This window comes from Triticum aestivum, chromosome 2A (assembly GCF_018294505.1).
Source record: "Triticum aestivum cultivar Chinese Spring chromosome 2A, IWGSC CS RefSeq v2.1, whole genome shotgun sequence".
NCBI lineage: Eukaryota > Viridiplantae > Streptophyta > Magnoliopsida > Poales > Poaceae > Triticum > Triticum aestivum.
Window position 1 is genome coordinate 751,234,941 of NC_057797.1, and position 72,089 is coordinate 751,307,029.

Consider the following 72,089-nt stretch of genomic DNA (forward strand, 5'->3'; position numbering starts at 1 on the left):
GGCCCATGTAGGGTTTCTAGTCGTATTCAGGCCGTGGAGGCCCAGTAGGTGGCATTTTTTTTGGTTTTTTCTTTTTTATTTCTACATTTTTTTGGTTTTTTATTTTTTTATTTCTACTTAAAACTAAATACTTACAGTTTTTAGTGATTTCTTTTTGCTTTTAGGTCACAAAAATTATAAACTTTTCGTTAGTGCCATTAGTTTTAAATTTTGAATAGTTTAAATTTGAATTTTTAAAAATTTGTGTGAATCACTAGTTTATGAATAACTTTACTATAAAATAGAATTTTTTTCTATTTATTTTTTATTTATACTTACAACTAAATACTTATAGTTTTTTAGTGATTTCTTTTTGATTTTAGGTCACAAAAATTATAAACTTTCTGTTAGTGCCATTAGTTTTAAATTTTGAATAGTTTAAATTTGAATTTTATAAAATTTGTGTGAATCACTAGTTTATGAATAACTTTACTATAAAAATACAATTTTTTTTCTTCTTTGCTATTTATTTTTTATTTATACTTACAATTAAATACTTATAGTTTGATTTTAGGTCACAAAAATTATATTCTTTTTGCTATTGAAGAATATTATAGTTTTATTTTAGTTGATCATAACATAATATTTTAATTGGTTGTTTTTATTTTCATAAAAGTTTTGTAGTTCATTCTGTTTGCTATTAATTCATTATTTGAGCTAAATGACTCTGAAATTGGAAAGCATTTCAAAATGAACTCTGAAAAGGTTGAAAGTTGGCATGGTATCATAATTTCACCCACATAGCATGTGCATGTATAAAACGGACAATGGTAGCATGTTCGTCTGTTACAAATTTGGCATGGTATCATCATAATAGTTGCGGGAGAAAGTCTTCACTTTTTCTTCGCTTGTGTCATTTGCTTATTGCGCCGTAACCATGGATAATCTTCATTGTTTATCAGGATGCTTGGGTCAGCCTTGACATTGAAGGGAGGAATTTCATGAAACTTTTCATAATCTTCAGACATGTCTGTCTTGCCGTCCACTCCCAGGATGTCCCTTTTTCCTGAAAGAACTATGTGGCGCTTTGGCTCATCGTATGATGTATTCGCTTCCTTATCTTTTCTTTTTCTCGGTTTGGTAGACATGTCCTTCACATAGATAACCTGTGCCACATCATTGGCTAGGACGAACGGTTCGTCAGTGTACCCAAGATTTTTCAGATCCACTGTTGTCATTCCGTACTGTGGGTCTACCTGTACCCCGCCGCCTAACAGATTGACCCATTTGCACTTAAACAAAGGGACCTTAAAATCAGGTCCGTAGTCAAGTTCCCATATGTCCACTATGTAACCATAATATGTGTCCTTTCCGCTCTCGGTTGCTGCATCAAAGCGGACACCGCTGTTTTGGTTGGTGCTCTTTTGATCTTGGGCGATCGTGTAAAATGTATTCCCATTTATCTCGTATCCTTTGTAAGTCAATACAGTCAAAGATGGTCCCCTGGACAACAAGTACAACTCATCACAAACAGTGTTGTCACCTCTGAGACGTGTTTCCAACCAACTGCTGAAAGTCCTGATGTGTTCACATGTAATCCAGTCGTCGCACTGCTCCGGGTGTTTGGAGCGCAGACTGTTCTTGTGTTCATCGACATACGGGGTCACCAAGGTAGAGTTCTGTAGAACTGTGTAGTGTGCTTGAGACCAAGAATATCCGTCCCTGCATATTATTGAGTCTCTTCCAAGAGTGCCTTTTCCAGTCAGTCTCCCCTCATACCGCGATTTAGGGAGACCTATCTTGTTAAGGCCAGGAATGAAGTCAACACAAAACCCGATAACATCCTCTGTTTGATGGCCCATGGAGATGCTTCCTTCTGGCCTAGCGCGGTTACGGACATATTTCTTTAGGACTCCCATGAACCTCTCAAAGGGGAACATATTGTGTAGAAATACGGGCCCCAGGATGACAATCTCGTCGACTAGATGAACTAGGACGTGCGTCATGATATTGAAGAAGGATGGTGGGAACACCAGCTCGAAACTGACAAGACATTGCGCCACATCACTCCTTAGCCTTGGTACGATTTCTGGATCGATCACCTTCTGAGAGATTGCATTGAGGAATGCACATAGCTTCACAATGGCTAATCGGACGTTTTCCGGTAGAAGCCCCCTCAATGCAACCGGAAGCAGTTGCGTCATAATCACGTGGCAGTCATGAGACTTTAGGTTCTGAAACTTTTTCTCTGGCATATTTATTATTCCCTTTATATTCGACGAGAAGCCAGTCGTGACCTTCATACTGAGCAGGCATTCAAAGAAGATTTCTTTCTCTTCTTTCGTAAGAGCGTAGCTGGCAGGACCTTTATACTGCTTCGGAGGCATGCCGTCTTTTTCGTGCAAACGTTGCAGGTCCTCTCGTGCCTCAGGTGTATCTTTTGTCTTCCCATACACGCCCAAGAAGCCTAGCAGGTTCACGCAAAGGTTCTTCGTCACGTGCATCACGTCGATTGAGGAGCGGACCTCTAGGTCTTTCCAGTAGGGTAGGTCCCAAAATATAGATTTCTTCTTCCACATGGGTGCGTGTCCCTCAGCGTCATTCGGAACAGCTAGTCCACCGGGACCCTTTCCAAAGATTACGTAGTGTAAATCATTGACCATAGCAAGCACGTGATCACCGGTGCGCATGGCGGGCTTCTTCCGGTGATCTGCCTCGCCTTTGAAATGCTTGCCTTTCTTTCGACATTGATGGTTGGTCGGAAGAAATCGACGATGGCCCAGGTACACATTCTTCCTGCATTTGTCCAGGTATATACTTTCAGTGTCATCTAAACAGTGCGTGCATGCGTGGTATCCTTTGTTTGTCTGTCCTGAAAGGTTACTGAGAGCGGGCCAATCGTTGATGGTCACGAACAGCAACGCCTTAAGGTTAAATTCCTCCTGTCTGTGCTCATCCCACGTACGTACACCGTTTCCATTCCACAGCTGTAAAAGTTCTTCAACTAATGGCCTTAGGTACACATCAATTTCGTTGCCGGGTTGCTTAGGGCCTTGGATGAGAACTGGCATCATAATGAACTTCCGCTTCATGCACATCCAAGGAGGAAGGTTATACATACATAGAGTCACGGGCCAGGTGTTGTGATTGCTGCTCTGCTCCCCGAAAGGATTAATGCCATCCGCGCTTAAAGCAAACCATACATTCCTTGGGTCCTTTGCAAACTCATCCCAGTACTTTCTCTCGATTTTTCTCCACTGCGACCCGTCAGCGGGTGCTCTCAACTTCCCATCTTTCTTTCGGTTCTCACTGTGCCATCGCATCAACTTGGCATGCTCTTCGTTTCTGAACAGACGTTTCAACCGTGGTATTATAGGAGCATACCACATCACCTTCGCAGGAACCCTCTTCCTGAGGGGCTCGCCGTCAACATCACCAGGGTCATCTCGTCTGATCTTATACCGCAACGCACCGCATACCGGGCATGCGTTCAGATCCTTGTATGCACCGCGGTAGAGGATGCAGTCATTAGGGCATGCATGTATCTTCTCCACCTCCAATCCTAGAGGGCATACGACCTTCTTTGCTGCGTATGTACTGTCGGGCAATTCGTTATCCTTTGGAAGCTTCTTCTTCAATATTTTCAGTAGCTTCTCAAATCCTTTGTCAGCCACAGCATTCTCTGCCTTCCACTGCAGCAATTCCAGTACGGTACCGAGCTTTGTGTTGCCATCTTCGCAATTGGGGTATAACCCTTTTTTGTGATCCTCTAACATGCGATCGAACTTCAGCTTCTCCTTTTGACTAATGCATTGCGTCCTTGCATCGACAATGACCCGGCGGAGATCATCATCATCGGGCACATCGTCTGGTTCCTCTTGATCTTCAGCAGCTTCACCCGTGGCAGCATCATTGGGCACATCGTCTGGTTCCTCTTGATCTTCACCAGCTCCCCCCGTTGCAGCATCACCGTATTCAGGGGGCACATAGTTGTCATCGTACTCTTCTTCTTCGCCGTCTTCCATCATAACCCCTATTTCTCCGTGCCTCGTCCAAACATTATAGTGTGGCATGAAACCCTTGTAAAGCAGGTGGGAGTGAAGGATTTTCCGGTTAGAGTAAGACCTCGTATTCCCACATTCAGTGCATGGACAACACATAAAACCATTCTGCTTGTTTGCCTCAGCCGCATCGAGAAACTCATGCACGCCCTTAATGTACTCGCGGGTGTGTCTGTCACCGTACATCCATTGCCGGTTCATCTGCGTGCATTATATATAATTAAGTGTCCAAATTAATAGAAGTTCATCATCACATTAAAACCAAAGTGCATACATAGTTCTCATCTAACAACATATAGCTCTCCAGAGCATCTAATTAATTAAACCATACATTGAAACTATGTAAAACATTTCAATGCGAAAACAAATGCGATCATAATCGCAACCAAGGTAACAATTGATCCAACGGCATAATGATACCAAGCCTCGGTATGAATGGCATATTTTCTAATCTTTCTAATCTTCAAGCGCATTGCATCCATCTTGATCTTGTGATCATCGACGACATCCGCAACATGCAACTCCAATATCATCTTCTCCTCCTCAATTTTTTTTATTTTTTCCTTCAACAAATTGTTTTCTTCTTCAACTAAATTTAACCTCTCGACAATAGGGTCGGTTGGCATTTCCGATTCACATACATCCTAGATAAATAAAATCTATGTCACGTTGGTCGGCATAATTTTCATAAACAATAAATGAACCAATAGTTATAAAGATAATATACATACCAAATCCGAATCATAGACAGGACGAGGGCCGACGGGGGCGGATACCAAAACCATCGCACTATATAAGATGCAATAATAAATGTAAGAAAATGATACAAGTATCTATCTAAACATACAAGTAAGAATATTTTTCCTTTCAGAAAGAAGATAAGAACAAGAGGCTCACCACGGTGGTGTCGGTGATGACATCGGCGCGGGTGATCGACGGCGGTGAAGACGGGGACGGGGCGTGACGGACCGCTAAATCTAGACAAATCTCGAGGAAAATGGAGCTTGGAGGTCGAGCTTCGAGAGGAGAAAGCTTAAGTAGTGTGGCTCGGGCATTCCATCGAACACCTCATGTGCATAGGAGGTGAGCTAGAGCACCACAAAGCCCTCTCCCCCTCGGCCAGAAAAAACAGAGCACTGTGCTCTGCTCTTGCGCGAGGGGGTATATATAGGCACCTCATTGATCCCGGTTGATGACATGAACCGGAACTAAAGGGAAGCCTTTGGTCCCGGTTCAAGCCACCAATCGGGACCAATGGTGGTGGGCCAGGAGCGAGGCCCATTGGTCCCAGTTCGTCCTACCAACCGGGACCAAAAGGTCCAGACGAACCGAGACCAATGGCCCACGTGGCCCGGCCGGCCCCCTGGGCTCACGAACCGGGACCAATGCCCACATTGGTCCCGGTTCTAAACTGAACCGGGACTAATGGGCTGAGCCGGCCTGGACCATAGGCCTGTTTTCTACTAGTGCGTCTTCCTTTTTTAGTACTCCCTCCGGTCCTTTTTACTCCGCACATTAGCTTTGTCTGAAGTTAAAGTTTGCTAAGTTTGACCAAATTTATATTAGAAAATATTAACATCTATAACATCTAATAAATATAATATGAAAATATATTCTGCGATAAATCTAATAATAAATGTGTTGTTATGTGAATGTTAATAATTTTTTGTATAAACTTGGTCAAAGTTGGATGAGATTGACTTCAGGCAAACCTAATATGCAGAGTAAAAAGGACCGGAGGGAGTAACATTGCCTTGAGTTTTAGGTTTGCAACAAGTATAAATTTGTGTGCTTATCAATGACATAATTAAATCCATACTTGCATATGGTATACTAGTATCACGTAAGAGATGGTAGATCGTAATCAATTCTAGCAATCCTAATAGGCACAACATTTAAATAATAACTGAACTAAATCATACTTTCTTCTTTTATATAGTGGTGAGCATTCAAGATAGCTTCACGGAATAGAACTTAAATATTGCCATTCCCATGTGTACGCATCAGATATATATGGCAAAAGGAAGCAAACATGGAACTGGTCCTTTTATGTCTATGAAATAATTTTAGATTGACATGAATGTACTATGATTTTTAATATGACACCTCTATGTAATACGAGATACTAGGTGTTAATTTACGATCAAAGTAATGTGTTCGGCCATTTGTACTAAGGCATCATTGGTTCTGCATAATATCATATCTATGCATGGAATTAAACCATATCTCCAGGCAGCTAACGTGTAGAGTAGTTCGTGGAGGAACTGATTATAAGAAGTAAAATTGGAATAACATTCCGATTTTCAGTTCTCTAATCTAGTAATGAGAAAATAATTGAAAGGACACATAACATCATAGGACAATTGCATCGCTGGACTCTTGATCATTATTTCAATCACAAAATACAGATACACGTAATACCAATGAACGACGACATGAGTGTTCACAAATCAATCTAGTGCCACATAAAGATTGCAGGCTACCCCTCGAAAATTATGTTGGATCTAACAATATGTATAAGGAACACATATGCTCACTAATAGAGTTCTCTTAAATAAGTATAATAATAATTTGCCCGAAAATAAAAAGATAAATATGTTATTATGTAGGTGTGATATTTTCATAAGCATAATATTTGCAGTTGTAATAGGGCGTATTATTTCGTGCCATATAATGTGAACATCCATAAAACATAAATTTAATTCTCAAACACTATGCACTTTGAACATAACTTTTTGAGTTTTCAACTAAAGAGACGCCCTCGCATTTGCGAGGGCCACATTTTTGTTTTTATTTCTTCTTTATTGACAATAACAAAAAAACACATCTCCCTCCTTCCCACTCCAACTTTTTTTGTCGTTGAACCAACCCCGTAAAATTACATGCCCTAGACCAGCACAAGTGCCACCACCCCTCCTTGCCTGCCCCAACAGCTGCCACTACCCACATTCCCGTTTCCGCGATGTCGCTGCCACCCATGCCCTAGCCCACGGTGCCACTTTTGAGGACTTCGTCGTGTATGCTTCAGACGGCACGGGAATCGCAGCCTCATCTGACGAGGACGCACATCCGCCGCCATGACGCGTTACCGACTTGCTTCGAGGCCGAGATCTCCCTTACTTGAAAAGGTTGTCCTCGCAAATGTGAGGGTATCATGTCTTCATTTGTCGAACGATGTCAATATTATTTTTAAGCCTATACAGTACATTTTTATTCTGTGTATCCTCTCTTTGCATCATAGACAACATTTTTGGCATTGATAAGTTTTGCTAGATTAAACAGATATGTATCCTATTTCTAAAATAGGAAAAATGATAGAAAACTGGTTTGATGGTTACATAAGACTCTAATTTCGACGTGTTCAATAACAAAATTGAGTCTATAGTGGTGAAAATTGCGCAAATTTCTGGTCAAAAGTACATTAACTACATTTCAGGTTGACCTTCACTACTATGATAATTCTACGTATGTGCATTATACACAATTTAAAATGTTGCCTAATTCAAACATATCAAAACTTTGGAAGTAAGACCATGGAAGGACTTCCATTCTTGCTAGAAATGGCCATCATTTTTTATCATCTCTAATGAAAATGCAACGAATGTTTTTACAACACGTGGTCAATAGGAATTTATTAACATTACAAATATAGTACCATCATATTGATTTTCCATTTTTGGTTGTCCATGGTGTTGGGTTTCGTAGTAATTTCAAAAAATTTCCTACGCACACGCAAGATCATGTGATGCATAGCAACGAGGGGAGAGTGTGATCTACATACCTAGTAGATCGACAACGGAAGCGTTTGGTTGATGTAGTCGTACGTCTTCACGATCCGACCGATCAAGCACCGAAACTACGACACCTCCGAGTTCGAGCACACGTTCAGCTCGATGACGATCCCCAGACTTCGATCCAGCAAAGTGTCGGGGAAGAGTTCCGTCAGCACGACGGCGTGGTGACGATCTTGATGTACCACAGCAGCAGGGCTTCGCCTAAACTCCGGTACAGTATTATCGAGGACTATGGTGGCTGGGGGCACCGCACACGGCTAAGGAATAGATCACGTGGATCAACTTGTGTGTTTCTGGGGTGCCTCTGCCTCAGTATATAAAGGACTAGAGGGGGGAGGCTGGCCGGCCAAGGGTGGCGCGCCAGGAGAGTCCTACTCCCTCTGGGAGTAGGATCCCCCCCCCCCCAATCCTAGTTGGAATAGGATTCTTGGAGGGGGAAAAGAGAGAGGGGGGCGGCCACCTCTCCTAGTCCTAATAGGACTAGGGGAAGGAGGGAGGCGCGCAGCCCATCTTGGGCAGCCCCTTCTCTTTTCCACTAAGGCCCATAAAGGCCCATATAGCTCCCGGGGGGTTCCGGTAACCTCCCGGTACTCCGGTAAAATCCCGATTTCACCCGGAACACTTCCGATATCCAAACACAGGCTTCCAATATATCAATCTTTATGTCTCGACCATTTCGAGACTCCTCGTCATGTCCGTGATCACATCCGGGACTCCGAACAACCTTCGGTACATCAAAATGCATAAACTCATAATATAACTGTCATCGTAACCTTAAGCGTGCGGACCCTATGGGTTCGAGAACAATGTAGACATGACCGAGACACGTCTCCGGTCAATAACCAATAGCGGGACCTGGATGCCCATATTGGCTCCTACATATTCTACGAAGATCTTTATCGGTCAGGCCGCATAACAACATACGTTGTTCCCTTTGTCATCGGTATGTTACTTGCCCGAGATTCGATCGTCGGTATTCCAATACCTAGTTCAATCTCGTTACCGGCAAGTCTCTTTACTCGTTCTGTAATACATCATCCCGCAACTAACTCATTTAGTTGCAATGCTTGCAAGGCTTAAGTGATGCGCATTACCGAGAGGGCCCAGAGATACCTCTCCGACAATCGGAGTGACAAAACCTAATCTCGAAATACGCCAACCCAACATGTACCTTTGGAGACACCTGTAGTACTCCTTTATAATCACCCAGTTACGTTGTGACGTTTGGTAGTACCCAAAGTGTTCCTCCGGTGAACGGGAGTTGCATAATCTCATAGTTATAGGAACATGTATAAGTCATGAAGAAAGCAATAGCAACATACTAAACGATCGGGTGCTAAGCTAATGGAATGGGTCATGTCAATCAGATCATTCTCTTAATGATGTGATCCCGTTAATCAAATAACAACTCATTGTTCATGGTTAGGAAACATAACCATCTTTGATTAACGAGCTAGTCAAGTAGAGGCATACCAGTGACACTTTGTTTGTCTATGTATTCACACATGTATTATGTTTCCGGTTAATACAATTCTAGCATGAATAATAAACATTTATCATGATTATAAGGAAATAAATAATAACTTTATTATTGCCTCTAGGGCATATTTCCTTCACACGGCTAGACAAGCTAGGCATGGTAAAATATGGAAAACTAAATCTAGACCATTATAATGTTGAAAGATTGACTATAGAAACAGAGAGCGGCGTTTCGGTGCCCGGGTGCATCTGCACCCGGTTGAAAAAAAATTCGTAAGAAATTCAGAAAAATTCAAAAAATTCCAAAAAAAAAATCTGGATGGTAGACAATTTGATGCGTGAGGTACGCTCCAATTTTCAAAACATTTGGACTTCTGTGCAGCTCTCAGCAAAAAAGACAAATCAGACCAGAACAATATATGAACAGTGCACATTTTTACAGACCTCCGATTTGTTTTTTTTGCTGAGAGTTGCACAGAAGTCCAAATGTTTTGAAAATTGGAGCGTACCTCACGCATCAAATTGTCTACCACCCAATTTTTTTGGAATTTTTTGAATTTTTCTAGTATTTATTTTGATTTTTTTCGTGAGCGCAGGTGCAGATGAGCTCGGGCTCAGATTCGAATTTTCCATAGAAACACTGCTTTACTGTTCTCCAATTCCTGAAATTGTTTTTCCCTCATATGAAAACAGAAATAATTGGTCAACTCCAAACATTATACTCCCTTCATTCCACAATGTAGTGCTTCCTCTATCCCCGTGCTTCAACTTTGATCATAAGTTTAACTACCAAGACCGATTGCGGCAGGAGCAAAAATTATATCAGTGAATTCGTATTCGAAAGAAGTTTTCGATTATATAATTTTTTCTCCCGCCGCAGTTGGGCTCGTTGGTTGAATTTATGGTCAAAGTTGGACCTCGGGAAGCGCGGGCACACTATATTTTGGAATAGAGGGAGTATTGGTCAAGTGCCCAATATAATATAGGTGCATAATGGAAGTTTGTGTGTTGATCAATGTATTGCAATATTTATCCCAATGTTAACCTTCTGGTTCATATTTACACTTGAAAAATCACCATGTCATTAAAGAAAAAAAATTGAGGATCAGTCTAGTACGAGCTATTTTTATATTTATAGCATTGCAAAACCGAATGCATGAATCATATGCACTTTATCATAGTAGTAGCATATACTAGTGTCATATGTATGACAATAGTTAATAGAATATAACATACATTGAGAAATCATATCATGGCGGTAGAAATGGTAGGTGATTTACTTCCATGACTACCGCCCTTGTTGGTAGTAACATACAGTAGTGTCATATGTATGACAATAGTCTAAGTTACTCCCCAAAGAAATCACGAATGAGGCCACAACACATTAAAAGCCAAGGGCAGATCCAGTGTGGGTTCGTGTAGGGCGGCTTCCTCGGGTCAATTTTGGATTTTAGGAGCCCCCCCCCCCCCCCCCCCCGGTGCTACTTTGGCCACCATGGAGGGCGAGAGCGCCAATCTATGTTCTTTTTCCGGATCTGCATGTCTGCATCGTTAGTGAGATCAAGCAGGAAGATGAAAGGAGAGAAGATACGGTTTCATTTTACGAGATGGGCTAGAATTAAATCACAGAAATTGGTAGGACAGACCCAGTTGAATTTAAACTCATTAGTGTCTATGCACGGTTGAGCCTTGACACTCCCAATTCCGTTGGTTTCCCAATGGTCGATTGATCTAAAAAATCCACAAACGTTAACACGCCGCCTCACCGCGGTGCTGCCAAAGTACCACCGATGGCGCTGGATGGGGAAGATGAAGTCCACCTGTTTCCGCCGAGGGTGTCGTCTGAACGGGAGACATCATCGCCATAATAACGCGCCCCACTCGAAATTGCAAGGGAGCAGCCAACAGAGGAAGCAGCAGACTATTATGCTCTCTCTGCAATCTTGTCTTCTGCTAGATTGTAGGAGTTCAAACTACACTTTATATAAATTTCAGTTGAGAATGAAGCTACTTCGAACAATTAGTTTTGTTGATTATCTTGCCTGATTGCATACTACTTGGGCAATTAATTTTGTTGAATGTCTTATTTAATTGTATCATGGTGTTGATTTTTTGCTTCCTTTAGAAATCCTCCCTGGCTAACTTCAAATCCTGGATCCGCCACTATTAAAAGAGGTGGGAGACGTGTACTAGTAACATCTCTTAGTTGTCCGGCAAAATCGTGAGTGAGGCCACAACACATTAAAAGTGATGGAAGACATGAGCCAGGTCGGTGTGCTAGAAACATTTCTTAGTTGTCCGGCAAATTCATATGTGAGGCCACACCACATTAAAAGTGGTGGAGACGTGTGCTAGCAAATTGGTGCACTAGAAACATCTCTTAGTTACCTAAAAAAGAAAACATCGCTTAGTTGTCCAACAAAATCACGAGGATACAACACATTGAAAGTGGTGGGAGACATGTGCTAGCTCTATGTGCTAGAAACATCTCTTAGTTGGATAAGATTATAAGTGAGGCCACTGAAAACGATAGGAGATGGCTTTATCAATAAAGTGAGGCGTGGAGTCTTTTTGGGTAAAAGGGGTGGAAGACGTGTGCTAGAAACATCTTTTGGTTAAATGGGTGTGCGAAAAACATCTTTTAGATGTCCAGCGAAATCATGAGTGAGGCACAAGACACTAAAACAGTGTGCGACATATGTTAGATCGATGTGATAGAAACATCTCTTAGCTGTCAGGCAAAACCATAGTTGTACCACGATAGATGAAAGCGGGGAAGACCCACGCTAGATCGCTAGATCTGTGTGCGTGCATATGTTACTCCATCTTTATCTAAAATTTGTGTTGCTTCGTATCATGATAAAGCATGCATGCGTTGTGTTAGTACATACATTACCAGTAGTATTTCAGTTGAGCAGCTAGAATATACACCGATATTACATTTTTTTTAGGTAGACCGACATTTCCCAACATTGGCCACACGCGATGTGTGTTTATCTGGATGCCCTTTTCCTTTCTTTGCAGTTTCTTTAGACAACCTTTCTTTGCATTACGTGCACTACTACCGACTACAGACGTTCCCATTCGCAAAGGGCGGCCCTAAATCAGCTTTGCTTGAGACCCGATAAATAACTACAAATATTTCACGCGTCTCTATATAAAGGCCGCCGCCGGCCTCCCGCTTCTCCATTCTCTTGTCATCCGTCTCTCCTAGTCTCGTGTAGGCAGCAATGGTGTTCGTTCACAAGGGTGGTGTTTGCTGGTTCCTCTTTCTCGTGGCGGTGTTGCTCACTGTTGCGGCCGTAGGAGCGGAGCAGGAGGATGGGGCCACGGCCACCGTCGCCGCGGAGGTGGAGGAGGAGGTCAGTGGGCGTGTCCATGACCAGGGCAACGACATGTGCGACATCAAGTGTCAACACGGGCAACATCTCGCATGGAGACGACGGTGCGTGAACGAGTGCCACAGACAAAAGCTTCATCATTCTCGCAGAGCTTTCTGCGAAATGAAGTGCCAAGATCACTACCACGACCCGTCAAGGATGAAGCTGTGCGTGCACCAGTGCATGAGCTATGGCCTCAACCTCCATGCGAATAGCAACAACGGCGTCGACCGCCACCCCCACGCATTGGAGGTGGAGGTCGGCTGGCGTGCCGATGCCCAAAGCAACGACATGTGCGACATCAAGTGCCAGCACTGGCAAGACCCTGCCGGGAGACGACGGTGCGTGAACGAGTGCCACAGCCGGGAGCATCATCATCCTAGCAGAGCTTTCTGCGAGATGAAATGTCAACATCACTACCATGACCCGTCAAGGATGGAATTGTGCGTGCACCAGTGCATGAGCTATGGCCTCAATCTCCATGTAGGCGGCAACAACGGCGTCGATGAGCATCCCACCGGCTGATTAACGGTGGGCGGAGCTATCGTTGAGGTCGTGTGACGCTCGCCGCATCGCGCACCTAATAATTATAATAAAATAATAAGGGTTGCGCTTCAATACATCCTCCTTAAATAAACTTTTAAAAAGGCATTTTTTGATCTATATAGGTCACAAGATTAATCCTGTAATAAATACCAAAAATCTGAAGATTAAAATCTGCTAGTAATAATTTGTTGTGTATTAATTAGAGCATCCAAATCCAAACCCAAGACCGATTGGCCTAATATTAACATGCATTGTACATATGTAGTATCTACTAGATGAATAAACAATGCACGCTCTCTCATTCTCATGAATATGCAGACTGGATTTTGTAGGTTTATATTAAATAACTCAATCATATTTGATTTACATATATGATCATAGTTCAATAACTATTTTAGGATTTTTTTTAAACAGTACAGACATAGACGCTCATACCTATGCACATATGCTCACCCTTATAAATGCACGCACGCACACCCTATCTCCTATGAGCATCTCCGAGGGACCAATCCAGCACATCATCTTGAGATTAATGAAGCCGCCACAGACGCCTTCATACTCGACAGGAACATCTCCTCCCAATGAACGACATTGCCGAAAGGCCTGAAATAAATCCAGAAAAATGTGTGCACCAATGTTAAGTCTAGGACTATCACTCTTCTCCTAACCATTCAATCACAAGTTGGTTCATAACCACTGTCCTTCTAACCATCCAACCATAGGTTGGTTCACAACTATTTTACGGGTTGAGTGATCATGTTTTCACTTGGTAGGTCTCATTATATCATTGAAAGCAGCTAAGAAGGCCATTAGACGTTAGTGACAAGACACAAAACGACTCGTAAACATAAATCACATCAAAAATTATTATTATTGACAAAGGGAATATATTAATATCATGACATCAAAAAAATTATATTGGTTGTATTCTTCCTTCGCTTTCTCGTCATCCACTGGAGCTTGAAAAATCCTGCTTTCTTGACCCTTCCTCGACGGTTCTGGTCCACGATATCTTCTCTCTATGTCGAGTTTCTTTCTCTATTGCTTCATATTCTTCTTCCTGATGGCATGAGCGGAATGGTTTCGAGGTGTTGCATGTTTTCATCTTCCTCTCATGGCAATACCTCTTTCTCTCTTATTTTCTGCATCAAAGGGAGGCCCTCTTATGTCATATTTGATTTTAATTAGTTGTTGTTCTCCCTCCTTAACCTCCACTCCATAGGCCTTGCTTGCTCTCTCGTAAGAGTGGTTGGGATCCCCCAAGAGTAAGGGTGTTGTAACCTAGCAGTAAGTATTTCCCTCGGTTAGAGCAACAACTAATCGAACCAGTAGGATCACCTAGCAAACAAAGTGAGCGGTACCTGCACACAAAGCACAAAACACGCTTGTCCCCAACACAACAAGAGAGTTGTCAAGCCCCTTGTCTTGCTAGTTACAAGATTAAAATGCAAATGATATAGATAGTTGGTAGCAAAGTAAAACGTTAAAGTAAAAGTAGCAATTCCGATGAAGATTTCAGTAATGGATAACAGACTCTCTTGAACAAGCAAGTGGTGTTGTGAACAAATTACAGTTGAGCAGCGATTAAATTGGAATATTTATATTTATGACTATGATCATTCATGGTATAATCTCATATAGGCATTACATCCATCATAAGTAGATTGTTAATCCACCTACATCTACTACTAATGCTCCACTCAAAGACCGCTATCCAGCATGTATCCTGAAGTATTAAGTTTACAAGAAACGGAGCATTGCAATAAGCATGATGACATAATGTAGACATCAAAACATCAAGTAGTATGATGAGACACCGTCGTTTTATCCTTAGTGGCAACAATACAACATGTGTCTTGTCCCCATTTTGTCACTGGGATATAGATCACCGCAAGATTAGGCAGCTCATGGAGAAGATCAGAGAGAGAGAGAGAGAGAGAGAGAGAGAGAGAGAGAGAGAGAGAGAGAGAGAGAGAGAGAGAGAGAGAGACGTCTAACTACTGCTATGGACTCTAAGGTCCTAAGAGAACTACTCACACATGCTCATGGAGGTAACAAGATTGATGAAGAAGCCTCCAACAATGGGTCCCCCCTCCGGTAGAGCTTCATAACAGGCCTTTAGATTGGATCTCTTCAGAAGAAGCTTGCGGCAAAAAAAAATAAGATAAAAATATCTCAGAGGGTTATAGAAATTTATGGCGGTTGAATGGATGAAAGGCGGTAAAGTGTGGGACCTATACGACTAGGGGGAGCACCCTAGGGCCTAGCCATGCTAGATGGCCGTGTGGGCCCCTCTTGCCTCTTCTCGTTGCCCTCCGATGCTTCCTGGAATCTTCATGCCCCAAAAGAAGTTTTATTAATCGGTATGGTATTTTGACCTTTGTAGATATGAATTTTCCGTAAAACCAAAAACATGTAGAAAACAAGAACTGGCATCGGACACTAAATTAATATGTTAGTCAATAATTAACGTGACCCCCCCCCCCCCCCCGGTCCATAAATAACCTAAAACCAGCAAACGTACGATCACAGCCGCTGACTCCCCTTTAATAGTAGAGATAACTTAGGGTATTTTGTGTTGGTAGCAGAATTACTCGAGTCAGAGAGAATTCGAAGCAAGGAAAAAAAAGGCATAAGATGAGGTCTAGTAGGGAAAATGTTGTGGCGCTTAAGATGCCAAATAGAGTTGTTTGGTACATAGTACATACCCCCATTCCTACGCTAGTTCGTAAGTGGTGCCCTCCAGTTCTTTGGGCCGTTTTTTACTTCTATTTGTTGGTTTTTCCTTCTCTTTTTAAAAAATCATACAAATTTTAAAAAATAGTAAAAATATTTTTCAAACTTGTGATTTTATTCTCAAACATTTTTTCTATTCATATTTTGTTGAATTCATGAACACTTTTGAGTTCACATTTTTTTCAAATTCATGAACTTTTAAAATATTGTGAACAGGTTTCAAACTCACAAATAGTTTTCAGTTGTGTGAACATTTTTAACATTTTAAAATATATACTCCCTCTTAAAAAAATATAACAGCATTTTGATCACTACTTTAGTGATCTGCTCTTATATTTTTTTATGGATGGAGTATCAAATAATCCGACCGGTATTTTTGTAGGGAGCAATGCATGGCACTCAAACACCAATGTTGTCCCAAACATCTTTTCTTTGTGAGACTAAGGGCATCTCCAGCCGCGCCCCCAGGAAGGACTCCTCAGGCGTTTTTTTTGCGCTGGCGCCGAAAAATCGGCCCGGTCGCGCCCCCAGGAGCCCGATTTTTGCCGGCTTGGGCCGAAAACAGCGCCGACGGACCCAGGCTGAACCCGGCGCGCTGGGGGACGCCCGGGGGCGCCGGGGCGAACTGTTTTGGCGCGAAACAGCCGCGGGCCCGCCGCGTCAGCGACTCTACCCTCTTCTCGGCCCTTCGTCGTCTTCATCGCCTCGTTTCCCGCGGCGAATCAATGCCAAAGCTGCCGCGCCGGTCAGCCTGCGCCATTGATGCCTCACGGGCGGCGCAGTGAAGACCGGATGACGCGCGTCCCTCGCCCTCCCTCGCCCGCCACGCGTACTCAAGGCGGCTCGCACACGGACGGCGCCTCGGTCTATATAAGACGCGCCCCACAGCACTCGGCGACTCGTACTCTCTCGTTGTCGCCGTTCCTCCCTCGCTTCTCTCTCGCCGTCGTCGTTCTTCCTTCTCCTCTCCCTCGCCGTCTCCAGCACCCATGGTCGAGCGCTTCCCAGGCGACGGCGCGGCGGCGAACGACTTCGGCCGCCGCCATCTTCACGAGAGCGAGGCTCGCCTCCTTTTCGAGGCCGAGTACCCGGTCCCGCCGGACATGCGGGTACCCGGGGCGTGGAGGATCAGCGTCGGCGGCGTGCCGGTGCCCCCGATACCCACCGGCGCGGCGCGGCGTGCGGAGATCACACGCATCCGCTCGTCCCTGCCGCGTGCGGCGAGGGAGGGGCCACGGTACGTCCCCGACAGCCCGCTCTGGGAGCCCTACTTTCGCCGCCGTCACGCTGAGCAGCTCGAGGCCACCAACGGCGTCGAGCCCTCCGGCAGGCCCAACGCCGTCGGCCGGCATCGGTGGTGGAGCGTGCCCGGGCGCACGTTGGAGGCTGTCCTCGAGTACATCAAGGGCGGCAACACGCCGCGCCTCGAGTACCCCGCTCCCCCGTCCTTCACGTGCCGCCGGGGAAGCTCCTGGACCCCGAGGCGCATGGAGACCGAGGGGTGCTCCTCCTCGTCCGGCGGCTCCCACTGCCTCCACCTCCGCCCCGTCAAGCCGGAGCCCCAGGGCGCGCCTATCAGCGCGCGCACCCGCAGCTCCGGCGTCCGCATCGGCGACAACGCCTCCCCCACCGGCCGCTTCGTCCTCGTTGAGCCCAAGCCGGAGCCCAAGCCGGAGCCCGGCCTCCCCGTGGAGTACGAGGAGATAGCCCGGCGTGGCTTCTCCGACGAGGACGCCCTGCGGTGGGCGCGGGACGACTACCTCCGCGACGAGATGGTCCGGCAACGCCGGGCCCTGGAGGAGATCGCTGCCCGCAAGCGTGGGCGCGAGGACGAGCACGGCGTCGTGGTCCTCAGCGACGATGACGACGACGCCCCCAGACCGTCCAACCCGGCGCGCCAACCGGGGGAGGGATGCAGCAGGGACGGCGGAGGCGTCGGCGGGGGCGACGACGACGGTGACTACACGCGGTTCTACCACCTCCTCGGCATGTAGAACCGCGTGGGCGGGCGGCGAGGCGGGCGGCGAGGGAGACGGCGGGGGTAGCCCTTGGTAGTTTTTCCTTTTTTGTAAAGTATGTTTAAATTTGTATGAACTCGCCGAAGTTTGTGTTAAATTTGAGTCGTGTTTGCGCCGTATTTGAATTTTTTAAAAACCCGTGGGGGGCCGCGACTGGGGGACATCACACCCCCAGTGCGCGGTTTAGCGCCGGTGCGCCTTCAGGAGCGATTTTTTGCCCCTCCTGGGGGCCAACGGCTGAAGATGCCCTAACAAAACATAGTTATCGACCCAAACATGAGTGTTCCTGTTCCACGCGCTATGTGTAGGATATAGTGCAAACGTGTTACGTGTAAATTCTTCCCCTCTAGGAGCTCTAGATGCGCCTGCCCATATTCCGCTTGATTTTTCTTTGTTTTATTCGTCTGTTGCTGATAGCTACGTTTTTGCATGCATTTCGAGTGTTTCAAATTTCTTGAAACAAAAATTCAAAAATATTTATATTTATATATAAATTCCACGAATTTGTAAAAAAATGTCACTAATTAAAAATAAATACACAATTTCCAAAAAAGGTAAGAAATTAAAAATGTCCATGAATTCGAAAACAATAATGAATTGAATAAATGTTCATGAAATATAAAAAGTTCCAAAATATCAATAACAATCATGAAACATGTTCACAAATTTAGAATTGTTTCATGACTTTTAGAAAATTTTGATGAATCCGAAAAACATTATTGGATTTTGAAGTCTTTTCCCGGATTTTAAAAGTATCCAGGAAATTAAAAATATTCATTAATTTATAAAAATGTTCACGACTTTAAAAATGTTCCCCAAATTTAAGAAATGTTCAAGAATTATTTTTCCAAAAAATAAAATTTAATTAGAAAATAATAAAATCGGTAAAAACAGGAAAGAAAAATGTGTAAAATTGATTTTCTAGAACCTTCCAAGACCTGCTGAAATATGTAAACAAGCCGGCCCATGTAACTCGGTGAATAGAGAGGATTGACCCTCCAAACACGTTGACGTAACTCATCTCTTCCTTGCTCACCATCGCCCACCTCGCCGCACTGTCCACCAGCCACCACTTCCCCAGTTGGCCGGTCGCCCCTACGGCCTCGACCCTCAGCCCTGCCCCACGATCCTTGAAAGTTGACACATGAAGGAGAAACACAAAACGCTGCTCAAATTAATATGGTAGTGAGATGTTTAGCCGCTAACTATATTATCTCATACAGTCCTAAGGCCAAAGTGCGATCAGGCACTTGGTTGAAACCAAGATATAGCTATGTCAAGTTAAACATTGATGCAGGTTTTGATGTGGACACGCTTGAGGGGACTGTTGGAGCGGTCATCCGAGACCATCATGGAGAGTTCATTGCAGCTACAAAATGAAAAGATTGATCTTTGCTTTGACTCATTCACGGCGGAGGCAATTGCAGTGAGTTTTGGAATGAACCTGACATGTACAGTTGGATGCAGTAAGATCAAGGTCAACTCTGATGGTGTGGAGGTTGTTGCTGCGCTAATTGACGGTTACTCTTCTTCAGTAGCTTCTATCTTTGATGAATAATATTATTTTATGTCGCTTGATTTTACACATGTCGTCTATGATCATTGCAATAGAGAAAGAAATCAAGTAAGTCATGAACTGGCTAGGATAGCTAGATTTTCTCGTCCAAATATCTGGATGGACACCGCCCCGGATGTGGTTATTCCTCTTATTGTAAGCGATGTTAAAAAACCGGTGAAATCAGGAAAGAAAAACATATAAAATCGGTTTTCTAGAACCATGCAAAACCTGTTGAAAAAAACACAATGTAAACCTGTAAACTGGCCGGCCCATGTAACGCGGGGATAGAGAGGATTGGCCCTCCAAACCATGGTTTTGGGTACCGCCCGAGAAAAACGGTTACCGAGCTTCTCGTTGCCCCACGAAAAACGCATATCCCGAGCAAAAAATTTCGAAATTTTTGAATTTTTACGTTCAGCGTTTACTACAATAGTATTGCAACTCTAGAATATCACCAAACGCAGCTGAGGCGCGGCGGTACAGTTCTAGTACCGTCCTCGCGAGGGCGCTGGTTCGATTCCCACCTTTTGCACAACTTTTTTGGTTTATTTTTCAAAATATGTACATGAAAAAAGAGGACGGGAGAGGAATCGACCTCGCGACCTCTTTACTTAGCGCGTACAAGAGATTCCACTGGGGTGCTACCAACTCTGTGCACAACATTGGTTCAGCTTTTATCTATATCGAACTTAAAACAATTTGAATTCGAAATTCAATTATAAATTTCGTCCGAAATATGTTCGGTATTTCTCGGTAACCATGGTAACCGAGACGCCCCCCCCCCCCCCACACACACACACACGAGAAAATTCGTCCATTCGGAATCCAAAACCTTGCTCCAAACACGTCGAGGTAACCCGTCTCTTCCTCGATCAGCACGCGTCGCCACCGCCCCGGCCTCGCCGCACCGTCCACCAGCCACCGCTTCCCCGGTTCCCCCTACGCCCTCGACCCCCGGCCCCGATCCACGATCCTCAAAGCCCTAATCGCCCTCCCTAGCCTCTGCGGCTAGCTGTTCCTGACACCCCTTGCGGTGCTGACATGAAGTCTGACGACGACGGTGCCGGCGGCAGGGAGGAGGGCCGGCGCGTCGCTTGCGAGACGGGGCCGGGGAAGAAGGATAGGAAGAGGAGGCGGAAGAGGAAGCGGAGCAGCGCCAAGGCTACGCCGCCTGCGCCTGCGCCTCCACCTCCACCTGCCCCATCCCAGGAGCACCGCGCTACCACCAGCGACGACGAACGGTCGGCTCAGGTCAGGGCCATGGTGGGCGAGCAGGTGCGGCATATGCTTGCCGTCCGCGACGCCAGGGAGAAAGAAACTGCCGAGCTACGTAAGAAATACAGTAACTGCTATCTGTTTTTTTCTTCCTTGGATCTGTTTATCTTTCCGCACGTCTTTTCAAGGAAAAACACTAGATATTGTGGAATGTTTCACTCTTCATTTGTTCTCACATCCTTCCTTCATCATGAGAAGTTGAACCGATCGATCTGGTGTTTGGTTGTAGATGAGCATTAGTGTGTACATGGGGTGATAATTATATTACATTCTCTGATTGAGTACAAAATTAATTCAAAACCAATAACTCGTCTATGTGAATTCAGAGCGCCTTTCGATTTTCTTATCCGAAGCACCTTAGTAGGCTTGCCGTAGATCACAGATCACATTATTATCTCCATTCAGCATGCTTTTAGTATTTCGCGAACCATCTAAAAAACCAATATGTTCTCAGTATGCCTTTAATTAGTATTTCTACTTGTAATTGTTGATGACTGTATCAGAAAGCACCTAATCAGATTATGAGTGTGTCAGACATTTCATATGCGGAAAAGGTTCTCTTGCTAAAACATTTTCATGATATTTTTTCACGGCAGCATGTCATCAATCAATCATATGCAGTAGGCTTTAGTCTCGAAAACTAAAGCAAGAGTTGGACGGTTAATCTGTTATCTCTGCATAATCATTTACTCTAATTGGGCATCAGACACATCTTTCTATCTGACTTTATCCATGGCTATGAATTGCATATCGTAGTTAAACGCCTCAACGGGGAAAGTGACTTTTCTGTGGAGGATACATTTGGTGACTGCAATGATGGCAGCCTTGAGAGTCTCCAGGCTCGTAAAGTTGCATTGTTGGTCTCAAAGTCAATCGTCAGCCTGTCTTCTTTTGCAGGTATATACGTATATCATAGCTTTACTTAGTAGCCATTTTTTCCATATTTGGTTTGCACTGAATCCTCAATAAGGTGTTGTTAATAAAGTTTAGGTGGAAAGAGGATCCGGGTTTGCTCAGGATTTGTGATGCGCAGAAAAGACGATACCGATGCAAATATGGTTTTAACCTCAGCAACACTTGTTAGATCTCTGAATGGAGATAACAATGTGATCTCTGACGTGACGGTAACTGTTGCCTTAATCCTTGCCAAGTCGATCTGTAGATGCATTTTTAGTAGTTTGTCCTTATTTATTTATTTTTGATAAGTGATTCAGGTCAAGGTGCTTCTACCTGATTGGCGTATAACCGATGGCCATATCCTTCTTGTGGATTTTCACTATAATGTAGCTGTTGTCAAAGTTGCAACTGATTTACCACTCTTAGAAGAAGGCACTACCAACAATGGAGTTGTATTAGCACTTGGACGTGCATATGAAGGTGGTTATATCATGTGTTCACGGGGTCAAGCTTTAAACAAAAAAAGCACTTTTGGGTGTTTGGAGCTATTTGTGTCAAGCTGCGAAATATCCATGGTATAATATATATCACATTTACTTTATATTATTTTCTTATTGACCCCTTTTCATATAGTTATGACCTGTGTACCGCACAAACCTAGATTGAACTAATAACAAATTAATAAAACCTAAGAAAGAGGAATAGTCTAATTAATTTACCATAGTTCTGATTCTTTCTTGTTTTGTTATTTGTAATCTCAATTTAGTGAAACTAGGCAATCATGAAGAATGGTACTCCTTCAATCTGTAAGACAGAAGGAAGTGGTCTCTTTTGAACATATTCCATGATGAAATTATTGACCCCCCACCCCACCACACACACAAGCAAAAAATAATGAGGGATGAGCTGAATCTGAACTGGCTAATCCACCATCCATGGTGCTGCCCAATTGGCCCCAGGAGACTTAGCAAATTATTTGTTTTTTTCTTGATTATGCTGACACTTTTTTCCCCATTATTTTTTTTTTGTTTTGGAAGGCTGGTTCTGGAGGACCTCTTGTCAATTACGATGGTCAAGTTCTCGGTATGAACTTCTATGAAGACAATCAAACATCATACCTTCCAATGTTAATTGTTTCAAGGATCCTGGAACAACATCAGAGCTTCGGGTAAACTATTCTAGTTGTGATACTTCTACTTATTCTTTTTCTATTATATGTTTTGCCTTTGCACTCATATTAGGGAAAATGGACTCGTCATTTGTTCTTTATTACTTACCTTTTCCTTTTTATTTTGGCTGAGTATGTGTCAAATAAGAATTTTTTTTCTTATCGTGCAGGAAATTAATTAGCCCTTGGCTTGGATTAAGGTATACTTCTCTTCATATGGTGTCACTGGCAACCCTGGAGCGTATCTATCGAAAATTCCCAGATGTTGACCAAGGTTTATATGTTTCAAAGGTATGTATCTCTTGTATTTTTTTAATTCTTTTATGCTTTATTTATCTTATTTGTATGTCAAAAATTTCCTCTTTAGAATATGAGCCTTCCAGTTTTAGAGTAAACTGACAGGCATTGCATGATGTCATCTTTAGCTCAAATGTTAGACACGTTCTTAATAGTGGATTGGGTTTGTACAGGATTGGCCTCTACATACTTAATAATATAAAGATGTTATGTTCCTATTTGATAATATATTAATGCCAATGTTATTTGATTTAGTTTCTTATAATCAGGCCCTGTTTCCCGCTAAATTGTTGGTGGGGATGGTGGTGGAAGCAAGATCTCCCCTGAAAACATAAAAGGAAGCTGAGGAATAGCCCTGTTGCCATCTGGAATAGCTCTGTTGCCAGGCATAGTCACACAGCAGCATGCTGATGGCTTGAAAGGCTACAGCAATGTTAGTGTGCCAATGCTCCTCAAGCACCGCTATGCAGACAGCAGTGTCAATACAGATCGTTCGCATCGGACTGATTTATATCTCTGAAAGGTTGGATAGTGTTTGATTGGTGCCAGTCTGATATTTCGGAATGGCATATCAAATCAGAATTTTTCCGTAGGTGATGCTGAAATATAGGCTGCTACAACAAGCATTTAGCTGCTTGATGGAAACTCTTTGTTGCTCATCCAATTAGGATTTCCTCATTAATTAGTACTCCTCTGTCCCATAATATAAGACGTTTTTTGACACTAGACAGAGGGAGTACTAATTTGTAGCTCATGCATTAATATTGCCGCGGGCCCAAACAGAAAATGTTGGATCTGCGAAAGTAGTATAAATATCTAAGCACGGAGATATTAAATTTTGCCTAAGTTTTTCCTTCCAAGACGTACAGTCTAGAAGTTGCACGAATAGGCAAGGAAATGAGGGAAGAAATGTGTAAAAGAAGTTAAAGAACATGGAAGGGGCTCTATAAGAGATTTATGGTATTGGCTAAGATTTTAACATAGACCGGTGAAAGACAAATTGAATTTATGACCCAATTATTTCTTCCCATTCTGTGTCTCATAAAGGTGAGCTGTTAAACTTGACGGCATGAGGTACTTCAGGCCAATAACTTGCTACGTAGTCTTACATGTCATTGATGCTATTTCATTCTTCGCCGCACACTAATACCTTCTTCATCAGGCTTGAAAATTAATGGTTAGCTTTGCTTTGATCAATTCCACAGATCACAGAATGTTTGACCTTGAGTAGCAGTATCTGTATATTTAGACCATTGAACAAAATCGTGCTGCTGATGAAAGGAAACATGTAAAATTTCTTATTCAGTAGTGCATGGCAATCTCCATGCACAATAAAGGGAAATCACAAAAGAAGCTTCTTTAGGAATTGGAATGCAGCTGATTACATGGCGTGTTTGTTATCTTAAAAAGAATATATGTATTACTTGCTGAAAAGTATATGTACAATGTTGTAGGCAAAAATAACAAAGGAAAAAAACTGAAACCAATTACTCTCCTTGTTACATTTTGATGAAGAAGAAAAATCTGAATCACCTACCTCAAATTCCAGTGCAGGATCTACTAGCTGTCCTACCTCAAATTACATTGATGGAGGCAGGCATAGCAACATGGCAACGGCCGCACGTTTCGGTAAACATAGTTGTTGGTACCAATTTAATTACATAAGAGAAAACTCCGAAAGCAATCACGTACAGTAATTGCTGGCTTCAGGCCATTTTTTAGCATGGAAGTTGATGGGTTGGGAAGGGGAGTTTAGTGGTATACCTTGAATACCAAATTGTCAGGAGCTTAATGGCCTTGTCTAACAATATACTCCCTCAGGTCCTTTTTACTCTGCATACTAGGTTTATCTGAAGTCAAACTCTTCAAAGTTTGACCAAGTTTATACAAAATATTATTAACATTCACATAACAACACCAATATATTTCCATATTATATTTATTAGGTATTTTAGATGTTAATATTTTCATATTGGAATTATGTTCATTAGATCTATCTTGGAATATATTTTCATATTATATTTATTAGGTATTTTAGATGTTAATATTTTCTCATATAAATTTGGTCAAACTTAGCAAAGTTTGACTTTAGACAAATCTAATATGCGGAGTAAAAAGGACTAGAGGGAGTATTGTACCAAAACTATCGGCAAAGTTGATGCAACTCTGCGATTTTAACGAAAAGAAACAGAAAAAACGTGAGAACATATTGAAATATGATGGTGTGAAGGTGCAGAGTTAAATCCCTTACTCTCTGGTCGCATTCTGCTGCTTGATTGATCCTCGCTACTTGCTAGGGGTGTTTGAATGGTTGCCCTGATGGTTATGTAATGTGAGGATTTGAATGAGGCATGCTGGAGGTGTCTTTGGGAGAAGGGAAAACATGAATTTTATGAGTTGAACTGATGACATAACTTATGGAGATGGTAAGAAAAATAGATAGCAGGAGGCATTTGTTTAGTCATAAAGCATTCCTACAGATAAGAGCGTGCTTTTATTTACTATATTTTCAGTAGATTTGCTTTGGAAGTTAGTGAATTGTATGTTGAATTACCGTGCACCTGTCGGTTTTTAATATACTATTTTCACAATATCCATATAGATTTTTGAATTCCAAAAAATGCAATATCGGAATTATGTTTATTTATTTATTTTCTGTCTTATTATATAGTTTCTTCAGTAGCATGTTTGTATAAAATGGATCGAATAAATTGCTAATTAGGTTGTTGAGGGATCACCTGCTGATGTTGCCGGGTTATGTGTCGGTGATGTTATTGTAAAATGCAGTGAAAAAGTTCTTCTGACTGCTCCAGAGGTAACTATGTTTCCCCTGGCTTATTGTTATGATTTTGTGTGGTTGTTTGCTTTTTCTACTAATCAATATAAATTCACAACGTGTTCATTAGTTTGGTTCAATGTTATTGGATGCTGCGGTGGCCCATGTTGAATCCTTTGGAGGTTGTGATGGAGACATGAAAATTGAGGTATTTAGTTTGTCTGTCCAGAAGATATGTTTCTGGATATCGTCATATCCCTGGTTCTTTTCTATTTTCTTTGTCATATTCCTTTTTCATAAAATTATCGCTTCTTATTTACAATCTCTATATTGTTAGGTTGTGATAAAGCGACGAAGAGATGGCAGCACACTATCAAAAACTATGGTTGTGGAGATGCTGAAAGAGAACAATTATAACAGGCATTTTGTTTCTTTTCTTTTCTTTTATAAAAATATTGATGCCATGTGTTACAGCTTTGTTTGTACCACCGTCATCACATCTTGTTTTGTTTTCCATTCAGGTGGCCTGCGCCGATGCCAAGCTACACGATGCGCGTTATAAATGTCACACCGCGTGGCATAGGCGGCTACTAGCAACACCCCCCCCCTCCCTCTCTGCTATCTTTTTTGTTTGCATGGTACTTCACTGTGTCGGACTACACATCTTTTTGATGATCTACATGGCTTGTATTTTTGTTGAGAAACCATGACTTGTAATTCGCTGTGGATCTCGTGTTAATCCATGTTAACAAGCCGATCAGGGAAAAAAATGGAGGTACACTTCTAGGCGGCCTTGAAATTCATGATTCAATTTTTTTTTGCATCTCCATTTCGCGTAGTAAATATCACGCCGCGTAGAGGTGTTTATTAGGCATTTGGTCGACTGCAGAAGACTCCCTGTGGACTCTTGGATTTGCTTGGCCTCCCTCCCTATGGTGCTGGCATGTTTTGTGTACTACTACTTCATGTCATAGTGTGTCGGGTTGCACTTCTCCTTTTGCTTGCCTTTTGGCTTGTAATTTGACATAGATCTTGTGTCGATCCACCGGTTTAATACAAAGCAGGAACTTACTATCAATTTTCTTTGGAGATGCTTTTCATAGAGAGAATTGAAGTTTCGAGCCATGTTTCACTTTTTTGTGCATCCCACTTGAAACAAGGTAAATGCTTCTACTGGATCGACGGTCCTCGCTCGTGTTCTTGCTCCCAAGCGCCTCATATTTCGAACTCATCCCTCCCGAGCACATCCGCCTTCTGCTGCCGCCTTCCTCAATGGGCGGGCTCAGGGGGACCAGCCAAACGCCTCTTTCCACATGCGATCTATCTTCCCCTTCGTACGTTGGTCAATCCCTGGGTTCCCTTACCCTCCATTGGCCGTTCCGATGGCGGCGGGAGGGACGGGAACCCTAACACTGAAAGTGTGCTCGTGCCGCATTCCTTGTGTTTTCCGCAGGTTCGGTTCCTTTCGGCCAAAGTCGATGTGGCGTGGATGGTGGTCTGGTGGAAATAGATTCATGGGGTCCTTTTAGGGTGTCGAGGCTAGGTTTTGCTTGCTTGCTGTGCACGGTGGTGAGATGTGTATTCTTGGCCAACGGCGCCAAGTTGGGAGTGGTGCCACCGACAAAAGATTTTGTCCTAGAGTTTCTCCTCTGCTACGTTGATAGCTGCTCCAAAGTCGGTGTAGAACTCAGTGGGATCTTTGGACAGAGGTGTGCCAGATCTGGCTTCTTCGTTGGTTTTGGTCTTGGAAGGGATGACAAGCTCAACACATGTCTTATAGTGGGCGGTGGGATGGTCTTGCATGCCTACCCCGCCTCCGTGGTGTTCAGTCTCATACCTGAAGAGTGTGGTGTACCGGGCAGGCCGACGAAACACAAAGAAGATGACTTTTGGGCCACTCAAGAGGATCTACAAGCATAGAAATGCGAGGACGCACCCTTACTTCAAAGTTTGATGATTCATGTCCTCTTCCTCCGGCGGGCGCTGCGGCGACGCGTGTTGGGCACAGACAGGTGCAGGTCTTGTTCAATGTGGAGGATCCGAGTGACCTTTTGTTATTTCTTGTATTTTGGGCCAAGGGGCATGTCCTTTCCGAATATATTTTTCATAGGCAAGAGAAGCAAAATTAACAAAACATAACCCGATATATGATTCCGTGAGCGATTAATGAGAAGGTGATTCCCGGTTGAAAAAAAAGGGATTTATCTTAGAAACATTTTGTTGTTGAGAATAACCAAGCTTTATTAAGCAAAGATCACAACGCTATGGATATAAACGGGGTCATGTGTCTGTCCCAACCAAACATGACGACCACAATCTAGAGAGTGGCTAAACCTGGCTAACAAATGGGCCTCACTATTTGATGCCCGACCCTCAAACTGAAAAGTACAATTAAACTCCTCTGCCCTTAGCTTAATCTTAGTTATAATCTGGCCATGGAGAGCTATACATCCTCTGTTGATATCGCTTGCTACCTGCTTGGAACCAGTAGCGATTACTATGTTGTGTAGAAGGAGATCCTCAACTAATGATAGAGGCTCTCTGCAAGCAATAGTTTCAAGTGTTGTAACATCTCGCACTCCATGGATCACCAATGCCGACGGGCCCAGATAGTTTCCATGGGAGTTCCTACATACAGCCGTCGTTGAGCCTCCTCTTTGTGTTCTTGTTAGGCCTGCGTCAACATGGATCTTAGCAAAACCCTGTGGCAGAGCAATCATTCGTGTAGGTTTCCTTTGTCAGACTGGTGCAAGGTTAGGAGCAGTAGTAGTTTTTGGCGCTTCTCCAAGTTTTGCAATGAAATATTTGACGAAAAGATCCATTGTTAATGGACTCTGAAACACCCCCTCGTGTATTACTTTCCGTCTCGTCCATCACGTAGCCTAAAAAGTGACTATCATCCTTCCTTACAAACGCTTCTTGAGACGGCGACTCCTATCATTGTGAACATCCACTGTTTAGCGTTCGGTTTCTTCATCGATATCATATGAGCATTGAGTCCAAAATAACCACTAGCTCACATGGTTATTCTTTCAGTCCCCAGCCACTCCGACACGGCCTAGCCCAACAATTTTTTCTTGGCTCAGTTGGAAAATCCCCAGCATCACTGATCAGACGAGATGCTAGACAAACAGCCGTCGTCACGTCATCACGAATCCACCGGGTAGCGGCGGGGATTCCTCTACCACGTCTATTTCTCTGTCGTCTGCACTGTGTTAAAAAAAATTCTGCGCAATTCACTCCAAGAAAAAGAAAAGAAAAATAACAGGGAACAACAAGGGTTCCAATGGGAATACGGACAGATTGGGTCGGACGCAACGCAACCGAAGCGGCCGAGCCTGATGCGGCTGTCGACCCAGACACCTGGACCTAACCCGTCCCCTCCCCTACCCAGCAACGCGGAGCGCTTAAAAAATACTAAAAACAATCACTAGCGCCTTCGGCTTGCTGACAAAATTAGTCTAAGCGCTCGACGCGACAATTAGCATCGACGCTAGGCAAAATCCATGGCTCGGCTGGGATTTGAACATAACGGCCCGGAAATCTACCCTGGCGCCCGTTCTTAGCGTCCCCATTGTAGATGCCCTTAGTAGTTGGTAGATTTCACTGGGTGTATTGCTGTGTACATGTGTGGCAAATTATATTACATTCTCTGACTGAGTACAAAATTAGCCCAAAATAAATAACTCTGTCGGTATGAGTTCAGAGCGCCTCTCGATTTGCTTCTTGAAAACACCTTAGTAGCCTCGCGGTACATTTCAGAGCACCTTTTCATACAACAAAGTGCGTTTTTTGGGCACTTGCCCTATTATACTTACCTGCATATCAGCTCCAGTATCAAGGGCACTAGAATACAGAGTGCTTTCAAAGGGGCAAAAAGGGCACATCTAGGGGCTCAGGTGAGTCAAGACACGGCAAAAATGCCTCAATCTCAAGCTCAACAAGGGGGTGGCCTCTCACTAACTGCATATCGTACATAAGATCACTGCAAGCTGTAATGTTCTTAGTTTTTGCCAAAGTCACTTAATTCTCATGGTTTGCATTGTTTTGCCATATTTAGTTTCTCTCACTTATTTCCAACTTGACCAATATGTTCTCAATACGCCTTTTGTATTTCTACATGTACATGTTGACGACTGTGTTATAAATCACCTAGTCTCATTATAAGTGTGTCTGTCATTTCACATGTGGAAAAGGATCTCAAACAAATATTTTCATGAGTTCTATTTGCCGCTGCATGTCATCAACCATATGCAGTAGACTTTATAGTCTGGAAAATTAAAGCAAGAGTTAGGTGGTTAACCTGTTATCTCTGCATAATTATTTACTCTAATTGGACATCAAACATATATGTTTCTTTCTGACTAATATCCATGGCTATGAATTGCATATTGTAGTTAAAAGACTCTCTGGGGAATCCGACCTTTCTGTGGAGGATACGTTTGCTGACTGCAATGATGGCAGCCTTGAGAGTCTCCAGGCTCGTAAAGTTGCATTATTGGTCTCAAAGTCAGTCGTGAGCCTGTCTGCTTTTGCAGGTATATCATAGGTTTACTCAGTAGCCATTTTTTCCATATTTGGTTTGACCTGAAGCCTCAGTAAGGTGTTAATAAAATTTAGGTGGAAAGAGGATCCGTGTTTGTTCAGGATTTGTGATGCATGGAACAGCCAATACTGGTGCAAATATGATTTTAACCTCAGCAACACTTGTTAGATCTCTGAATGGAGACAATAATGTGATATCTGATGTGACGGTAATTTTTTTGAGCCTTAATCCATTGCCAAACATGTAGATTTATTCTTGTCAGTTGGTCTTGATTTTTTGTTGATACCTGATTTCAGGTCAAGGTTCTTCTACCTGATGGGCATATAATAGATGGCCACATCTTTCTTGTGGATTTTCACTATAATGTAGCTGTTGTCAAAGTTGCAGCTTATTTAGCACTCTTAGAAGAAAGCACTGCCAACAATGGAGCTGTGTTAGCACTTGGACGTGCATATGAAGGTGGTTATATCATGTGTTCACGGGGTCAAGTTTTAAACAAAAAAAAGCAATTTTGGGTGCGCGGAGCTATTGGTGTCAAGCTGCGAGGTTTCAATGGTATAAAATATATCATATTTATTTTTTATCTTCTTATTGACCCCTTCCGCATAGTTGTGACCTGTGTACCACACAAACCTAGATGGTGCAGAAGCTGCATGAACTAACAATGTAGTAACACCTACGAAAGTGGAATAGTCTAATTAATTGATCATAATTGTGATTCTTTGTTCGTTTGGTTAAATTTAATCTCAATTTAGTGAAGCTAGGCATTCATGAAGCATGCTTCTCTTTCATGGTGAAACTGAAATTACTATATATACATGTCACTCTTCTCTTTACCCCGCCAGCACACACAAGCACAAAATGCCGAGGAATGAGCTGAACTGGCTAATCCACTATCCATGGTGCTGGCCAGTTGTCCTCAGGAGACTTTGCAAATTCTTTGTTTATCTCTTGATTACACTGACACCTTCTCCATTGTTTTTCCCTTTTTGCAGGCTGGTTCTGGAGGACCTCTTGTCAATTACAATGGTCAAGTTCTTGGTATTAACTTTTATGAAGACAATCAAACATCGTACCTTCCAGTGTTAATTGTTTCAAGGATCCTGGAACAACACCATAGCTTCGGGTAAACTATTCTACTTGTGAAGTCGTGATGCTTCCACTGTTTTTTCTTTTCTGTTATAGGTTTAACCTTAGCATTCTTATTAGGGAAAATGGGCTCCTCATTTGTTCTTTAGTACTACTTCCCTTTTCTTTTTTGAGCTGAGTAAGTGTCAAATAAGAATTTTCTTGCTGTGCAGGAAATTAATTAGCCCTTGGCTTGGTTTAAGGTATACTTCTCTTCATATGGTGACACTGGCAGTCCTGGAGCGTATCTATAGAAAATTCCCAGATGTTGACCAGGGTTTATATGTTTCAAAGGTATATAGTTCTTCTATTTTTTTCAATTCTTTTCTGCTTTGATTATCTTATTTGTATGTCAAAAAGTTCCTCTTAGGAATATGAGCTTTCCAGTTTTAGGGTAAACTGATAGGCATTGCATGATGTCATCTTTTCTCAAATGTTAGACAAGTTCTTAATAGTGGATTGGGTTTGCACAGGATTGGCCTCTACATACTTAATAATATACAAATGTTATGTTCCTACTATACGATAAAATTGATGACAATGTTATTTGATTTAGTTTCTTAACTGGCCCCTGTTTTGCGCCAAATCATTGGTGGTGGAAGCAAGAGCTCCCCTGATAAGTAAATAGGAAGCTGGGATGGGAAGGCACACCTCTTTGGGGAATAGCCCCATTGCCATCCGAAATAGCTCTGTTGCCAGCCATAGTCACACAGCAGCATGCTGATGGCTTGAAAGGATACAACAATGGCAGCGTTTCGACACTCCCAAGGCACCGCTAGGCAGACAGCAGTATCAGCACGAATAGTTCGCATTGGACTGATTTATCTGTCTGAAAGGTTAGATAGTGTTTGATTGGTGCCAGTCTGATATTTCGGAACGACAATCAAATCAGAATTTCTCCATAGGTGATGCTGAAATATAGGGTGCTACAGCAAGCATTTAGACGCTTGATGGGAACTCTTTGTTGCTCATCCAATTAGGATTTCCTCATTAATTAGTACTCCCTCCGTTCACAAATATAAGATGTTCTAACTTTTTTGTGAATCAGATGTATATAGATGTGTTTTAGTGTGTTTGTTCACTCATTTAAGTTCGTATGTAGTCCATATTGAAATATACAAAACATCTTATATTTGTGAAAGGAGGGAGTACTAATTTGTAGCTCATGCATTGCCGCGGGCCCAAACAGAAAAATGTTGGATCTGCAAAAGTAGTATAAATAACTAAGCACAGAGATATTTCATTATGCCAAAGTTTTTCCTTCCAAGATATGCATGTCTAGAAGTTGCACAAATAGTGAAGGAAATGAGGAGGGAAATGTGTAAAGGAACATGGAAGAGCTCTAGAAGTGATTTATGCTGTTGACCAAAAATTTAACATAGACCGGTGAAAGACAAATTGAATTTATGACCCAATTATTTCTTCCCTGTCCGTGTTCCATAAAGATGAACTGTAAAGCTTGACGGCATGAGGTACTTCAGGCCAATAACTTGCTACCTACTCTTACATGTCATTGATGCTACTTTATTCTTTGCCGCACAATGGCATGTGGTACTTCAGGCCAATAACTTGCTACCTAGTCTTACATGTCATGGATGCTATTTTATTCTTTGCCGCACACAAATATCTTGTTCATCAGGCTTGAAAATGAACGGTTAGCTTTGCTTTGATCAATTCCACAGTATTACAGAATGTTTGAGCTTGAGTAGCATCATCTGTCTATTTGGACCATTGAACAAAATCGTGCTGCTGATTAAAGGAAACATGTAAAATTGAGCTTGAGTAGCACCATCTGTCTATTTAGACCATTGAACAAAATCGTGCTGCTGATTAAAGGAAACGTGTAAAATTGAGCTTGAGTAGCACCATCAGTAGTGCATGGCAATCACCATGCACAATAAGGCCGCGCTTGGGATCGTTGTATTTCAGTATGGGGGTGTTTAATTTACTGTTGTATCTTACTGGCCGCTGAACAATTTCCGGCCGGAAACAAAACGACCGCCCAAGGCCTGTATTTTTTACAGGGGTATTTGAAAACGAAACGACAATCCAAACAAGGCTTAAAGAGAAAATCACAAAAGCAGCTTCTTTAGGAATTGTGACGCAGGTTACATGGCATGTGTGTTATCTAAATCAGCGATACTTATTCTGGGACGGAGGGAGTACTATATATACTAGATGATACCCCGTGCGTTGCTGCGGGACTTTTTAGTTTCGATCAGCAGATTCAAAGAAAAGCAGATACTTTATAAATGAAAAAATAAAATATGGCTTGAAATGTTGAAAAATACATTTACATTTCAAATGTTGATGTTAGAAATCGAATGGAATATTGATATTTACATTTGAAATTTTGAAACAAAAAGAGATTACTTTTGAAATCCAATGGAACTACTATATTTCCACAAAAACATAAAGAGATTCATTAGTAACAGGCACATATTCCTCTCCCCAAGTAGCTATGTTGACTGTAAGAGCATTGAAGTCATTCGAGCACACTTGCTTACCCTATAGTCGCTTCAAATGAGGTATTTGTTCACCTAAAAAATCTTCAAATTTGTGTTGTCAAATCTTAACAACTGAAAAAATGAATTATGGACATAAGAATTAACTATGGGCATATGATAGTAGAGGGAAAGCATGTGAGCAGTCAGCTAAGATATATGTTTCAAACATTGAGAGACATCATGAATACATTGACATAGTTCTTAAAATTGCTAGGGAAGCTGTATTGTAAATAAATAGAACAAAATTTTATTTGTTTATACTGGAATCATAACTTTTTCTGAAAGGCTTATAGTTGTAGTTTGTACTTTGCCTAAAAATTTCCTAATTAGATGATTTTATCTTTTGTATTCCTTGCAAAACAACAATAAGAAGTTGGGCTGTACTTGGCATTCTTGATTCTTCGAATAAACTGAAATGGGAGAATAGACTCTTCATATTTACTCTGAATATTTTGGTTCATAGCCGCTCCATTAAGATTGCTGCCAGATCTCTTAGGAAAGCATGGCACGACGGCGAGACAAAAGTGTGCTTCGACAACTGTAAGGAAAGTATTAATTATGAACTATGTACGACATCCCATAGAGCCAGGGAAACAACTTGCAGTGCTCAATGGTTGCTAGACAATCTGATGTTGTCTTTTCGTTTTATTTTTGATAGTGGGCATGAAAAGGAATTGTGAAACTCAAGCCCTCCATGTACCATAACCACCAATGTTTTGTTGTTCTGATGTAGGAAATCAGGTAGCACAGTTTAACAATAATCCTGAAGAAAAATCAATAAACATGAATCAAATAGGATAACCTCACATTAAGTAGCAAATAATGCAAATACTCATTCATCCGCCAACAGACAGGAAATAAATAGCATGGCAGGCTAATTTGAGTGATAAAATGGAGGATTAAGGTAAGAGAGTAGTTACCTCGCCACGTACAAATCCTGGGTGCAATCCAAGGAAAGATAGCAGTATGGAGTCAACAACTGTCTATGATATGCAAGTAGACATGGATCTTTATGGCGCGTCCACAACAACCTGAAGGAACCACGTCATGAAACGCTTCATCGGTGCTCAAGGAGCGTTGAGTTGACGCCTCCTGCTAGTAATTCATACTGTGAAAACAAATGTACTCCAGAATCACTGTTTCTGATAAAATCATGTATGGTAACCCTGTAATATCACTTATCGGACGTAAAGATGTATAGAGATAAGAAAGAAATTGTGTTCATTAACATCGTATAGCAAATTTAGAATGGACAGCCAAGGGCATGCTTCAAATCTGGCTCTGCCCCTGATCTTCACGGTGAAAGAATATCACCACCATGGCTACACCTCTATGTCATAGATTTCAGCAATAAGGCACTTGCAGCTTCTATCATATGTACTGTACTTTTAATAAGTAATAGCTGAACCATGATGTGCGTTCTATAGACTTCTGTTAAAACTTGATTCTTGACTTAAAATTGACAACTACTGAAAGTGATCCAAGAAATGAACCGAATGATGTAGGTTACCAAACTATTTATCAAAAAGGTACTACTTGTGAGATTGATCACGAGATCCTACATTTCCAATAGCTAGAATAATCAAGAGAAGAAACTTCACTAACGTAATAGGCAAAGATCGCAGCAGTGGTGAACAGGGGGCTGATGAACCTTTTTTGTAAGTAGATGACGACGGCGAGTGATGTGACAGTGGCCGACTGCGACGATGGCATCCCCCGGACCCCATTAGCTGCTTCGCGTCCAACCGATTGTCTTTGTACCTACACACACGTATCCCGTGAGACAGAGCTCAGGTCGAGCCGGCAGCAGATGCCGATGTACGGCGGTTGAGGCGTGAGAGCACGTACCAATGATGAAGATCTTGATGGACTTGGTTGATGCCGAATAGGGTTAGGTACGAGAAGAAAGGCGACGCCGCGGGCAGTATGAACACCCTATCGCAGACGTCCACCCATGCTGGAAGATGATGTGAAAAGGATGAGCTAAGGTGGGGCAGACTTTAAAGGGGAATTCTTCAGTTTCTTGTGCAGATCGTGGGAAGAGGAAGTGTAGCGTCAATCATCAATTACCTGCAGCGGAAGGGTTTTTTCTTATCTTTTCTGTGGGCCATTTGGAACATTAGGCTGCAAAAGGTTTGAAGCAATGGGCTGGGTAGGTTGGCGTGAGCAAATAGTGCATTGACCCAACGATTTAAGCGCGAAGAAAAGAGCAAGATGAAACACCACCTGGAAACGAACGCAAGCAAAACATCATAGACATCAGATGAAGTACAAACCATCCTAAATACAATAAGGGGAAGACATGCTCACCTTAACTGGGCATTGATAGGGACGTTACTGCGAGCTTCTTCCTCCGAGCTAATCCCACTGCTGGAACGGAGGCTGCTGGTCGCGGCAGGGAAGGCGAGGCCGGCGGCGCGAGGAGCCACTGGAGGGCCTTCTCGGGGATGCTCCCGTCAGGCTATGGGCATGGCAGCGGCGAGTAGGCGGGAGGAGGGGACGGTGGTAGACCAGTGAGGCGCGAGCTGCTCCTTCCCGAGCCATCCGACAGGTGCTGCTCGGAATGCTCCCATCAGGCCATGCCCATGGCGTCGGCGAGGAAGGGGGCAGGGGGGCGGGGGGAATGGTCGCATCCACCGCATCATCCTGCTGGATCCCGTAGGAACTGGGGCGGACGATGGGAATGGCTGCGTCCGGAGCGCCGCCGCCGCTAGGAGGATCAGGAGCCGAGGAAGGGGATAAGGAGGTGGCTCTGACCACCAGCGACGAAGGCTGGCAAGCGGGAGGAGGAGCCCAAGGCGATGGGGATGGCAGGGTCCGGACTCCGGAGCGCCGCCGCCGTGAGGACGATTCGGGGCGCAGGAAGGGGGTGAGGAGGGAGGCTGGCGGCGGGTGGAGGAGCCCGAGCAGGGCGTGAGGAAAGATTGGGGCATATTTTCTTTTTTCTTTCACGGAATATGACATCAGGAGGTGGGACTTCATGAAGGTGTGACGTGGCTTCACGTGATTGGATGCTGATGTGTCTATGTTGCATGTTGAGATAAATCAAGTAGTGGGGATGAACTTCTTAAGTATATAGGATATATAACTTGCTGAAAAAGTATATGTACAATGCTGTAGGCAAAAGTAAATAAAGACAAAAACTTAAACCAATTAGTCTCCTGGTAATGACTTTGAAGAAGAAGAATCTGAATCACCTACCTCAAGTTCCAGTGCAGGATCTACTAGCTGTTCAGCCATTGGAGGCATGGCAAGCACCAATCACAATCAGTCAAAAAAACATGGCAACGCCCGTGCGTTCATAAAAAGAGCAGATAATTAGATTAACCACTGCTAGAGATATGGCCATCAATCTTCTGCTTTCGGTAAACAGTAATTCATGGTATCAATTGAATTACATAAGAGAAAAATCTGAAAGCAATCACGTAATCACCATGGAAATTAGAATAGCATGGAAGTTCATGGGCTGAGTAACGGGAGTTTTAATGGCATACCATGAATACCAAATTGTCTGCAGCTTAATGCTCTTTTTCAACAATATATAGAACCAAAACTATCGGTGAAGTTGATGCAAACTCTGTGATTTTAATGAAAAGAAACAGGAACATGAGAACATGTTGAAATATGATGTTGTGGAAGCGGCAGAGTTAATACCTTACTCTCTGGTCATGTTCTGCCGCTTGATTGCTCCTCGCTACTTGCTAGGGCTGTTTGAATAGTTGCCTTGATGGTTACATAATGTGAGGATTTGAATGGGGCATGCTGGAGGTGTCTTAGGGAGAAGGGAAAAATATGAGTTTTATTATGACTTTGACCAACCAGGGCTAGCCCCTTGGTTGCATGTTTTAGGAAAGCCGAGCACCAACCTAGTGGAGACTGAGCCTCGAACGCGGGTTGGCAGGCTATGACCTAGCTAGCCAACTGGTTGATGCCCAGTTCTCTAGAGTTGACCTGATGACATGGCTTAAGGAGGTGGTAAGAAAAATAAATAGACGTGGCATCTGTTCAGTTATAAAGCATTCCTGCATATAAGAGTGTGCTTTTATCTACTATATTCTCAGTAGAGTTGCTTTGCTGGTTAGTGAGTTTAATGTTTGAACTACGGTGCACATGTTGGTATTTTTAATATATTACTATTTTTGCAAACCACATATAGATTTTTTTAATTCCCCAAAATGCAATATCTGAAGTAGTTTTATTTATTTATTTATTTTCTGGCTTATTATATACTCCGTCTGTCCCAAAATAAGTGTCTCAAGCTTAGTACAACTTTGTACTAAAGTTAGTAGAAAGTTGAGAACGCTTATTTTAGGACGGAGGGAGTAGTTGTTTCACTAGCATGTTTTGTATAAAATAGATCAAATAAATTGTTAGGTTGTTGAGGGATCACCTGCTGATGTTGCTGGATTATGTGTCGGTGATGTTATTGTAAAATGTGGTGAAAAGGTTCTCTCGAGTGTTCCAGAGGTAACTATGTTTTCTGTAGCTTGCTGCTATGATTTTGCCTCGTTGTATGCTTTTTGTAATTACTATAACTTCAAAACGCATGCATCAGTTTGGTGCAATATTACTGGATGCTGCCGTAAGTCATATTGAAGCTTATGGAGGTTGTGATGGGGGCATGGCAATTGAGGTATTTGCTTAGCCGTTCAAGCGATATGTTTTCAATTACCATCATATGTTCTTTTCCATTTTTCTTTGCCATGTACTCTGTTCATAAATTTATCTCATTTTATTTACAATTTCTATTAGGTTGTAATAAAGCGACAAGGAGATGGCAGCACGGTGTCAAAAACTATAGCTGCAGAGATGCTGGAAGAGAGCAATTACAACAGGCAAAAATTATTTTCTTTTATAAAAAGCATTAATGTCATATTCACTGCTGAAGCGTTGTTTGTGTAACACTGCCATCACATCTTGTTTTGTTTTGCTTTCAGGTGGCCTGCGCCGATGCCAAACTACAAGATGCGCGTCGTAAATGTCACGCCGCGTGGCATAGGCGGCTACTAGCACCCCCCCCCCCCCCCCCCTCGTGCTACGTATTTGCAAACTTCTAGTTTAGCGTTTGCATGGTAGAGTGCTTAATTGTGTCAGATTACACTTTTTTTCATGATCTCCATGGCTTGTATTTTTGCTGAGAAACAATGACCTGTAATCCGCTGTGGTTCTCGTGTTGATCCACGGCTATAATAACAAGCCGATTAGGAAAAAGATGGAAGTTCGCTTGTAGGCAGCCTTCGAATTTCTGACACATGTTTGAAGCAAGGTAAATGATGAAAGAGCTGAATATACCCACCATGGTATACATGAAGTTGCACTGAACAGTCACTTTTGTGTCACAAATTATATAAAAAAATACACGATCTGAGTGCCAAAACTTCACTAATATAGTGCATTTTCCATCGTCTCTGGGTCCCATTTGTCGGCATACCAGAGAGATAAATCCTTCTCAGTCTCCCTATAGCAGTAGGCTCACTTTTTAGATGAGTGGGAGGAAAGAAACAGGAGCTAGTAATATGAAGGCCAGCTAAGAACAACTCGAGCAAAAAGGAGTGGTAGGAAAGAAACAGGAACTAATAAGAAGGCCAGCTAAGTATGCTGATGATAGTAATAGCTCATGTAATTGGGTCGATGAAACCCCAGATTTTCTAGTTGTTCATCTTGCAAACGATGTAACCTTATTACAAGTTCAATAAAGCAACCATAATCTAAAATGCCAAACGGAGACCGAGCTCTATGGAGACCTTTATTTGAAAACTTCAAAATTCAAACTTTTTAGTTTCAAAAAATTCTAAAAATAAATACACATATACGTGTTTGCAAATTTTCAGGTTGAAATACATTAAAATGTGAGCTATACAAAAAAGACAAATCGGGGGCTGTTTAGCATATGTACTGTTCATCTTTAAAGTCTATGTTTTTCTTTTTTTTTGTGTAGCTCGCAATTCAAGGTATTTCATCCTGAAAAATTTCACACATACACTTTACATCCTTGCATACATGTGTTATTTTCTCAGAATTTTTTAAGACTGAAATTTTTTATTTTTTATTTTTTCAAAATAAAGGTCCCCATAATGGCATTCTCTCAAAAAATAAGAAGGTCAGCTAAGAGCAACTGCGCGCGCGCACACACACAAGGCCAGCTAAGAGCAACTCTAAGCAGACCCCGCAAAAACAGTAATATGTTTTTCCCTAAACCGGATTTGCGTACCGCATGGCATGGGGCAGAACACCTGTAAATTCGTATGATAATTCTTTTTTTCCCCACGCTTCTTCTTCTCCGGTCCACACGGATGCATGGGACGCATGTATGGACGGACTCGAACTTCGGTTGGCCAGAACACATGGACATAACGCACACATGCATGCCCAGGACGCATGGTCGGCTTGCTCCGGCCGCCGTCTACTTCAGTGATGCTCTGGCCGGCCGCTGCCGAGCTCCTCTGTCTGCTCGCTGCTCCTGCGCGGCACCGCCAGGCCGTCTGCTCCGGCGTTGATCGGTTTATGGTTTCCCTAAAAGATGATTGAAACCCTGCAAGTATGGGTATGTAGGGGTTAGTATACGGGCCTGTATTTTTTAGATGATCTAGTTGGTGCATTTTTCAACCTATACTGCAAATTTAAAGGTTTAACCATTTTTATAGGATCCGCTAGAGATGTTGTAAGGGGACTCGGTCGATGGAAATACACGATTTGAGTGCCAAAACTTGACTTGACGTCATAATATGGTGCTTTTTTTCCATCATGTGTGTGTCCCACTTGTTGGCATACAAGAGAAATAAGGAGGCCAATAGCCAGCGACCATTCACTGGCCAGGATGGCATTTGCGCACGGCGCGACTGTCAGTTTCTATAATGGGTGTAAAAAATTTCAAAATTGCCATGACATTTCGTTTACATCTAGGGTGTTTTTGATCCGCCACCATCTGATTCCGACCAGACGGCTCTGGGGCGGCAGGAGGGGGGAGGGGGGGTGCGCTCTCTGGGATTTCGTTCCCATGAAACTTTCCCAAGATAGCATTACCGAGAAAGAAATCTCTCTCTATCGGATGTGGGACAAGCCCTTATTTGCTCAATCTTCACAAATTGAAGAGGGAGTTGAGGAGGAACACGAAGAACACAAAGGGGAAAACATGAGGAATCAAAGGGGAAAACACTCTATTGTACAATATCCACACCAAGCATCCCTCAAATCACAAGCAATACATGAGGTGCATCAAGATCCAAACACTACAAGGGAATAAAGATACAAGGCAGTTCCTGAGAGAGAGGGTTCTTCTCCAAATCTCTATGGGAGATGAAGTTCTTACTAATCCTATGGTGGGGATTCTTCTCCACAAGTTTAGGCCTTGTCAACCATGAAAGGTGCAACACCACATAGAGGGATCCCATAAAGGGGAGGTAGATGAGCTAAGCTCTCTCAAGTTTCTGTAAATCCTAGCTAACACTAGAATGGAGGAGAATGAGGGGTATATATAGTCCTACACAATGAAGGGGTAAGCAGGGGCGTAATGGGAAGTTACATGGGCAAAGCTAAACAGTTGCACGTAGGTAACCCCGTGCGCACGAGGTAAGTGGAGCTTGCGGGCACGGTGTATCCAGAGGGCTGACGCAGTAGCCCGTGCGTGTGGGGGTGGTATCATGGCACGGGGTATTGAGAGGACTTTGTGGCTGCTGGCCTTCCAGTGGACACATGTTCATGCTTGCGGAGCCTTGACTTCATCTTGACAGTTCCTTCTCTGCTTTCATGCTCCCGTCGCGGATGGTGCAGGCGCTCGCTTGTGGACAACCTCCTCAACGACACATTAAGGATGGAATTCACGTTAGTATGTTTGAAGTGGATGTTGAGTGTGTCTCTTCGCAATGGGACTCTTGACATAGTGATGTCCGTAGGGTGCTCCGCACCACTATTCCCTTTTAAAATTTTGCAATAAGTCAGTAAACCAAATTAATGCTAGTGTCAATGATGATGCATGTGTATGGCACTCTCGTTTATGTCATGTTAATTTTGGTTTAATGTCTCAACTATCCAATGAGTTTAACTCTAAATTTCACTGTTGCCAAAGGTTCAAAGTGACATAGTTGTGTGCAATCAAAGCAACCTCGAAAGCCTCAAACGGCCGCCGATGAGAGAAACTTGGCACCTCTAGAACTCATACATTCTGATCTATGTGAGATAAATGGTGCCTTGAAGAAAGGTGGAAATAGATATTTCATGACATTGATTTATGATGCAACTAGATTTTGCTATCTTTATATTTTTTTGCAGACTAGAGATGAAGCTTTAGACTACTTTAAAATCTATAAGGCTGAAGTTGAAAATCAATTAGAGAGAAGATCAAGCATCTCAGGCCAGATCGTTGTAGCGAGTATTTTCCTAAAGTATTTGATGAATTTTGTGAGGAACGCAGTATTATTCATTAGAGAACGCCTCCTTATTCAGCGCAACCAAACGGAGTAGCTTTGTCCATTGGCATCCGGTGGCTGGCGGTGCATGGGGTTGTGATGGCAACAGTTGGCGGTGATGCTCATCGGTGGCGAGGTGGCGAAGTGGTGAGACGTGGTGGGGGGAGGTGGTAGCACGTCACGCATGAAGGCCTGATCTGGGCGCTTGCAGGGTCGTGAATGAGGAGTGTGGTGGGCGGTTGCTCCGGCAGTGATGGCGTTCGGGCGGTGATGGTGGAGACGGTTGAGGATGGCATTGTTTAGATGTGGCAAGATGGGAAGCTAAAGATGTGCTCAGATTTTTTCTGAGCCGGCGATAGTGACGCCTTTTGGCATCGTTACCTTGTTGAAGGAGTCATCGATGTTATTCTTGCCTACCTGCCTGCCTGCTACTCCAATGGGAACCCTAGGTCCAGTTAATCTCTGATCGGATGATGATGTTAATAGTGTCGTTTTCTCTCTTGAGAGCATCGTTTTCAAGCTGCCTTGATTAGGGGGGACCAGTGAATTTGCTAGGTTCACACAGCTGTTGTTGATTCAATGTCTCGCCGGTGCCCTATTTTGGGTGGTTAAGGTACGAGGTAGAGCATGGCGACGGGTGGTGAATCCTTTGTTGAGATGTCGCATTACAGATGGTGTGTGGTACTTTGCCCGTGAACAAAAGACCTTGGACACATAATGGATCAGGACTACTTTAAAATCTATAAGGCTGAAGTTGAAAATCAATTAGAGAGAAGATCAAGCATCTAAGGCCACATCGTTGTAGCGAGTATTTTCCTAAAGTATTTGATGAATTTTGTGAGGAACGCAGTATTATTCATGAGAGAACGCCTCCTTATTCAGCGCAACCAAACGAAGTAGCTTTGTCCATTGGCATCCGGTGGCTGGCGGTGCATGGGGTTGTGATGGCAACAGTTGGCGGTGATGCTCATCGGTGGCGAGGTAGCGAAGTGGTGAGACGTGGTGGGGGGGGAGGTGGTGGCACGTCACGCGTGAAGGCCTGATCTAGGCGCTTGCAGGGTCGTGAATGAGGAGTGTGGTGGGCGGTTGCTCTGGCAGTGATGGCGTTCGGGCGGTGATGGTGGAGACGGTTGAGGATGGCATTGTTTAGATGTGGCGAGATGGGAAGCTAAAGTTGTGCTCAGATTTTTTTCTGAGCCGGCGATAGTGACGCCTTTTGGCATCGTTACCTTGTTGAAGGAGTCATCGATGTTATTCTTGCCTACCTGCCTGCCTGCTACTCCAATGGGAACCCTAGGTCCAGTTAATCTCTGATCGGATGATGATGTTAATAGTGTCGTTTTCTCTCTTGGGAGCATCGTTTTCGAGCTGCCTTGATTAGGGGGGACCAGTGAATTTGCTAGGTTCACACAACTGTTGTTGATTCAATGTCTCGTCGGTGCCCTGTTTTGGGTGGTTAAGGTATGAGGTAGAGCGTGGCGACGGGTGGTGAATCCTTTGTTGAGATGTCGCGTTACAGATGGTGTGTGGTACTTTGCCCGTGAACAAAAGACCTTGGACACATAATGGATCAGGACTACTTTAAAATCTATAAGGCTGAAGTTGAAAATCAATTAGAGAGAAGATCAAGCATCTTAGGCCAGATCGTTGTAGCGAGTATTTTCCTAAAGTATTTGATGAAATGTGAGGAACACAGTATTATTCATGAGAGGACACCTCCTTAGTCAGCGCAACCAAACGGAGTAACTTTGTCCATTGGCATCCGGTGGCTGGCGGTGCATGGGGTTGTGATGGCAACAGTTGGCGGTGATGCTCATCGGTGGCGAGGTGGCGAAGTGGTGAGACGTGGTGGGGGGAAGGTGGTGGCACGTCATACGTGAAGGCCTGATCTGGGCGCTTGCAGGGTTGCGACTGAGGAGTGTGGTGGGCGGTTGCTCTGGCAGTGATGGCGTTCGGGCGGTGATGGTGGAGACGGTTGAGGATGGCATTGTTTAGATGTGGCGAGATGGGAAGCTAAAGTTGTGCTCAGATTTTTTGCTAAGCCGGCAATAGTGACGCCTTTTGGCATCGTTACCTTGTTGAAGGAGTCATCGATGTTATTCCTGCCTACCTGCCTGCCTGCCACTCCAATGGGAACCCTAGGTCTAGTTAATCTCTGATCGGATGATGATGTTAATAGTGTCGTTTTCTCTCTTGGGAGCATCGTTTTCGAGCTGCCTTGATTAGGGGGGACCAGTGAATTTGCTAGGTTCACGCAGCTGTTGTTGCTTCAATGTCTCACCGGTGCCCTATTTTGGGTGGTTAAGGTATGAGGTAGAGCGTGGCGACGGGTGGTGAATCCTTTGTTGAGATGTCGCGTTACAGATGGTGCGTGGTACTTTGCCCGTGAACAAAAGACCTTGGGCACATAATGGATCAGGACTACTTTAAAATCTATAAGGCTGAAGTTGAAAATCAATTAGAGAGAAGATCAAGCATCTTAGGCCAGATCATTGTTGCGAGTATTTTCCTAAAGTATTTGATGAATTTTGTGAGGAACGCAGTATTATTCATGAGAGGACGCCTCCTTATTCAGCGCAACCAAACGGAGTAGCTTTGTCCATTGGCATCCGGTGGCCGGTGGTGCATGGGGTTGTGGTGGCAAAAGTTGGCGGTGATGCTCATCGGTGGCGAGGTGGCGAAGTGGTGAGACGTCGTAGGGGGGGAGGTGGTGGCACATCACGCGTGAAGGCCTGATCTGGGCGCTTGCAGGGTCGCGACTGAGGAGTGTGGTGGGCGGTTGCTCCGGCAGTGATGGCGTTCGGGCGGTGATGGTGGAGACGGTTGAGGATGGCACTGTTGGAAATATGCCCTAGAGGCAATAATAAAATGGTTATTATTATATTTCTTTGTTCATGATAATTGTGTATTGTTCATGCTATAATTGTGTTATCCGGAAATCGTAATACATGTGTGAATACATAGACCACAACATGTCCCTAGTGAGCCTCTACTTGACTAGCTCGCTGATCAAAAGATAGTCATGGTTTCCTGACTATGGACATTGGATGTCATTGATAACGGGATCACATCATTAGGAGAATGATGTGATGGACAAGACCCAATCCTAAGCATAGCTCAAAGATCGTGTAGTTCGTTTGCTATAGTTTTTCCGAATGTCAAGTATCATTTCCTTATACCATGAGATTGTGCAACTCCCGGATACCGTAGGAGTGCTTTGGGTGTGCCAAACGTCACAACGTAACTGGGTGACTATAAAGGTACACTACAGGTATCTCCGAAAGTGTCTGTTGGGTTGGCACGAATCGAGACTGGGATTTGTCCCTCCGTATGACGGAGAGGTATCTCTGGGCCCACTCGGTAATGCATCATCATAATGAGCTCAATGTGACCAAGTGGTTGATCACGGGATCATGCATTATGGTACTAGTAAAGTGACTTGGCGGTAACGAGATTGAACGAGGTATTGGGATACCGACGATCGAGTCTCGGGCAAGTAACGTACCGATTGACAAAGGGAATTGTATACAGATTGATTGAATCCTCGACATCGTGGTTCATCCGATGAGATCATCGAGGAGCATGTGGGAGCCAACATGGGTATCCAGATCCCGCTGTTGGTTATTGACCGGAGAGTCGTCTCGGTCATGTCTGCGTGTCTCCCGAACCCGTAGGGTCTACACACTTAAGGTTCGGTGACGCTAGGGTTGTTGAGATATTAGTATACGGTAACCCGAAAGTTGTTCGGAGTCCCGACTGAGATCCCGGACGTCATGAGGAGTTCCGGAATGGCCCGGAGGGAAGATTTATATATAGGAAGTCAAGTTTCGGCCATCGGGAAAGTTTCGGAGATAATCGGCATTGTACCGGGACCACCGGAAGGGTCCCGGGGGTCCACCGGGTGGGGCCACCTATCCTAGAGGGCCCCATGGGCTAAAGTGGGAGGGGAACCAGCCCCTAGTGGGCTGGTGCGCCCCCCTTGGGCCTCCGCCTGCGCCTAGGGTTCGAAACCCTAGGGGTGGGGCGCCCCACTTGGCTCTTGGCTTGGGGGGCACTCCACCCCCCTTGGCCGCCGCCCCCTTGGAGATCCCATCTCCTAGGGCCGGCGCCCCCCTAGGGGTCCTATATATAGTGGGGGGAAGGGAGGGCAGCCGCACCCTAGCCCCTGGCGCCTCCCTCTCCCTCCCATGACACTCCTCCCTCTCCCTGAGCTTGGCGAAGCCCTGCCGAGATCACTGTTGCTTCCACCACCACGCCGTCGTGCTGCTGGATCTTCATCAACCTCTCCTTCCCCCTTGCTGGATCTTCATCAACCTCTCCTTCCCCCTTGCTGGATCAAGTTGGAGGAGACGTCTTCCCAACCGTACGTGTGTTGAACGCGGAGGTGTCGTCCGTTCGGCGCTAGGTCATCGGTGATTTGGATCACGACGAGTACGACTCCATGAACCCTGTTCTCTTGAACGCTTCCACGTGCGATCTACAAGGGTATGTAGATGCACTCCCCTCTCCCTCGTTGCTAGATGACTCCATAGATTGATCTTTGTGATGCGTAGAAAATTTTACAATTCTGCTACGTTCCCCAACAGTGGTATCAGAGCTAGGTCTATGCATAGTTTCTATGCACGAGTAGAACATAAAGCAGTTGTGGGCGTCGATATTGTCAATTTGTTTGCCGTTACTAGTCTTATCTTGATTCGGCGGCATCGTGGGATGAAGCGGCCCGGACCGACCTTACACGTACGCTTACGTGAGACTGGTTCCACCGATTGACATGCACTAGTTGCATAAGGTGGCTGGCGGGTGTCTGTCTCTCCCACTTTAGTCGGATCGGATTCGATGAAAAGGGTCCTTATGAAGGGTAAATAGAAATTGGCATATCACGTTGTGGTTTTGGCGTAGGTAAGAAACGTTCTTGCTAGAAACCTATAGCAGCCACGTAAAAACTTGCAACAACAATTAGAGGACGTCTAACTTGTTTTTGCAGCATGTGTCGTCTGATGTGATATGGCCAAAACGATGTGATGAATGATATATGTGATGTATGAGATTGATCATGTTCTTGTAATAGAAATCACGACTTGCATGTCGATGAGTATGACAACCGGCAGGAGCCATAGGAGTTGTCTTAATTTATTTATGAGGTGGAGCTACGGGGGGACGAGCGGGGGCCACGCCCCCCAACCGCTGCGTCGTACATAAGTTGCGTAGGCTACGTCAGGTAGATTAGGGGCTACGTCAGGCAGATTTAGGACTAATTGCCCCCCCCCTAAGTTTTTTAAGGGGTGATAAATAAATTTATTCATCAAAATCCACATGAAGTGGGATACGAATCTGGTTGTACGGAATGCCTAACCGGACGTGACGACCGGGACCTCTAGAAAGGGAAAATTTAGCTAAACCGTGTGCTTCATAGTTCACAGCACGACCCTCGAAAATAAATTTACATTGGACATTAATAGCTCTAAGGCGAATCTCCCTGATAATTGCTCCATATCTTCCTCCACTGTTGTTGCCAATATCCGCCACAACCTGTTTGCAATCAGATGCGATGACAAAATGGTGGATGTTGAGGTCCTCCGCCAGGCACAACGCCTCTCGACATGCTATCGACTCCAAAGATGCCGGATCAGTGACACCCTCCCTGACCAAGGCCGAAGCCCCAATATAATTCCCCGCTTCATCTCTGCAAACTGCACCTGCCGCTCTTCCTCTTCTCGCGCGAACGGATGCATCAACATGTATCTTGTATGCTCCGGGGGGTGGTTTCTTGGGGTTTTGTCTTTGTGGCCGCGGTTGGCTCACTCCTTGCAGGGGGCATCGGTTTGAATTAATCACACCGAGCTCTGCCATGAAACTTGTGATGAAGGAGTGTGTCTGATGGGGGCTTTGGAATATTGCCTCATGAATAGCTTTACGTCGAGCATGCCAAATCGCCCAAGCAGTGACCGCCAGCAAAGCAAAGCTCTCTTGCGTCAAGCTCTCGATCAAAGTGAACAACCAGTTTTTTGCATTAGGTTCTGTGGTCGCCATGATTTTATGCAGCACTTCCTCATCTCCCAACGCCCATACACTCCGCGAGGCGTTACACTCCAATAACGAATGCCTCCATGAGTCTTGTACTCCACACAACCCGCATAGGCTAGAATCCGCCATATGCCGGTGCGCTCGTACATCGTTTGTAGGCAGCGACTGTTTCGCTAATCTCCACAAGAACATTCTGACCTTCCCTGGAACTGATGTACTCCATAAGGATTTCCACGCGCCAGAATCAGCCCTGGCACTGGACGGTCCTGCCGATCCCTCGAGCCAAGCCTCTCTTCGCTGTCTAGTTGCAATGATCATCTTATATGCTGACCTGACCGAAAAGATGCCATGTTTTTCATAGTGCCAAGCCCAATAATCTGACACATTCCGTGTGCATAAAGGAATTTCCAATATCATCTCAGCGTCCATCGGCATAAAAGTTGCTTGCACAAGTTGCCTGTCCCAAGATGCCGTAGCATTAGATATAAGCTCCGAAACCATTAAAGGAGGGTTTTGTGTTAAGCATCCATATGGCCTGAGCATCTCGTCCCTTGGGAGCCAATTGTGTTCCCCCCTAAGTGTGCGCTTAAGGCTTGAAGCCCAGGAACTTTGCATGTTAAAAGCCCATGTACTAGCTAGTCAGCCCACACTACACGAAACAAACTACCAGGTAGTTTCGGAAGCTGACGAGGCCACCAGGGCATCCTCTATCGATTGTTTCGGCGTTGTCTCAAAAAAAAATTGTTTCAGCGCAGACGCAATACGCGTGGCCGCAAGTTCAACTAGGGCATCCGCACAACCGATCAGCGCTGGCGGCGACGACAGTATACTCCTGCAGTGAGTCCCTTGATTCCTTTATTGATTTATACTGTGCAACAATACTGATGAATTGATCCGCATCTGGCTCGAGAAGGCCAGAAACTTCTTGTTCAGATGAAGTTAATTAAGGGTGTCAATTTCTTGTTTTCTTCTAAAAAATTGGTACACTAAATTAGGCATTCGCTGATTATGATTCTATCATCTAACTTTCATATTTCACCCTTAGGACAACACATTATGGCTCACGCCAGATCTAAGAGCTAGGTGTATCATTGGCTAGAGGCTCAGGTCTAGCCTATTGCAGTTTTTTATTATTCACAAACTGCTAGATGCTAGTTTCTGTTTTTCAGGCTGATTAGGTGATGTACAAACTACCGATCAAATATTCGGGCTCAAGTAAAATTTACACAACCAGCTAGAATCGAAAGAGCACCCTATAAAATTGTCGACTTTGTTCTATGGGTTTTACGCATAAGAGCCACATTAAACTAATGAAAAATCAACATTTTTATAGTTGCAACATACAAATTAATCATGTGTTTCTCTTTGTACGGTCATTATATGAAAAAAAAAATGTTCATTGTCTTCTTCGCCCTCCCTATGGTCAAATCCTGGCTCCGCCCCTGCCTGCATGTCAACATAAACGTCATGTAATTACTTTACTTTATTGCTAAAGCGTTAGCCATAGTAGTAGAAGTAATAGATGACGAGACAACTTCAAGAAGACACGATGATGGAGATCATGATGATGGAGATCATGATGTCATGCCAGTGACAACGATGATCATGAAGCCCCGAAGATGGAGATCAAAAGGAGCAAATGATATTGGCCATATCATGTCACTATTTGATTGCATGTGATATTTATCATGTTTTGCATCTTATTTGCTTAGAACGATGGTAGCTTAAATAAGATGATCCCTCGTAATAATTTCAAGAAAGTGTTCCCCCTAACTGTGCACCGTTGCGAAGGTTCGTTGTTTCGAAGCACCACATGATGATCGGGTGTGATAGATTCTAACGTTCGAATATAACGGGTGTAAGCCAGATTTACACACGCAATACACTTAGGTTGACTTGACGAGCCTAGCATGTACAGACATGGCCCCGAAACACGGGAGACCGAAAGGTCGAGCATGAGTCATATAGAAGATACGATCAACATGAAGATGTTCACCGATGTTGACTAGTCCGTTTCATGTGATGATCGGACACGACCTAGTTGACTCGGATCATGTTTCACTTAGATGACTAGAGGGATGTCTATCTGAGTGGGAGTTCATTGAATAATTTGATTAGATGAACTTAATTATCATGAACTTAGTCTAAAATCGTTACAATATGTCTTGTAGATCAAATGGCCCACGTTGTCCTCAACTTCAACGCGTTCCTAGAGAAAATCAAACTAAAAGATGATGACAGCAACTATACGGACCGGGTCCGGAACCTGAGGATCGTCCTCATAGCTGCCAAGAAAGATTATGTCCTAGAAGCACCGCTAGGTGACGCACCCATCCCACAGAACCAAGACGTTATGAACGCTTGGCAGTCACGTGCTGATGATTACTCCCTCGTTCAGTGCGGCATGCTTTACAGCTTAGAACCGGGGCTCCAAAAGCGTTTTGAGAGACACAGAGCATATGAGATGTTCGAAGAGCTGAAAATGGTTTTCCAAGCTCATGCCCGGGTCGAGAGATATGAAGTCTCCGACAAGTTCTTCAGTTGTAAGATGGAGGAAAATAGTTCTGTCAGTGAGCACATACTCAAAATGTCTGGGTTACATAACCGCTTGACTCAGCTAGGAGTTAATCTCCTGGATGACACGGTCATTGACAGAATCCTTCAGTCGCTTCCACCGAGCTACAAGAGCTTTGTGATGAACTTCAATATGCAGAGGATGGAAAAGATCATTCCTGAGGTATATTCAATGCTGAAATCAGCAGAGGTGGAAATCAAAAAGGAACATCAAGTGTTGATGGTGAATAAAACAACTAAGTTCAAGAAAGGCAAGGGTAAGAAGAACTTCAAGAAGGACGGCAAGGGAGTTGCCGCGCCCGGTAAGCAAGCTGCCGGGAAGAAGTCAAAGAATGTACCCAAGCCTGAGACTGAGTGTTTTTATTGCAAGGGAAGTGGTCACTGGAAGCGAAACTGCCCCAAATACTTAGCGGACAAGAAGGCCGGCAACACTAAAGGTATATGTGATATACATGTAATTGATGTGTACCTTACCAGTACTCGTAGTAACTCCTGGGTATTTGATACCGGTGCCGTTGCTCACATTTGTAACTCAAAGCAGGAGCTGTGGAATAAGCGGAGACTGGCGAAGGACGAGGTGACGATGCGCGTCGGGAATGGTTCCAAGGTCGATGTGATCGCCGTCGGCACGCTGCCTCTACATTTACCTACGGGATTAGTTTTAAACCTCAATAATTGTTATTTAGTGCCAGCTTTGAGCATGAACATTGTATCAGGATCTCGTTTAATTCGAGATGGCTACTCATTTAAATCCGAGAATAATGGTTGTTCTATTTATATGAGAGATATGTTTTATGGTCATGCTCCGCTGGTGAATGGTTTATTCTTAATGAATCTCGAGCGTAATGTTACACATATTCATAGTGTGAATATCAAAAGATGTAAGGTTGATAATGATAGTCCCACATACTTGTGGCACTGCCGCCTTGGTCACATAGGTGTCAAACGCATGAAGAAGCTCCATGCCGATGGACTTTTGGAGTCTCTTGATTACGAATCATTTGACACATGCGAATCATGCCTCATGGGTAAAATGACCAAGACTCCGTTCTCAGGAATAATGGAGCGAGCAACCAACTTATTGGAAATCATACATACTGATGTATGCGGTCCAATGAACGTTGAGGCTCGCGGTGGCTATCGTTATGTTCTCACCCTCACTGATGACTTGAGTACATATGGGTATGTCTACTTAATGAAACACAAGTCTGAGACCTTTGAAAAGTTCAAGGAATTTTAGAGTGAGGTTGAAAATCAACGTGACAGAAAAATCAAGTTCTTGCGATCAGATCGCGGGGGAGAATACTTGAGTCACGAATTTGGCACACACTTAAGGAAATTTGGAATAGTTTCACAACTCACGCCGCCTGGAACACCTCAGCGTAATGGTGTGTCCGAACGTCGTAATCGCACTCTATTGGATATGGTGCGATCTATGATGTCTTTTACCGATTTACCATTGTCATTTTGGGGCTATGCTTTAGAGACTGCCGCATTCACTTTAAATAGGGCTCCGTCGAAATCCGTTGAGACGACACCGTATGAATTATGGTTTGGGAAGAAACCTAAGCTGTCGTTTCTAAAAGTTTGGGGATGCAATGCTTATGTCAAGAAACTTCAACCTGAAAAGCTCGAACCCAAATCGGAAAAATGCGTCTTCATAGGATACCCTAAAGAAACTATTGGGTATACCGTCTACCTCAGATCCGAAGGCAAGATCTTTGTTGCCAAGAATGGATCCTTTCTAGAGAAAGAGTTTCTCTCGAAAGAAATAAGTGGGAGGAAAGTAGAACTCGATGAAGTATTACCTCTTGAACCGGTAAGTGGCGTAGCTCAAGAAAATGTTCCTGAGGTGCCTTCACCGACTAGAGAGGAAGTTAATGATGATGTCATGAAACTTCAGATCAAGTTGCTACTAAACTTCGTAGGTCCACAAGGACACGTTCCGCACCAGAGTGGTACGGCAACCCTGTCTTGGGAATCATATTGTTAGGTAATGGTGAACCTTCGAACTATGAAGAAGTGATGGCGGGCCCAGATTCCGACAAATGGCTGGAAGCCATGAAATCCGAGATAGGATCCATGTATGAAAACGAAGTATGGACTTTGACTGACTTGCCCGATGATCGGCGAGCCATAGAAAATAAATGGATCTTTAAGAAGAAGACAGACGCGGATGGTAATGTAACCATCTATAAAGCTCGGCTTGTCGCTAAGGGTTATCGACAAGTTCAAGGGGTTGACTACGATGATACTTTCTCACCCGTAGTGAAGCTAAAGTCCATCCGAATCATGTTAGCAATTGCCGCATTCTATGATTATGAGATATGGAAAATGGACGTCAAAACGGCATTCCTTAATGGTTTCCTTAAGGAAGAATTGTATATGATGCAGCCGGAAGGTTTTGTCGATCCTAAGAATGCTGACAAGGTGTGCAAGCTCCAACGCTCGATTTATGGGCTGGTGCAAGCATCTCGGAGTTGGAACATTCGTTTTGATGAGATGATCAAAGCGTTTGGGTTTACGCAGACTTATGGAGAAGGCTGCATTTACAAAAAAGTGAGTGAGAGCTCTGTAGCATTTCTCATATTGTATGTGGATGACATACTGTTGGTGGGAAATGATATAGAATTCTTGGAAAGCATAAAGGCCTACTTGAACAAGTATTTTTCAATGAAGGATCTTGGAGAATCTGCTTATATATTAGGCATCAAGATCTATAGAGATAGATCGAGACGCCTCATTGGTCTTTCACAGAGTACGTACCTTGACAAGATATTGAAGAAGTTCAAAATGGATCAGTCAAAGAAGGGGTTCTTGCCTGTATTGCAAGGTACGAGATTGAGCACGGCTCAATGCCCGACCACGGCAGAAGATAGAGAAAAGATGAGTGTCGTCTCCTATGCCTCGGCCATATGGTCTATCATGTATGCTATGCTGTGTACCAGACCTGATGTAAACCTTGCCGTAAGTTTGGTAGGAAGGTACCAAAGTAATCCCGGCATGGAACACTGGACAACGGTCAAGAATATTCTGAAGTACCTGAAAAGGACCAAGGAAATATTTCTTGTTTATGAAGGTGACGAAGAGCTCGTCGTAAAGGGTTACGTCGATGCTAGCTTCGACACAGATCTGGATGACTCTAAGTCACAAACCGGATACGTGTATATTTTGAATGGTGGGGCAGTAAGCTGGTGCAGTTGCAAGCAAAGCATTATGGCGGGATCTACATGTGAAGCGGAGTACATGGCAGCCTCGGAGGCAGCACAAGAAGCAGTCTGGGTGAAGGAGTTCATTACCGACCTAGGAGTCATACCCAATGCGTCGGGCCCGATGACTCTCTTCTGTGACAACACTAGAGCTATTGCCCTTGCCAAGGAGCCCAGGTTTCACAGGAAGACCAGGCATATGAAGCGTCGCTTCAACTCCGTTCGTGAAAGTGTTCAAAATAGAGACATAGAGATTTGTAAAGTACATACGGACCTGAATGTGGCAGATCCGTTGACTAAACCTCTCCCAAGAGCAAAACATGATCAACACCAGAACTGCATGGGTGTTCGATTCATCACAATGCAACTAGACTATTGACTCTAGTGCAAGTGGGAGACTGTTGGAAATACGCCCTAGAGGCAATAATAAAATGGTTATTATTATATTTCTTTGTTCATGATAATTGTCTATTGTTCATGCTATAATTGTGTTATTCGGAAATCGTAATACATGTGTGAATACATAGACCACAACACGTCCCTAGTGAGCCTCTAGTTGACTAGCTCGCTGATCAAAAGATAGTCATGGTTTCCTGACTATGGACATTGGATGTCATTGATAACGGGATCACATCATTAGGAGAATGATGTGATGGACAAGACCCAATCCTAAGCATAGCTCAAAGATCGTGTAGTTCGTTTGCTATAGTTTTTCCGAATGTCAAGTATCATTTCCTTATACCATGAGATTGTGCAACTCCCGGATACCGTAGGAGTGCTATGGGTGTGCCAAACGTCACAACGTAACTGGGTGACTATAAAGGTACACTACAGGTATCTCCGAAAGTGTCTGTTGGATTGGCACGAATCGAGACTGGGATTTGTCACTCCGTATGATGGAGAGGTATCTCTGGGCGCACTCGGTAATGCATCATCATAATGAGCTCAATGTGACCAAGTGGTTGATCATGGGATCATGCATTACGGTACGAGTAAAGTGACTTGGCGGTAACGAGATTGAACGAGGTATTGGGATACCGACGATCGAGTCTCGGGCAAGTAACGTACCGATTGACAAAGGGAATTGTATACAGATTGATTGAATCCTCGACATCATGGTTCATCCGATGAGATCATCGAGGAGCATGTGGGAGCCAACATGGGTATCCAGATCCAGCTGTTGGTTATTGACCGGAGAGTCGTCTCGGTCATGTCTGTGTGTCTCCCGAACCCGTAGGGTCTACACACTTAAGTTTCGGTGACGCTAGGGTTGTTGAGATATTAGTATACGGTAACCCGAAAGTTGTTCGGAGTCTCGGATGAGATCCCGGACATCACGAGGAGTTCCGGAATGGTCCTAAGGTGAAGATTTATATATATGAAGTCAAGTTTCGGCCATCGGGAAAGTTTCGGGGGTGATCGGTACCGGGACCACCGGAAGGGTCCCGGGGGTCCACCGGGTGGGCCCACCTATCCTGGAGGGCCCCATGGGCTAAAGTGGGAGGGGAACCAGCCCCTAGTGGGCTGGTGCGCCCCCCTTGGGCCTCCCCCTGCGCCTAGGGTTGGAAACCCTAGGGGTGGGGGGCGCCCCACTTGGCTTGGGGGGCACTCCACCCCCCTTGGCCGCCGCCCCCCTTGGAGATCCCATCTCCTAGGGCCGGAGCCCCCCTAGGGGTCCTATATATAGTGGGGGGAAGGGAGGGCAGCCGCACCCTAGCCCCTGGCACCTCCCTCTCCCTCCCGTGACACTCCTCCCTCTCCCTGAGCTTGGCGAAACCCTGCTGAGATCACCGTTGCTTCCACCACCACGTCGTCGTGCTGCTGGATCTTCATCAACCTCTCCTTCCCCCTTGCTGGATCAAGTTGGAGGAGACGTCTTCCCAACCATATGTGTGTTGAACGCGGAGGTGTCGTCCGTTCGGCGCTAGGTCATCGGTGATTTGGATCACGACGAGTACGACTCCATCAACCCCATTCTCTTGAACGCTTCCGCGCGCGATCTACAAGGGTATGTAGATGCACTCTCATCTCCCTCGTTGCTAGATGACTCCATAGATTGATCTTGGTGATGCGTAGAAAATTTTAAAATTCTGCTACGTTCCCCAACAGGCATTGTTTAGATGTGGCGAGATGGGAAGCTAAAGTTGTGCTCAGATTTTTTTTCTAAGCCGGCAATAGTGACGCCTTTTGGCATTGTTACCTTGTTGAAGGAGTCATCGATGTTATTCTTGCCTACCTGCTGCCTGCTACTCCAATGGGAACCCTAGGTCTAGTTAATCTCTGATCAGATGATGGTGTTAATAGTGTCGTTTTCTCTCTTGGGAGCATCGTTTTTGAGCTGCCTTGATTAGGGGGGACCAGTGAATTTGCTAGGTTCACGCAACTGTTGTTGCTCCAATGTCTCGCCGGTGCCCTATTTTGGGTGGTTAAGGTATGAGGTAGAGCGTGGCGACGGGTGTGAATCCTTTGTTGAGATGTCGCGTTACAGATGGTGCGTGATACTTTGTCCGTGAACAAAAGACCTTGGACACATAATGGATCAGGACTACTTTAAAATCTATAAGGCCGAAGTTGAAAATCAATTAGAGAGAAGATCAAGCATCTTAGGCCAGATCGTTGTAGCGAGTATTTTCCTAAAGTATTTGATGAATTTTGTGAGGAACGCAGTATTATTCATCAGAGGACGCCTCCTTATTCAGCGCAACCAAACAGAGTAGCTTTGTCCATTGGCATCCGGTGGCTGGCGGTGCATGGGGTTGTGATGGCAGCAGTTGGCAGTGATGCTCATCGGTGGCGAGGTGGCGAAGTGGTGACACGTGGTGGGGGGAGGTGGTGGCACGTCACGCGTGAAGGCCTGATCTGGGCGCTTACAGGGTCGTGACTGAGGAGTGTGGTGGGCGGTTGCTCCGGCAGTGATGGCGTTCGGGCGGTGATGGTGGAGACGGTTGAGGATGACATTGTTTAGATGTGGCGAGATGGGAAGCTAAAGTTGTGCTCATATTTCTTTCTGAGCCGGCGATAGTGATGCCTTTTGGCATCGTTACCTTGTTGAAGGAGTCATCGATGTTATTCTTGCCTGCCTGCTACTCCAATGGGAACCCTAGGTCCAGTTAATCTCTGATCGGATGATGATGTTAATAGTGTCATTTTTCTTTTGGGAGCATCGTTTTCGAGCTGCCTTGATTAGGGGGGACCAGTGAATTTGCTAGGTTCACGCAGCTGTTTTTGCTTCAATGTCTCGCCGGTGCCCTATTTTGGGTGGTTAAGGTACGAGGTAGAGCATGGCGACGGGTGGTGAATCCTTTGTTGAGATGTCGCGTTACAGATGGTGCGTGGTACTTTGCCCGTGATAATCACGGCCTTGGAGGGATAGTGACAACTTGTGGCGTATCACTCGGGGTGCCCAGATTTACCACTAACAAACACTTGTGACGAAAGCAGGATTGTCAGATCGCCTCCAAGGTGTGATTTCGATGGTGGTGTCTACTCTTGCCCTGCCATCAATGGCTTCGTGGTAGGCTCCTTGCTAGTTGTGTGCATGACTTTCAGCTCATGTGGATATCACACCTGGACCATATGCGCTTACATCATTTTTGATGGCTACAACTGCTCGATGAGGATCAATGTTGCATGTTGCTCTTCTCCCCCTTTTATATATTTTTCCTCCACCTAGGCATAGCATTGGCCTTCTATGGCTTTGCTATTTGATGATAAGAAAATCTCAGGACCTAGATATTCATTTTGTATAATTGAACCTTTTCAAACTGTTTCTTTTTAGAACAAAAAAAACTTATGCCAAAATACCGGATACGAAGGAAAACAAAAGACCTTGGACACATAATGGATCAGGAAGCACGATTTCTACGCCCCCCAACCCCCACCAAAACCTCCCACATAAGGGTTGCTTGTTAATGGTTGATCAAGATTGATGTATTCCCCCTGTGAAATTAGAAGTTTTGCTCCATCTAATGAAAACGCCATTTTTGAAGGAAAAAAAATCAGGTGCTTATAACTTATTTGGATTAATTCCAACTTGGATCATTTCATCGTGCTGAGTCCATGGGAGTTCCCATTTACCTTCGTAGAACAAAATCAAGATAAAATAATAAAATGTAATGAAACTTGAAGACTATGCAATGCTGACATTAAAATGCTTGAAAGAAGGTACTATTAATTCCTAAATCCTACGTTCCCCCCTCCCCCGCGCCGCCCCTAGCGGGCGTCTCGGGGGGCGATTTCCCTCCCGTCGGCGTAACCCCCCTCTCTCCATTCCCCCTTGCCGCCGCACGAGGCTGGTGCCGGGCCAGGCCTGGGGCGCGGTCGGGGACTGCAGCGGCGGGGCCTACTCTACTCCGATCTGCATCGGAGAGTCTCGGATCTGGGCGGCGGCCCCTGGCGAGGCCCCCTGTCTCCTGCGGCGGGCAGTGGGGTTGGCGTGGTGCCGGCGATCTGGTCGGGTGGCCGACGGATCTCCGGTGGGCTGGGGCCTTGCGTGGCTGCCTTGGCGGCTGGCGGCACCAGATCTGCCTGCTGGCCATCTTCCTTGCTCGGTGCGCTTCTCCTGCGAGGGTCCCTGGGCGTGCTAGCTGGCCTGCCTCTGGGATGCGGGCGATTTTGGTGGTCGGGATCCAGATCGGGGGAAACCCGGGTCAGCTCCGGCCGGCCGCGACAACGACGACGCCCGCGGGCGCCGATTTCTTCATGGAGACGTTTGTCAAGGTCTGCCCTTTCACTCCTCACCACCTAGCTTGTCGGGTGAAAACCTAACTCCGGTGGGCGGCGGCGGCGTCTTTGGAGCCGCGACCTTCTTGAAGGCGTCGCCTTGAGGGCTGGGTGGTGGCGGGCGCTGTTTGGGGTCGGTGACAGCAGCCGATGGCGACGCCGGGGAGGTCCGCTGTAGAGTGCATTTCAGATTTGCATTAACATTCTTCAGACACACGGTGTAGCGAAAATGCGAAACTACTGAACTAGCTAGCAGCAGGAACGCATAATTAAGTTACTAACCATATCTTGCCAGAGAGAGCGGTGCCAAACAAGGGCCACGCCGGGGAGGTCCGCTGTAGAGTGCATTTCAGATTTGCATTAACATTCTTCAGACACACGGTGTAGCGAAAATGCGAAACTACTGAACTAGCTAGCAGCAGGAACGCATAATTAAGTTACTAACCATATCTTGCCAGAGAGAGCGGTGCCAAACAAGGGCCACGCCGGGGAGGTCCGCTGTAGAGTGCATTTCAGATTTGCATTAACATTCTTCAGACACACGGTGTAGCGAAAATGCGAAACTACTGAACTAGCTAGCAGCAGGAACGCATAATTAAGTTACTAACCATATCTTGCCAGAGAGAGCGGTGCCAAACAAGGGCCACGCCGGGGAGGTCCGCTGTAGAGTGCATTTCAGATTTGCATTAACATTCTTCAGACACACGGTGTAGCAAAAATGCGAAACTACTGAACTAGCTAGCAGCAGGAACGCATAATTAAGTTACTAACCATATCTTGCCAGAGAGAGCGGTGCCAAACAAGGGCCACGCCTGGGAGGTCCGCTGTAGAGTGCATTTCAGATTTGCATTAACATTCTTCAGACACACGGTGTAGCGAAAATGCGAAACTACTGAACTAGCTAGCAGCAGGAACGCATAATTAAGTTACTAACCATATCTTGCCAGAGAGAGCGGTGCCAAACAAGGGCCACGCCGGGGAGGTCCGCTGTAGAGTGCATTTCAGATTTGCATTAACATTCTTCAGACACACGGTGTAGCGAAAATGCGAAACTACTGAACTAGCTAGCAGCAGGAACGCATAATTAAGTTACTAACCATATCTTGCCAGAGAGAGCGGTGCCAAACAAGGGCCACGCCGGGGAGGTCCGCTGTAGAGTGCATTTCAGATTTGCATTAACATTCTTCAGACACACGGTGTAGCGAAAATGCGAAACTACTGAACTAGCTAGCAGCAGGAACGCATAATTAAGTTACTAACCATATCTTGCCAGAGAGAGCGGTGCCAAACAAGGGCCACGCCGGGGAGGTCCGCTGTAGAGTGCATTTCAGATTTGCATTAACATTCTTCAGACACACGGTGTAGCGAAAATGCGAAACTACTGAACTAGCTAGCAGCAGGAACGCATAATTAAGTTACTAACCATATCTTGCCAGAGAGAGCGGTGCCAAACAAGGGCCACGCCGGGGAGGTCCGCTGTAGAGTGCATTTCAGATTTGCATTAACATTCTTCAGACACACGGTGTAGCGAAAATGCGAAACTACTGAACTAGCTAGCAGCAGGAACGCATAATTAAGTTACTAACCATATCTTGCCAGAGAGAGCGGTGCCAAACAAGGGCCACGCCGGGGAGGTCCGCTGTAGAGTGCATTTCAGATTTGCATTAACATTCTTCAGACACACGGTGTAGCGAAAATGCGAAACTACTGAACTAGCTAGCAGCAGGAACGCATAATTAAGTTACTAACCATATCTTGCCAGAGAGAGCGGTGCCAAACAAGGGCCACGCCGGGGAGGTCCGCTGTAGAGTGCATTTCAGATTTGCATTAACATTCTTCAGACACACGGTGTAGCGAAAATGCGAAACTACTGAACTAGCTAGCAGCAGGAACGCATAATTAAGTTACTAACCATATCTTGCCAGAGAGAGCGGTGCCAAACAAGGGCCACGCCGGGGAGGTCCGCTGTAGAGTGCATTTCAGATTTGCATTAACATTCTTCAGACACACGGTGTAGCGAAAATGCGAAACTACTGAACTAGCTAGCAGCAGGAACGCATAATTAAGTTACTAACCATATCTTGCCAGAGAGAGCGGTGCCAAACAAGGGCCACGCCGGGGAGGTCCGCTGTAGAGTGCATTTCAGATTTGCATTAACATTCTTCAGACACACGGTGTAGCGAAAATGCGAAACTACTAAACTAGCTAGCAGCAGGAACGCATAATTAAGTTACTAACCATATCTTGCCAGAGAGAGCGGTGCCAAACAAGGGCCACGCCTGGGAGGTCCGCTGTAGAGTGCATTTCAGATTTGCATTAACATTCTTCAGACACACGGTTTAGCGAAAATGCGAAACTACTGAACTAGCTAGCAGCAGGAACGCATAATTAAGTTACTAACCATATCTTGCCAGAGAGAGCGGTGCCAAACAAGGGCCACGCCGGGGAGGTCCGCTGTAGAGTGCATTTCAGATTTGCATTAACATTCTTCAGACACACGGTGTAGCGAAAATGCGAAACTACTGAACTAGCTAGCAGCAGGAACGCATAATTAAGTTACTAACCATATCTTGCCAGAGAGAGCGGTGCCAAACAAGGGCCACGCCGGGGAGGTCCGCTGTAGAGTGCATTTCAGATTTGCATTAACATTCTTCAGACACACGGTGTAGCGAAAATGCGAAACTACTGAACTAGCTAGCAGCAGGAACGCATAATTAAGTTACTAACCATATCTTGCCAGAGAGAGCGGTGCCAAACAAGGGCCACGCCGGGGAGGTCCGCTGTAGAGTGCATTTCAGATTTGCATTAACATTCTTCAGACACACGGTGTAGCAAAAATGCGAAACTACTGAACTAGCTAGCAGCAGGAACGCATAATTAAGTTACTAACCATATCTTGCCAGAGAGAGCGGTGCCAAACAAGGGCCACGCCGGGGAGGTCCGCTGTAGAGTGCATTTCAGATTTGCATTAACATTCTTCAGACACACGGTGTAGCGAAAATGCGAAACTACTGAACTAGCTAGCAGCAGGAACGCATAATTAAGTTACTAACCATATCTTGCCAGAGAGAGCGGTGCCAAACAAGGGCCACGCCGGGGAGGTCCGTTGTAGAGTGCATTTCAGATTTGCATTAACATTCTTCAGACACACGGTGTAGCGAAAATGCGAAACTACTGAACTAGCTAGCAGCAGGAACGCATAATTAAGTTACTAACCATATCTTGCCAGAGAGAGCGGTGCCAAACAAGGGCCACGCCGGGGAGGTCCGTTGTAGAGTGCATTTCAGATTTGCATTAACATTCTTCAGACACACGGTGTAGCGAAAATGCGAAACTACTGAACTAGCTAGCAGCAGGAACGCATAATTAAGTTACTAACCATATCTTGCCAGAGAGAGCGGTGCCAAACAAGGGCCACGCCGGGGAGGTCCGCTGTAGAGTGCATTTCAGATTTGCATTAACATTCTTCAGACACACGGTGTAGCGAAAATGCGAAACTACTGAACTAGCTAGCAGCAGGAACGCATAATTAAGTTACTAACCATATCTTGCCAGAGAGAGCGGTGCCAAACAAGGGCCACGCCGGGGAGGTCCGCTGTAGAGTGCATTTCAGATTTGCATTAACATTCTTCAGACACACGGTGTAGCGAAAATGCGAAACTACTGAACTAGCTAGCAGCAGGAACGCATAATTAAGTTACTAACCATATCTTGCCAGAGAGAGCGGTGCCAAACAAGGGCCACGCCGGGGAGGTCCGCTGTAGAGTGCATTTCAGATTTGCATTAACATTCTTCAGACACACGGTGTAGCGAAAATGCGAAACTACTGAACTAGCTAGCAGCAGGAACACATAATTAAGTTACTAACCATATCTTGCCAGAGAGAGCGGTGCCAAACAAGGCGTTGATGGGGTCGGCAGGGAAGGTGCAAATGCTGTAGATACGTGTCTCTCTGTCATGTGCGGAGAAACCCATGGCAGAACAAGTGTGATCGATGAACTTGACGGCGCGGTAGGTTCGGCTTGGCATCACCATGATGATCGCCATGTCGTGTGACCATCCTATGGCCTGGACCCTGGATAGACGCATCGCAGACGCTGCCGTCGAAGAACTCCACTAGAACTTTGGTACCCTCAACGACCAGTGGCGCTCCAGGGCCGTCGCCGGTGGGACGGAAACTGGCGAAGGTGTGGGCGACGGAAAACACCAGAGTGAATCGGTCGCAGGAATGGAGGATGCTTCCGGTGCCATAGCACACCGTCGTCGGGGGCTTTTCCACTTTCTTGCCGGCGCTGCTCTCCCCCTCCTTCTTCCTTTTCTTGCCGCCGCCGCCCTCCCCCTTGTCCTCTTCCTCTTCCTCTCCCGTGCGCTGCTTCCCACCGTCCTGGTTCCCCTCGCCCCCTAGCTCTGGGTGACTGGGTCGGAGGGCTCCCTGAAGGCCCTGAGGCTCACCACGGACTCGACGTGCTTCTCCACGAGTGCTCGGACCACGCGGCTGGTCTCCTCATCGCTGCCCATCGAATCGATCGCCCTCTCGCTGCAGGAAACGTCCGGATCGGAAAGAAAAAAAATCTCTGCAGAACAGAAAGGAGCCTTTTTTTTCTCTCAGCACTAGTATAAGATTGAAAGAAAGCAAGCAGGATCTCTTCAACAAACATGAGGAAGGCGAATTAAATTACGAGGCAGTCCGACGGCGGAAGTCGAATCTAGCGGCTGGCTTCCTCCCGTTGCCTGTTCTCTCCGGCCACAAGACGTTGGGGGCGAACAATCTCTGCACAGACCAGCTAGCCGCACTCGGTGTTAAGATGGGAAGGAAACGAGCCAGATCTCTTCAAGACTTCAAGAAACAAAGGAGCATTTCTCTGAACAAAGGAGCGGCAATGCGGTGGGAAGATTGGAAGGGATGGAACCAGATCTTCGAAAAACAAGAGAAAACGAAGCAAATTTACCAAGCACGCCCACGCTGCTGAGCGGCTCTCTGTCCGCCTCCCCGCCTAGCTTCTTGAAACAAACAAAGACACGGGTCGGTCAAGGACAAGTGCTCGTCTCCCTGGTCAAACTGGTCTCCGTGGGGGGTGGTATACAGCTACAGGAGTACAGGGTTCCACAGAGGATTACTACTTCTTTTGGTAGCCCTTTAGCAACTGCTCCGGTTAAAGCCTGCTTGCCTTTCATGTGCAAGGCGGGTGGACGTTTGTTTTGTTTTGGAGGGAGGGTAGGATTCAATTTGGTCTTCCCCGCCCTTCAGTCTAGGGCCGCTTTCATTCAAAGGATTTGCAAAGGAAAATTTTGGAGCATTCCAATCGGTAGGATTTTTTTCCTGGGATAGTGTTTGATTCTTCAATCAATGAAAAATGTTTCTTAGAGCAACTCCAAGTGCCCATTCTAACGGACGCGCGCATTGTTCTTCTTTTGTCTATTTGGATCGGCAGCCCGCTTGACGTCGGTCTTGTTTTTGTTTTGAATCGACCGTGTGCCCAACGCGCACTACCCATTTCATATCCGCGCTTAAATTTAAAAGGCCAACGGTCATAGATCATGCCACCGGCCATGCCGGCGCCATGCCAGTGGCCGACATACAATGCCAGCCTTCAAAAAACCCACCACACAGTTTATGTTGGCGCACTTGCCAACGGCCAGCACACAAAAAGGGGCGGGTATTCGACCAAGCCATCTCGACCGCGGTCATGCCAACACAAGCCGACATACAAAAAGGGATGGTGCTCTCCGCCATAGATCACTAGTCATCGAACTTGAGCATGTCGGCATGCATCTTCTCGAACCATGGCCTCTTCCTCGGCGACACAGTGTTCAGGTCCACCTTCATGATTTCCACCCCTGTCATCATCCTAGCTAGCGAGCGCCACTTCTTCGAGGCGTTGTTGTGGAGCTTCAGTGCATCCACCTAGGATCTTGCATTGGATCACCTGCGGCCCCTCGTGTTATTGTCCCCTTCTATGCGACCTGATAATCTCTTCTTCTTGCATTGTGAGTTGTCCTGCAACATTCCCGTTTTTGCTGGATCCTCTATTATCGCCAACTCGGGGTTGTGAGTGTCCTCCATTTACACAAAGCCATGGGTTGAGATATTTTTTTGGAGGCCTCTCTGTGATCCTGTCACTCCTCCGCTACTTCACACCAACCTCTTCCTGGTGCTAATTAACCCTCTCTTTGTGCATGCTCGATGGGCTGGCGTCTCGCCCCCTCCGCCATCCTCATCTTGCCACATGCAAGACCGCCCTAATGTTGGGTGCTCGATGTCTAGGGGTTGGCAATGGCACAACTCCCTGGTGGTGGAACCATGCGTTATCCCATGTCATTGGCTTCGATGTTGTTGCTGCTCGTGTGCTCTCACGATGACCTCTGAGTTTTTCACCGTGTTGTCTTGCAAGTGTTGCTTCGTAGATAGTTCAGCATAACATGTGCTGCTTCACCAACCACCTAATTTTTAGGTTGTTGGTGTTTGCATTGTGTTGTAATTATGTATGGGGAGTTTTGTTTTTCCTATTCTTTTTGACCTGGTTTCCCTCATAAACCGGATCATTTTCCTTCAAATATAGATCAATATATATTCAGGTGGGATCCTCCGCACATTGACATGTTCAAAAAGATTGTTTTTCTCTTGCTTATTTCTGGTAAAAAAAACTGCTGAAGAAGATTTGATGTACTATTTGTCAAGGATTAGTACTTGATGCCTTTGATGAATGGAGTGATGTATCAGATTTTTGGGAAGGTTGCAGATCTCAAGACTTGTGTTCATGGTGATTCTTTTCATGATCTAATCCTTCTTCATGGTTCAAACAAGATTTTGTGTACTAATTTCGTGTTCATGACATGCTGAAGAAAATTAGTTATATTTTTGTTCAAGGTTCATGTTCACATCCAGACCATTCTTGAGCCAATGGTAAAAATAATAATTATTTTTTTCAAAATGTTTTTTTTAAACGGATAAAAAAGAATTATTTATGATTGTAGAACCGTTCATGCTGTAGCCAGTAGGCCGAGACAGATTTCTTGATAAAATTGTAGCATGAAAAAAATATTTTTTTTCTCGAATATGCACGAACGTGCATATTATATATTAAAGAAGAAAGGTAAAGGTTGCCTCCACCAGAAAAAAAAATGTTCTGATGTTGATAAAAAAAACTTGTAACGTACAAATCCACCTGTTCTGAATATTCTTGCATCCTTTGTTATGCAATAATAATTGTGTTCTATGAACGACAATTCCGGAGTTCAGTTCATCCAATCCATAGGAACACAGAAAACAGAAGAACACATGTTTGATGTTTCCTGTTTCATGCTAAAACATGCGTAGCTCTGTGGCCACCACTTTTGTGCCGATCTGACCACACAGCCTACAAAATACAGAAGACTGTGCACTGCCGTGGCCGAAAGGCGAAAGCCTCCCAGTTTCCGTGTTCAACCACCCATACAAGTGTACTGTAGCAGTAGCTCACGTATACGTACGTACTTCCTCCGTTCGGAATTACTTGTCGCGGAAATGGATGTATCTAGACGTATTTTAGATGTTAATGAAGTAAGCAAACATATAATCTACAGTAACGGACAGAACCTAAATAGTTAAGCAAAAATGTCTTGCTCATGATCACCTCTCACTCCCGATTAGAACACGCGACGTACGAGATTACAAAAAAAACATGAAACGACCACGTCGGAGCTGGACCAAAGGGAACAAGTCACTGAGAGGGAGAGAGAGGGGATGGATGGAGAAGGTGAGCCCGGAATACGAGCATGAGCTGCAGCTGTGCCGTAATGGCGTCAGAGAATCAACTAGCTAGCTTTTTTTTAGACAAATCAACTAGCTAGCTTTTTTTTTGAGCATCAGTACAGACACAAGCGCTTATATACATGTGCATACACTCACCCCTATGAACGCACACACGCACACCCTACCCCTATGAGCACCTCCGAAAGACTGAGCCGGCATATCATTTTGAGATTTACGAAGTCACCATAGGCGCCTTGTCGTCGACGGGAACGTCTCCTCCCACTGAAAGCGTATCGCCGGAAATCCCGAAATAAATCCAGGAATAATGCGAGCACCAGGATTTGAACCCTGGTGGGTTGGGGATACCAAGCCTACGGGCCAGGCGTCGGCCCGGTCTTCCGCTGGACCCATGTCCAATCGCCAACTTTACGTCCTGTCAAAGTATTGTTGCATATTTTTTTTCCTGAAAATTCAAGAGAGAAGGAAACGCTCTCATTTTCCTTGCCAAAGTTTTTGCAGATCACGGAGTATCTCCGGAGCCAAACCTCAAAACTGCCCCTCCGTCTTGGCCCTTATCTTTGGTGGAGTTGCAGCTATGGAGGTGTGGCAGCAGGAGATGATGACTGAGAGGGATCTCGGTCGCTAGGGTCGGAGGTGAGTATATATGATTGGTCTCCTCCATTGATTTAGCCGCTCCTCATTTCATCCAAGGGTTCCAGGGGAGCCAAATCCTCTCCCAAAACATGTGTTGGTCGTCAAGTAACACGTTGGAACAAATTGTGATGAAATCAAAGCAAAATCGACGAAGTTATGACTGGTTTACTAGTGTCGTCGAGCTCTGGTGCCAGCGCAGGTATGACCATTTGCGCTCGTACCAATGGTCATCGAACACTCTGGCCTCCAGGAGCTATTTCTTATCTTGGTCATCTTTTCTTCATACAAACTACGATTTTGAAGTTTTTGGCTCGTTGGATTCCTCTAGAAAAAAACCCAATTCACCTAAGGCATTGGATCTTCAATTCAAATACTTTAATAAATGTCAAAACACTAAACACTCAATAGGGCCCTAATCTAGTGCCTAGAACTTCTCCAGGTTTCCCCGACTTGGTGCTTTTAATGTGCCAAGTCCATGAACATACCGATACACCTACATAGACCCTAAAACAAAGGAAAACTAATAAAAACTAAATAAAAATAAAAGTTGTGAAATGAACATAGTAAAACGAGTAAAGACCAGAAACTATGTATTAAGGACATGAATAAGTGCAAGATGGTACGATAGAGGGATTGGCACTAAAGTATACTCTAAAAAGTATGCATAGAATCCACTCATCAGTGCCACAAAGGTAGTGAATGCGCCGGGGGATTTCGGATATGCGTCTTTGAGCAGCACAATGCCGACCGTGGCGCCAGACTCTTTCCGCCTGACTTAGCTTGGATAGAGGGGAAGAAAAGCAAAAAGAATGCGACCGGTGGCTGGGAACGGTTATGGCCGGCAGAGAGTGGTCCTAAAATTGGTGAAGAGAGAGTGGTGCCAGGGACAGACAGTGAGGGTTTCATTATGGAGAGGTAATGAACACTTGAATATAACAGGACACAAACAATGCAATACTGACCGGCGGAAAAAAACGAAGGGTCTATTTGAATGAACTACACATATGGATCAATTTTAGCCGTCGGTCAGTGAGTACCTTTGGTCTTATTTGACCATCGATAATAGCTATCACTGATCGTTCAATTTTAGACCGGTTTGTGATAACCATCTTGCGTAGCCCAAAACTTGTTATTACCAACACCACTTTGGTGGCCATTTAGTGTATGTGCACATTAGTGACGCATGGCCAGTGGACGGTCAGTGATGAGGGGTCAGTAGTGTTCGAATCTACGGGTTAGTTTTTTATTCAAATTATGCAAACTAGAGGGCAAAAACATTGCAAAGGTGCTCGAAAAATATATACATTTGAGATGTATCACCTCCTCTAAGATTACATTATTGCTTGTCCTCATTCCTCACGCAGTTTAGTTGACAAACTGATGCGACAAAGAAAACTTCTACTAGCACTTTTATTTAGTGTATGCATAGAAATTTAGTCCATGATCACTTTACATCTATCTTATGAGAGTAACAGAATGAATAAAAAAGTCTTAAGAACTATGTTCTCCCGCGATAAGATTTCAATCAATTAGGAAGTTATAATAAAGCATCTCAAATACCAACATTGATCGAAAAATTGACATAATGAAAATATGACAACATGGTATCCCGCTAGTATTTTTGTGAGCAAAACATAAATGCAAGACAACAATGAAATTCAAGAGGTGACTACATATTATGATTTAGTATAGAGCATCACATTCATGCATCACATAATGTTACTTAGACCAAATGCATCTTAAACTAAGAATGATAACTATGCTCTCTGAGTTGGTGCTTTGGGAAGGTCATGACACAACATAAAAGTAAATAGATAAACCCTTCACAAAGGGGAGCATGGATTGCCATGCGCTTGTTTTATAAAAATTGGCAAACTGGTGACACCATATTTTGGAAGGTTGTTTTTAGAATTTCAAGAGTGGAAAGGCATGTTTAACCACCATTCTTCTTGTAATAACTGCTTTGGAACTTTGCACTTTGAACTTTATTTGCTTGCTTCCCTTTGCTAGGATTTTTGGAATTTTTTAATAGACTTGATTTATTTGATCGCAACCATTACAAGAAGAATAGAAAACTACTCATTTCCCTCCTTCAGAAACTTAGACAACAAAATAGGGGCGCGACAATGGCGATTTACTTGCAATGATTTCTTCAAGCCATGATGAGTAGGTATAGTGGAATATTTATGGAAATAAGCTTTGGGCTAGGATTTTGGATGCACAAGCAGTATGTTAGCTTAGTACGGGTGAAGGTTAGCAATAGACTGGGAAGCGACCAACTAGACAACATATTCATCATAGTCATGCATTTTGAATAAGTAAGCATTAAGTGGCAACATGAACATGATGTTATATTCTAAATTCATAACACCTTTGAAGTTGAAATGAAATTGATCAGATATGTGTAAACATGTCCCAAGTGAAGCTAGTTGATTACTTCAGACATGAGTACCATGTTGACATACCATATTAAACCACATTTTAATGAATAATACCGCAAGATTGATAACATATGAAGAAGTACTGCTTGCATTGAGCTGATCTTGAGTACATGCATAATACTAAGAATAACTTACCTAATAGTCCAAGAACTAACAAAAATAACTGGCCATTGTTCCTTAGGTAATGCCTAAGTGAAAAGCATGATCAGTACAATGGCTGCCACTAGAAGGAATCCTGCTACTCATCCAACTAGGAGTATGAAACAAATAATCGCACCAACTAGGAGTCCACATCGAAGCTTCTTAAAGGTTTCTATCTGGGTTGGCATCTCATTGTTTTGGATGTGCATAACATTTATTTATATATACTTGCTGCTCATCTATCTTGACTTGCTTCTCATCCATCTTGACTTACTTCTCTCTTGCGTCTGCCAACGCATCATCCAACTGGTCTCTAAGTGATCAAGTACAGACCAACTGGGTTATGCAAGGCATTAAGAGATTGACCCATATCCATGTGTGGCAAGAGAATGTTTTCTGCATGTGTGCACACATGATGCCATGAGAAACGAGAGTTGCATGCGAAATTGCAAAATAATTTATTACCAGAGAGACGTGTTTTGTTATACCTTGGTTACCTTACCTATACAGATGAGGAATTATTGAATTGCATTCCTTCATGATTCATGTGTATGATGTTCTCTTCACAAAAAGACATTTGCAACCACGAAGCAGCACAAGTGGGCTTCCTGTGTTGGGGAAGGGGGGGGGGGCGCTTTGCTGCCAGTGGTGTACGAATGCAGCTGGATCCGGCGGACAAAGTGGTATTGCAACGCGATGATTTGCTGGACAACACCGACTTCATAACCCATGACGGAGAGCTCATGGCCAAGACAATGTATGGGAACACCGCGGGAAAAAGGGGGAGGGGGGAAAACCACGGGGGAGACTTGTATGAGTTCTCACATTTAGGTGAGATCGTGATACCAAACCCAAAAATTCATATTTAAGCATTTCAAAAAATCTAATGTTATTTGACAACATTCATGTGATGTCTACAACTCCTAAAAAATAAGCTCAAAACTTGACGTACATCTAGAGATTCAAAAAAGATAAATTTGAATGTGAATAGTGGCAGCTTTGAGTGAATAGTAATTTGACACTATTGACATCCGATTTTTGTTTTTTTGTTTCTATTAATGTAATTGAATTAGGAGCTAATTTTTTTTGGATTGTAAATCAAACATTGTTGTGTGCCTAATTTTTTTTGAGAATGTTTTAGTTTGCATCTTTTAAAAATATCGATCTCATTGGTCTCATCTAATGTAAGATCTCCCACAAGTCTCCCCCGGGAATCCAATGGTAGGAAGAACTGGTAAGAGAGATAGAGAGGGGGGGGGGAGAAGATAATTTAAGTGACATGAGAGGATGAAGAGAAGTTAAGGGAGATAAGAGAAGAAGGCTCAGCTCAATTATTGTGCCGACCAATTAGCGCCATGCGGTAAGAAGGGAACTCTACTAGTATACTACTCCCTCCGTCTCAAAATAAGTGTCTCAACTTTGTACTAATTCTAGTGTAAAATTATATTAAGATTGAGACAGTTATTATGGGATGGAAGGAGTATGTATTGGCAACAATTAGTTAAATCGAGCGCCGCTACTATAATGAAGTCGAAGGAGGCTACGTTGGTGCTCCACTGATCGCCCTTCAAAACCAGAATTTTAGGCTTATTTATCTACTTTTTCAAACGTAAATGTTATATATTCTTCTCATTGGATACCAATTACATATAGGATACCCGATGGGTATGGATTGGGTGTCCATTTGTGTCCATGGGTATTGAAGTAGGTGGATATAGAAGGGTTTTATGGGTATGGATTTGTGAAGAAGGGGGTTGTACCCAACATACCCTACTCATTGCCATCCCTACGGGCACTGGCGGAGCTTTAGCAAGGCCGAATGGGCCGTGGCCCGCCCAACCCAATTTTTTTTATGTAGTATACATCTACTCCTGGGCCTTAAAACAGCAGCCCATATGATATTTTCTTCTTGTTGGCCCGCCCATGTTTAGGCTGCAAGCTCCGCCACTGCCTACGGGGGAGGCGACAACCTTGGCGAGGTGGCGAACTTGGAGGAGCGGCGGATAGGAAAGGCGCCGGCGGCAGGTGTGGAGGAGTTCGCG

The 72,089-nt window shown here is 44.4% G+C and overlaps 1 protein-coding gene, 2 long non-coding RNA genes and 1 pseudogene across 3 annotated transcripts; all 4 read left to right on the plus strand.

Annotated features, from left to right (window-relative positions):
* The first annotated feature begins 12,491 nt into the window (after window positions 1-12,491).
* On the plus strand, window positions 12,492-13,311 carry LOC123186422 (antimicrobial peptides). The gene has a single exon (XM_044598189.1). It carries the CDS (start codon window positions 12,544-12,546, stop codon window positions 13,216-13,218), a length of 675 nt encoding a protein of 224 aa, XP_044454124.1. The 5' UTR covers window positions 12,492-12,543; the 3' UTR covers window positions 13,219-13,311.
* Window positions 13,312-20,457: 7,146 nt separating this feature from the next.
* LOC123190873 (putative protease Do-like 14) lies at window positions 20,458-39,378 on the plus strand (annotated as a pseudogene).
* Window positions 21,585-22,288, plus strand: LOC123190875 (uncharacterized). Its single transcript, XR_006496602.1, has 3 exons — window positions 21,585-21,723; window positions 21,817-21,950; window positions 22,041-22,288. It is a non-coding gene; the product is annotated as an uncharacterized lncRNA (long non-coding RNA).
* LOC123190876 (uncharacterized) lies at window positions 25,949-26,716 on the plus strand. Its single transcript, XR_006496603.1, has 3 exons — window positions 25,949-26,003; window positions 26,095-26,172; window positions 26,302-26,716. It is a non-coding gene; the product is annotated as an uncharacterized lncRNA (long non-coding RNA).
* Window positions 39,379-72,089: the final 32,711 nt, after the last annotated feature.

Bases quoted from the DNA above. Each gene is read 5' to 3' on its own strand.
- LOC123186422 (XM_044598189.1), top strand. From the start codon at position 12,544: ATGGTGTTCGTTCACAAGGGTGGTGTTTGCTGGTTCCTCTTTCTCGTG.